This window comes from Podarcis gaigeae (assembly GCF_964106915.1).
Source record: "Podarcis gaigeae genome assembly, chromosome: 11".
Lineage (NCBI taxonomy): Eukaryota > Metazoa > Chordata > Lepidosauria > Squamata > Lacertidae > Podarcis > Podarcis gaigeae.
The window spans coordinates 26,667,590-26,739,678 of NC_139687.1; the positions used below are offsets into that span (position 1 = coordinate 26,667,590).

Sequence of the window (72,089 nt, forward strand, 5' to 3'; positions counted from 1 at the left end):
GAAATTAGTGCTCGTGATCCCATTAGGAGCTCTTTTTCCTAATGCTAATAGTGGTGGGAGTGGGAGAGGAAAAAAAGAATTATTATTTTTTTGCCAGAATTGGCAGCTGGGGTGGAGAGGGAAGGGTTATTCTCTCTCTCCCTATGGTTTCTGTGAAAACCGCCCATTCCTATTCTTATCCAAATAGAGACCCCTGATGTAGAGGCCAATGTCACATTTAGTATCATGTCTAATTTGACTCCCAGACAGGCGGGAGCAGATGAGCCTTAGGTGGAAGGATGCACTCAAGTTTTCGCAGGCGGATACAACTTGCGCTCCTCTCTCATGTCAGGAGCGCCGGGCAGCTCATTAAGATGGCTTTGTTTTGAAAAACCAGGCATGCTAAATTGGCAGATCCCTACAAGTTCAATTCATTACTCCAAAAGGCAATCATTCTCAGTCTATTCAGTCTATTCAGGGTAGCATAATACAGGCATTTATACACTGCCGAAAAAGTTATTTGTACTGATTTGGGATTCATTATGAAGTGTTGTATAGCCTACAACAATACTGATTGTGGTTTTCAGCCCTCACAGTGGAGTGGGGGGGGGGGGAGAGAAATACACTTCCTTAGAAGGAGCAATTGTAAAGCAAACAAAACCAAGCCTTGGGTAGGGCTCCTACATATTGCATAGCCTTCCATTTATCATGACAAGAAAAGCATTGTGCTATAGGCTTGGCATAATTGTGCATCTGCCAGAAGGGTAAAAGCAGGAAGGGGAGACAGACCGTCATATGATCAACGTACTTGCAGTTGAATACCGTATACAGTGGTACCTCTGGTTGCGAACGGGATCCGTTCCGGAGCCCTGTTCGCAACATGAGCAGAACGCAACCCACTTCTGTGCATGCGCGTGACGTCATTTTGAGCGTCTGCGCATGCGTGAGCAGCGAAACCCGGAAGTAACCTGTTCCGTTACTTCCGGGTTGCCGTGGGACGTATCCTGAAAGAACGTAACCTGAACCGAACATAACAAGAGGTATGACTGTATCTGATTTTGCTCAACTTCCTTGCTCCACTGAGAATCAGAAATGTTTTCTCATTTGAATAGGATGTTAAAATGCTAAAATCAAATCATATGGAGATCTAAAAGCATGCATAAACTATGTACGGACCACACCAGTTTATTCTACATACTAGCATCTTAAAAAGTAGACACATCACCTTGCCAACAAAGGTCCGTATAGTAAAAGCCATGGTTTTCCCAGTAGTGATGTATGGAAGTGAGAGCTGGACCATAAAGAAGGCTGATCGCTGAAGAATTGATGCTTTTTAATTATGGTGCTGGAGGAGACACTTGAGAGTCCCATGGACTGCAAGAAGATCAAACCTATCCATTCTTAAGGAAATCAGCCCTGAGTGCTCACTAGAAGGACAGATCCTGAAGCTGAGGCTCCAATACTTTGTCCACTTCATGAGAAGAGAAGACTCCCTGGAAAAGACCCTGATGTTGGGAAAGATGGAGGGCACAAGGAGAAGGGGACAACAGAGGACGAGATGGTTGGATGGTGTTCTCAAAGCTACCAGCATGAGTTTGACCAAACTGCGGGAGGCAGTGGAGAACAGAAGTGCCTGGCGTGCTCTGGTCTATGGGGTCACGAAGAGTCGGACACGACTAAACGACTAAACAACAACAACGACATGACTGTACTAATAACATTAGTTCAATATTTAAGTGTCAGCCTTGTGCACAGTCTGGTAGTTGTTTTTTAAATCTGTGCTAAATGAACATTGATGCTTCTCTGTAACAAAGTGTTTCTGCAACCATCTGCAGGCATGATTACCCTCGAGTCCATTGCGAATTGATGGATTGCTGTCTAATGAGAGAAGGTCCTCCGCCTTAAATCACAAAAAGAGTAAGAAACGAGGAACCATTTCCAATCCCAGGTTGCCGCGAATAAAAGCAAATAGAAAAGGAAAAGCTCAAATCCACAAGAAAATATCAAGAGGAGGTACAATACAACATATACATAATTATTCTAGTCTTTTGATAAAAAAAATTAGACCCTCCCATGAACACTATTATACATGCTGGCCCTCCTTCCCTCTAGAGTAGTATTACATCTGAGTTCGAAATCAAACAAAGGCATCATAGAAACTTCTCTGTGAAGAAATAAAGTGCATTTTTCTGTTACAAAACAGAAGCTGATTAATGTATTGTTGGTGCAGTCCCTAAGCCTGCAGTGCCAAACATCTCTTGTACTGGAATACTTAGCAATGAACACACTGAGAATTATACGTGCTACTTATAAAGGGTGGTTGTTTGATGAGTGAAAGAAGATTTGCTCAGTTGACTGCCCAATTTTCTTAAAAGGATCATTGTTACGACAACAAAGAAGAGAGTAATTGACAGGTTTGGTACCCGATAACTACAAAATATGAATCAGACAAGATCACTTTGCCAAAAAGCTAACTTTAACCAATTACAGTGGTACCTCGTGTTATGTACTTAATCCGTTCCAGAGGTCCGTTCGTAACAGGAAACCGCTCATAACATGAGGCGTGCTTTCTCTAATGGCGCCTCCTGCTGCCACTGCACTTCCACTTGCATCCCGGGACAAAGGTCGCAACAAGGGGCATCTACTTCTGGGTTAGCGGAGCATGTGACCCACAGCATTCATAAGGGGAAATGATACATAACACAACGTACCACTGTACTAAAACCACACATATGCACACAGGAAAAGCCTTAGGATGGCAAACATACATAGCTGTCTTGTGTTTTATCCTCACAAACACCATGTGAAGTACAGTACTGGGTATTTGAAATCTGAGTCCCTCGGTTCATAGCACATCTTATCCACTTAAATATTTATTTACTTGGTGCACATGTACTGAATTTATGAAACTTTTAAGGATGGATCTTTGAACTGCTCACACAAATTATTCCATTCTAGCATTACACCTGAGCCAGCAGAAATTCCAAGGAAGGTGTTATCTATTTATATGAATGTTATTATGAACACTAAACTTCGCACTGTGTGTGTCTTGGGCATTTGGATGTGCTGGAACACAATGTTGTTCTTCTATCCACTTGTAGTGTGATGAAAGCCTGTAACATTACAATGAACATCTGAATAGCTAACAGGTCCTAACATACATTTTGATAGCAATTTGCCCTCCTTCAGAATTTGATCTCTCAAAATTCAATGGCTCTGTTGAAGCTATTATAGTATTGAATGAAGGATACTAGTGCTAAGAAGGCTGTTAAAAGGCACCAAATTTAAATATTCGGCAAGCCTGGTTATTGAACAAGTTTCCCATTCTAATTACAGCTGTTTGAGACAGCAATTCTGAAATTCCTCACTAAATCAAGCTGATCCTGAACATTGCCGTATATCCCATTCCTCTCCAAATGCAAGCCCTTCTTCAATGCTAGTAAACCCAAACCACTAATCCTGGTTTCAAATCAGTTTTAGATCACTTTAATGGGATAGATGGGGTGCATAGGAGAAATCACACTTTTCAAGCATGTATGGGGGGGGGGGGTGGAGAGAAAAAACTATACATTTGAGAAAGCTCAAATATACTATATCAGTATAGGCTTCCTTTATTAAATTTAAAATAAGAACAGCCAAGGAAATTTCACACCTCAAGCTGAGCAACTAAAAATGGAATTGGAAGAAAATTGCTTCACACAGAGAAGTTTCAATGTCTTATTCAGTTCAAAAAGAACAGGTAAGTTTTAAAACTGGGTATTTTTTAGGGATGGGGTGCTCCCCTCCAACATTTCCAGGCATACCTCTTCTATTCCTAGCCTTCCAGTGTTGGGCAGGAAGGTCTGAAGAGAGCTTCTAAATGCAGTTGCCTGAACACATTTAAAAGCTCCCTTGCAATTAGGAGTCTGGATGATGCAGGGTACTTGGATCGTAGGGAGGCTTCTAAGTGTGTCGGGATGAATGCACTTCTTCAGATCTTCCAACTCAATGAAGAAAGGTGAGGAGTGCAGTAAGTATACCTGGAAACCTAAGGTAGGGAAGAGGATGCATGTACCTCCATCTTTCCATTCTAAACTTTCACACATTCTTTTTGAATGCTTGGAGATGGCTTCTATTGGAAGGATTTTCTTTGGACAGTTTCCATCAAGGCTTGCACATAATTGCTGGCAGATCTCTTAGCAGAGGATCGGGGAACCTTTTTCATAGAATCGTAATGGAACTGTAGAGTGGGAAGGGACCACGAGGGTCATCTAGACCAGCCCCCTGCAATGCAGGAATCTTTTGTCCAACTTGAGTCTTGAACCCATGACCCTGAGATAAAGAATCTCATGCTCTACCACAGGCATAGGCAAACTCGGCCCTCCAGATATTTTGGGACTACAATTCCCATCATCACTGACCACTGGTCCTGTTAGCTAAGGATCATGGGAATTGTAGTCCCAAAACATATGGAGGGCCGAGTTTGCCTATGCCTGCTCTACCATCTAGCATGACACCCCAGGGAGATTTCCCATGGGAAAATCTCAGGTATTGTAGCTCAGGACTGTAATACTTCAAGGATTGCCTCTTTCCATATGAACCCACCCGGACTCTGAGATCATCTGAGGCCCTCCTTCATGTGCTTCCTCCTCAATATATAAATTCAATAAATAAATAAAATGTAGGAAATCTTCCTGGGACCTCATGCCAGTGGTGAGCAGGGTTGGAGATACTCCAGTCTGTCTGTCTGTGTCTGTCTGTCTGTCTGTCTGTCCTTCTGTCTGTCTGTCTGTCTGTCTGTCTCTCTCACACACACCCCCTCCATTTCTCTCTTCCTTTTTCTCATTTTCCCTTCCACCTATCACATCTCACCCCTTCCCACCACTTTCTGTGTTAGGGGGATTTCTGGGGAACGCACACACAGTGAGAGGAGGATTAAGGGTTTTGTGTAACTTAAAGGCTATAACTGACACCATTCATGATCTCCCTCTCATTAGGAAGTCCATGGTGTTTGAAAGAAACCCAATGTAAACTGAAGCTTCATTTATTTATGCCTGCTGAGTAGGCTTATCATTTTCAGAAACGTTCTTCAGAGTGACCTCAGCCGGCCTGTGAAAGACAGCCAGGGACATCCTCACCAAAAGTCTTTGGTTGATTACTATCAGCATATTTCCTGCTGTCCAAAGTATTACATTCAAAACCAACAGATACAAAATACAAGTAATGAGTGTTAGGAATACTGTAAACATTTATTTGCATCACTCACACAGATCTATAATGTACATCCACTTTACAAAGGAGAGGGAACACCCCTCTGACACGGGTAGTTAAGTTTGGCAATATATCTGTTAAATGAAAGAGTAGGTGCTGAGAGTTCACATAAGTAAGTTATCACATTTGACACTCATCTAAAAAAATTAAGTTGGTCAAGAAACCCACAAATATATCTCTGTTAGTGTTCTGTGGAAGGGGAGATCACCATACAGAATTAACATAAGCAGAAAATACCCTGTTTTAAAATAGGTTTTAAATTTAGTGCACATTTCCCATAGACTCCAAACTTAAAATATTTCTGTATATACAAAAGGTACAATAAAATGTTACAGTGTTTATTGCAACAAACTAAGGATGCCATGATGCAGATCACTTGTATACACCCAACCCTGATATTGGCTTCTTATTCCTTCTGTACAGCCTTCTTTCGTTGCTCCACAATTGTAATATTCTCCCAAAAGGCACATACTTATCTACAAAGAAAAAAAATATTTTTTAAGTAAATACCATTCGTTTGAAATCTTTTAACACACACAAAAAACCCCAAATCTCCTCAACACTGCACCCACTTGAAAGCAACAAGAGGATTTCATGTATATTATATATACAGCATTTAACATACTTGATTCTTGCAATGACCCAAAAGCTGAGTTCAAATTTCCCTCTACACACACCAAAAAGCCCCTACCTTAGTCACCAAGCCACCACAAAAGAAAGAATGCACTGCAATTGAAATAAAAGCGAAGAGAAGGGGAAACATGCATTTTGGCATGGATTGGTGGGGGGCTGTGACTATTTCTCCTGTGGCTTCTAGGCTGGAGCTCCAAGCCCAGGGCCTCAAACCCCAAGACTCTCCCACCACAGCTGTGAATAGGAAGACTTCTCTTCAATTACAGTAGGGCTAGGGAACGTGTAGTCCCAACAATACGAGTCCTGTTACCCCTGACCATTGGACTTGCTGGCTGACACTGATGACAGTAGGAATCCAACAACATGGTGGCAGGGAGAGATGTCCCAGGTTTCCCAGCCCTGATTAACAAGGTGGGGGATGACTTCATATAACAGACCAGTAGCACCTTTCACTCAATGCTGCACATCTACTCCAGCCAATTAAGCTGACATGTTTGTGTTTTGAATTGTGGCCGTAACATTTTACGATGCAGAAGTTGCAAAATGCAATGCTTTTCGTTCTCTTATTTCTGACCTCAATCATCATGATTAGCAAGCTAGACATTGTTTTCTAATCCAATTTTTCTGATGATGATGATATTTAGTGGTACAGTGGTACCTTGGGTTAAGTACCGTATTTTTTGCTCTATAAGACTCACTTTTCCCCTCCTAAAAAGTAAGGGGAAATGTGTGTGCGTCTTATGGAGCAAATGCAGGCTGCGCAGCTATCCCAGAAACCAGAACAGCAATAGGGATCGCTGCTTTTACTGTGTAGTTCTGGCTTCTGAGATTCAGAATATTTTTTTTTATTGTTTTCCTCCTCCTAAAACTAGGTCTGGTGGTCTGGTGCGTCTTATAGAGCGAAAAATACGGTACTTAATTCGTTCCGGAGGTCTGTTCTTAACTTGAAACTATTCTTAACCTGAAGCACCACTTTAGCTAATGGGCCCTCCTGCTGCGCCGCCAGAGCATGATTTCTGGTCTCATCCCAAAGCAAAGTTCTTAACCCAAGGTAGTATTTCTTGGCTAGCAGAGTCTGTAACCTGAAGCGTATGTAACCCGAGGTACCACTGTAGTAGTAGTATTACTATTATAACCTGTTGTGCCCCAGCTACTCTGGCAGCTTCCATCACATAAAAACATAATAAAACATCAAACATTAAGAACTACCTATAGAAATGTATCTTACTGAGATACTGCATCCCATTTTACTCCCATCCCCCCCAATCTTTTCTTGCCACTAAGCCACTGTCCTTTAAATCAATCTCTTTCCACCCCCCTCTTGCAGCAAAAAACACAAGCTTTACAGTTCCATCCTGTCATGAAATCGTAACTACCAGAGCAATAATATTCAGTCCACTCAGCAATTTATTTTTGGTACACAGTGCAATTTTGAGCATACTTTATCTACACAACACACAGCTAGCTATTACTTATAGGATGCAAGCAGTTCAATAAATAAAGGCATTATTGGATGTTAAGATATTGTTTAAGTATCTTTTAGAACCATCTCATAATGGCACTCAGGAGAAGAACTCAGTTTTCCAAGTATTTCTCTTACTTCAACATTTATATCCTTTCTGCACTCGCAGCATAATGCTTCTGTGGACGTTTACTTTTTTCATGTTTATAGCAAATAAAATAAGTTGCACTGTTTTTAACTGTTTGCTGCTGACACGACTCAAAGTAGTGCAGCTTTTGACCACATAGTGTTATAAAAAGGGACTTTAGGAGATGACTTGCACCACTTAGGAATGCTAATGATTAAGCAGTATATTAATGCCTTGAAGAGATAAGGGTTCCATTTGCTTCTGTGTTTTTAGATTTTGCAACACTGTAGATAGCTTTATCAGCATAGCACTGAGAATTTCTAACTCAGGCAATGTCGTATTCATTACTTGTATATATATATTTGCAGCAAGGCGTAACATGCTCTATGGATTACAAGCCGATAAGAGAAGTCTGTTCGTAACCTTGCTCAGACAGCTTTCAAATCTGTCATTGTGACCAATGTTGCATACATTTTGGAAGCATAAGAATATACGAACAGCCATTTGTAAGGTTGCTTCACAGCAGTTAAACATAGTTATTAGTACTCAAGACATATACAATGTAATTCAGGAGCTTCTTTTTCCCTTACTGACTTAGTAAACCAGTACCTGGGATTTGCAAGCTGCAAGCAGAGGCTTCCATGACAATGATCCTGTAACCAATGCTATTTCAGCCCCAAAAATGGCTTGTCAGGGAGAAGGCAAGGCAAAAACCCTTCTTCCTACACCTAGTTTTATTCAGAGAGGGGATATTTTGGTATCAAGGAGCAGGGAACACCCAGGTGCAATGGGACAGGTGTAAATTTGCTATAACAATGAGAACAAATATTAAGAAGAAGAAAAAAGGGCGGGGAATCCTTGTTTTGAAATAAGCACTGTCTTGGTGGATACCTGAATGTGAGCCTGGGGCAATTGCTACAAAGAAGTCTCACTCCAGCTATTCTTACAAGGCAGAACAGGCCGAGAGTCAGTCCCCTCTCTAATAATTAATAACCACGCTAATTATTTTAAAGATCTGGATGTGTTGAATCAAGATATGCAGTATTCTTCAGGAGATTGGGGAAAATGTCCCAGCACCCAGTAACTGGGTAGCAGAGTTACTTGATGGCTGCTTCTCTGCTACAAAGCATTCATGGGAGAAGATCCAAACAGGGAAATTGGTGAGAGCTATGGGCTTAACCCTTTGGCTTAATTCATACCTAGAGTTGTTTTTCCATTGTGAGGTTTCAGGCACATGCTTGCAAGTTGAAGCAGCTCAGGGATGCGAGTTTCAGGGAAAGGGTAGCTTCTGGAAGATGTGATACACATCTCCTTCCCAACATTTCTCATTGCACTTTACAACCCCCAGAGGATGCTTTGCAATGGAGAAGTAGTGGCTGTTATGGCTAGTGTTACTGTAGCATGTCAGGATTCCTGAACTTGGAATTGGCATGACTAATATACAGCAAGGGTATGAAAATTTCAATATATGCAAGGGTGAAACACAAATTAAACACTCAAAACAGAACAGCACATACTCGGTTAAAAAAAAATATTCTTGGAAAATATAGTCTGTAAGCTTTGGGGCAGATACCATGATGGAACTGTTTCTAAACCTGAAGCAGCAAAGCAACCTCAATTTTTTTATAAAAGCAGAGGGAACCATGAATTCTAATAATGTTTATAAAGTACTTTGCAAAATTAGGAAATGAGACAGCATGTATAAGAACTAATGGGGAAATAGGGCATTCAAGCAAGTTAGCTATATTCCAGAGAGAGACTTGGAAAAGATTGCCCAATTTTGTTGAGAAAACAAAAGCCAAAGCACAGCCGTAAAAGTGCAATTATCTTACTGTGCTTTCCCATGGGAAATGAGCTGTATTCATATCAACAATGAACAACTGATTGTTGCTATTCCTCTAATATTGAGTATATTTCACTCAATTTCCCCCATTTTAGCATACAGAACTGTATTACAAGTAATTATCAACTAGAAGTGCATCTATCTAAACTGTGTTGTTTTTGTTTTAAAAAGAAGTTGTTTCTGTATCTTGAGACATATACACAAAAATAACAACCATGCACTAGCTCAAAGATTTAGATTTAGACAGAATCTCATTTTTGCCTTCCTGTGCAATTTTAGTAGAGCTGGCCAAAAAACACTGGTAGGCTAAGAAGCTGATCCTTTCTTAAATCAAATAGTCTTATTTGAAGCTATGGCCTTAACTGCTAAATAAATAAACAAACTAACTCAAGTAAAGGTACAATTTGCCATGAAGCTGTCCAGTCTACAGCAATATCCACTGACACAACAAACACAACTCCTATTCTGCCCAACACCTTAATACTGAAAATAATGGCATCCAACTAGACAAAAACTGTATGCTAGAGGCCAGTTTAGTAGTGTTCTATGTTTTACTTGCTTTTTAAGGCAAACTAATTTTTAATTCTGCTGATTCTTTTAAAGAATTTTGTTAATATTTTAAATTTACATGTCTTCTGTATAAAAGACAAGAGAAAGCTGCTGCTATTTGTGTAATAAAAGAATTATCTCAAATATCACTGGAGATGGGAGTGTCAACACAGCTTTACATCTACAGTGGTACCTCAGGTTACATACGCTTCAGGTTACAGACTCTGCTAACCCAGAAATAGTGATTCAGGTTAAGAACTTTGTTTCCGGACGAGAACACAAATCGTGCTCCAGCGGGGCGGCAGCAGGAGGCCCCATTAGCTAAAGTGGTGCTTCAGGTTAAGAACAGTTTTAGGTTAAGAACGGACCTCCGGAACAAATTAAGTACTTAAGATACCAATGTACATTTCAAAACTAGGTTGTTACAAGTGAAATCCCATGCCACAATAAATCCAATTAGTCTACAACACACAAGGAAGACCTGTGCCGCCTGAGAGACTAACACAGCTACTATTTAGGAAATGAAATACTACCAAGAATATCATGTAAGGATAGAATCCTTAATTAATTAGACATTGCCATTATTTCTGGAGTATAATAGCTTACAGAAAGCCTGGTATGCGTTACGACTTTATAAGAACAGGGACATAAAAAATAGGCAATTTAAGTATTTAAATAAATCAAATGCCCATAGCACTAAAACAGCACCATGTAAAGTATGCTACAGAACAAAGAATACAAACGACTTATTCCTAAATTAAATGTCACAGATCTAAGATTCTCATCCATAAGTTTGGGGAAAACTATTTCCCTCATGTCTGATGTTGGCAATTTGGGCAAGGGAGGCTGCATGCAAGTAGGTTGGCAACTGTCCTTGGAATGCCCCAAGACAATATTACACAGATGTACCGTGCCTTCCTTAAAAGAACAACCACTGCCTCTGGTCACAGAGACATTTTTATATCTTGTTCAAAACATCCACTTCATCCATGGATGCAGAATGAAATACATCACGCTTGGTTTCTAGTCATATACAGTTGTACCTCAGGTTACATACACTTCAGGTTACATACGCTTCAGGTTACACTCTGCTAACCCAGAAATAGTGCTTCAGGTTAAGAACTTTGCTTCAGGATAAGAACAGAAATCGGGCTCCGGAGGTGCGGCGGCAGCAGGAGGCCCCATTAGCTAAAGTGGTGCTTTAGCTTAAGAACAGTTTCAGGTTAAGAACGGACCTCCGGAACGAATTAAGTACTTAACCGGAGGTCCCACTGTACCTTGAAATCCGTTCCCTCTTACAAGGAAAACATCCTAAACTCTGTCTACCAACCTTCGAGGATGATTGGCATCAAAGAGTGTTGTGTCGTCGTCATCATCATCTTGTTCCAACGGTGTCAGCTCTGTATTTTCTATGTTTGTGTCCAGAACCCCATACCTCCTCGTCTTTCTGTTTCTTCGTCGAAGTCTGAAAAGTGTGAAAGGTTACAATTTAATAACTGAATTAGACTAATAACAACATAATTAAAATACCGCTCTGAAGGAAAACTTAAGAAAAACTAACATGAATTCAAGTGTACTAACAACCATCTGGATAAGCATTGCATTATTGTAATTCACATGCGTAAGCAGGATGCCCAATTCGACAGTCAAGCACTAAAAAACTATTGATTTGTATAATGTGATTGCACAATTTTAGCTTGCTTCAAAGAAAATTCAGCTTAATTTAGCAAACAGTATGAATAATCCTGCATTTTATCTTGCCAGATCTTACTCCCTTAACTGTAGAAGTCCAAAAAGGAAACAGGGAGGGATGTGCTCTTCCATCTTTGAATAAGAAAACACTCACACTCACAAAACACTTCTCAATTTCAAGCCAGAAGCTCCCACCAAGGCACAAGTACAGTGGCACCTCAGGTTACAGATGCTTCAGGTTACAGACGCTTCAGGTTACAGACTCCGCTAACCCAGAAATAGTACCTCGGGTTAAGAATGTTGCTTCAGGATGAGAACAGAAATCATGCAGCGGCGGCAGTGGGAGGCCCAATTAGCTAAAGTGGTACCTCAGGTTAAGAACAGTGTCAGGTTAAGAACGGACCTCCAGAACGAATTAAGTTCTTAACCCGAGGTACCACTGTACCAGAATATCATATTGTAATTTTGGGGAAATAATATAATATTGCTACTGTAACACTCAGCCAATGTAGCTATTGACTTGTGCCCAATGTTTCACATGTTGGTCTTTGAGTATTTTTTATGTAGCCAGAACAACATCTATGCACAAGAGAAAGGTACCAGATGTTTCTGGGGAACCCCAAGTTTTGAATGTCAAAAAAAGCCCTTGGGGGCAGAGAAGCACAAATGGAGGAAGACAAAAACAGTCTAGTGAGGACTGGGGATGTTGACAAAGAATGATGAGGACATTGGATCAGAGGGGAATAGAATAGAATATTCTGAAGATGACTGAAAAGGTGAAGAACAGCAGGACCTATTTCTATGACTCTGTGATGGAGCTGTAAGACTGTAAACAGGTCACAGTTTATTTGATTTGATCTATTTTACAGAAGCTTAATTATACTCAGATGATGCAGTCTATACTAGAGATCTTACTTAAGCCACTAAATCAAAGGGAACAAAATTCACTGAAAACTTGTCTGAAGAAATTCCAGTAAAATGCCAACTGTCAAGGAATGGCACAAGCATGTGCTTGGTGCTGCCTCCTTATGGCAGGGCACTGTCAAAATAATTTCCTGATTGATTTCTTAGCATATAAATGCTGCAATCCGATGCACACTTACTTGGGAACAAGTTAAAACAAACTTTCATTTTGTTCTCATTCAGAAGTTTCATGCTACAAGTATGATGGGTGTTTTATGATTCTAATCACATCCATATTCAACAACCAAGTGAGGCAGGATTTTGTTCTTGCTTAACAAATTACAGGGCCTAAAGAGAGTTACTAGTCCAAGGCTGCCAAAACAAATCTTAGCTAAAGATGAATTGGATGAGGGGATCATTTGCCAAAATGCAAACTATAATGTTATTGCAAAGCTGTTAAAGAACAAGATGAAGGACTGTGTTGCTTGTTTCCCACTAAATACAGTCTTATGCAACAGCCTTAATTTCACAGTGAACAATATATGACAAATGGTGCAAGGCAGGCTTAAACTTTTTATTATGTAAGAATATAAGGCCAGATGTCAAACACAGTTCAACAATTTGGTCAGAAACTATCTCTATATGCTTTTCACAAATAGGATGATTGTGAGAAAATCTGTAATTTAAATGTATCATTATAAGTCTGATGACAATCAAATGCAGAACAGGAGTTTAAGCATTTATGAAACTCATTCTGATGAAATGCATGCATTACACAAATGAACATTTTAAGAATACATTTGCCTGAGTTATGTGAAGAAAATGTAACTTCTCTCTAATGTAATTTTTGTTCTTGAAGCAGAAAAATAAGTTGAAACAATAAAGCAGCCACTTCATTTTAAGTATTCCTTTTCTACAGAATATTCCTTGAAAGTGAGCACACTTCCATGAATTCACAAGATGTAGATTTAATATCCAGAACTTTGTCAGTTGTCCTTCAAAAGGCTTACTCTGTAATTTGTGCAAATGCCATTTCAAATTCTATCCAGGTTGCCAATTTTATGCTGAAATACATTTTGGACATTCTGCTTCTTTATTTAGAATATATCTATCTTCTGGTTAATGCAAAATGAGACTGACGCAACATGTGACATGTACCGACTTGTCAGTCGTTTTTCTCAGAGACTACTGTCTTTACAGAATATGATGCTTCAAATCATAAAAGAGCTCTGCTCAACAAGCCCTACAGTCCAACCTCCTATTTCACAGTTTATGGTTTTCTTATCCCCTTTCTATTTTTCCTGTTATATTTTATGTATTAATTTTTATTCTATAAGCAAAGTTCAAACAAAGGGCAGTCAATTAATACCTATAATAAAATAAACAAACATTTTCAGCAGATCCTTTTGGAATGCTGAGACAGGATATGACATTGACAGCTCTCACCGACACCCATATGTTGCATGTTATCAGCATGCTGTTCACAGGTATACTGCTGCTGATCGTGGAAACTCTACTTAACCCTATCAGGACTAACACTTGTGGATAGATGTATTCTCCATGAACTTGTCTAATCCCCTTAAGAGCAAAGTCAGCTACTATAATCACGTAGTGTAGCCGTGAATTTACTAAGTAAATTCTACATGGTTTAGAAAAAGAAGGTGCGGGGGTGGGAGTGGGGAGAGAGAATTCTTAAGGTTGAAAAATCAATACATAATTTCATAATGTGTTGTCACACCATCCTTCTGAAGGCCATTGCTAAAGATAAGCAGGCCTGGGTCTGGTCACTGCTTTAAGGGGTGAATTACTGGGAACTACATGTACCCTGCCTTCAGCTCCATAACATAAAGAAAGTAGGATACAATAACAATATAAGATCTAATAAAAATAAATTTTGAATACATTGGTAAACCTGCACATGGGTTCTACCATTTCAGACTGTATTATTATTATTATTATTATTATTATTATTATTATTATTCCACTGTAGGTTGGATTTGCATGATTGAATTGTCCTTAGCAAAAAAAAATGTATATACTGTACATCACACATGCATGCATGCATGCATGCATATACATTTATATACAAAGGAAGTTAGGCTACAAAGTGCCCTGCTTTTCTATATGGAGGAGTCAATAAATTTTGCACCAACTTGGCAGCCAAGCCAAAATCTGTGGTCATAAGACTCTTCCTTCAGTGTATGTTTTCTCAGAAGTTACTCCCACTGAGTGCAATATGGCTTAGATCCATGAACCATGTTGCAGTCAGGGTGGGAGGCTATTGAGGAGAGGTAGGACCTGTTGCCATTGGGCAGCTGAGGTACACAGAATGCCAGCCATCACTCAAATGGCCCCTCCAACCCTTCCTCTCCAGAACACGGGAAAGTATGGGATTTGTTTTGTTTGGGGTGTGGAGTGCCTGGCTGCTCACTGTCCAAACAATCAAATCCAAACTTCCTCTCAAATTGGAAGCTGCACCAGGACAAGTAGCTGTGTTGTGCCTCCAACATGCAGTGTAACTAAGGGGTTGGGCATCACAATGCTCCCTCTAACTCCAAACTGCAAGGCAAAGCTGAGGTTTAATTATGCTCACTAGATAGCAGTGGAAGTGAGTATGGAGCATAACCAGAAACTTAGGCCAGATCCTGAGCATGTTCGGCTCAGTCACATGACTCGGCAACCCACCTTCAGACTATTTTAAAGGCTTATTTTTACTCTGCCAGGCTTAAGCAAAGCCATGCTACTGAGTGCGGCTTGGATCTGGGGTAACATTTTGTGGCTTAGCTAACACCAGCATCTCGTGCATATAGATTACCCTCTAGGCTGTTTTCTTCTTCAAAACATAGAAGCTGCTTCAAATCCTTGATATTTTGGTTGCCCTTCTATGCATTTTTCCCAGATGCATACAACGTCCCAAACAAAGTCACACTATACCACAAAACAAATTAGTTCCCACACAGGACTGGATTACAGAGAGCTGTTTGTTTCATGGCTTTAAAAGCCCATTGCTTACTTGTTTTAGATACATACATTTAGGAAAACGTGCAGTTTTTTTATATAGATCTACCTGCATACTGAATATGTTAATCCAACACAAGTACTGCTAGTTTCTCAGGGTTTGTGCCACAGGCTCCCCAGCCGCCTGCCTCGAGTCTACAGTGGAACTCTGCTAGTTACGACTTCTCTCTCCAGTCTTGTTTAAATACAAAATTATCATTATTCTAAGCTGCTGTCCCTTTCACTGGGTGCAAAACCTGCCCAGAAACGACCTTCCAGAAACACATATGATAGCACTTAAGATAAGGAGTGCCAGGCTTGAATCAGATACACCAGCGACATGTGCTGTATCAGATACACCAAGGTAAACAAGGACCAGGGGAACACAAGACAGCCTAAAAGGGGATGTTTCGCAGGTGAGCAAGAAGAGAGGGCCATGGGTCATAGAACTGAAGAGTTGGAAGGGACCCCATGGGTCATCTAGTCCAACCCCCTGCAGTGCAGGAATCTCAAGTAAAGCATCTGAGACCGATCCAAACTCTGCTTTAACATCTCCAAAGAAGGAGAGACCACAACCTCCTGAGGGAGACTGTTCCACTGTCAAACAGCTCAAAGTTTTCTCTGGTGTTTAGTCAGAACCTCCTGCTTTGTAACTTGAAGCCACTGGTTCGCATCCTATCCTCTAAAGCAGGAGAAAGGGGGGGGGGAGGAAGCTTGCTCTCTCTCTCCCACATGAAAGACCTTGAGATAGCTACCATATCTCCTCCATGCATATTCCTGCATTGCGGGGGTGAGGTTGGACTAGATGGCAGTCCCTTCCATGATTCAAAGTGTTTGTGCTGACCTTTAAAGCCCTAAACGGTCTCGGCCTAGTATACCTGAAGGAGTGTCTCCACCCCCCCATCGTTCAGCCCGAACACTGAGGTCCAGCTCCGAGGGCCTTCTGGTGGTTCCCTCCCTGCAAGATGTGAGGTTACAGGGAACTGAGCAGAGGGCCTTCTCAGTAGTGGCACCCTACTGGATATCAAGGATATAAACAACTATCTGACTTTTGGAAGACATCTGAAAGCAGCACTGTTTAGGGAAGTTTTTAATGTTTGCTGTCTTACCTTGTTTTTAATATTGTGCTGCCCCCCCCCCCCCATAGTGCCTGGGGAAACCCAGGCAGAAAGGTGGGGTATAAATAAATAATTATTATTACTATTATCATTATTAGAAACTTCTTTCTTGTAACTTGAAGCCACCCTCCAGAGCAGGAGAAAATGAAGCTTGCTCCCTCCTCTTCCAGTGGAAGACCTCGAGATGGCTATCATCGCAAGGGGGGTTGGACTAGATGACTTCTCAGGGTCCCTTCCATGATTCTAAGATGCAACAGGGCTGAGAAAGGGAGAGGTCACCCTAGCCAACCTCCCTCCCCTTCTTCTTGGAGCGGAGAGGGGGACGGGACACCCCTCAGACTCAGTATCCCCAAAAGCCAAGTGGAAACGAGGAGGGGGAGATCCCCAAACCCTTCCGAGATCGACTGATCGATCGATGGCTGGGTAGACAGATTACAGGGGTCCCTCCTGCTGGCCCAGGCTCACCGCACGGTCCGGATGACGAAGTAGACGATGAGCGCGGCGCTGGCCAGGACCAGGACCGAGAGGGCGCGCTGGGTCATGAGCTGGTTGCGCTCAGGCGGGGCGGGCACGGCGGCGGCCACGCTGCCCACCCCACTCGCATTGCTGCTCCGCGCCGCCTCGCCCACGGGGGAACCGCTGCTGCTGCTGCCCAGGGCGGGCGCGGCGTCGTGGCCGCCGGGCGCTGCGGAGGCAGACAACGACGACGGCGCCGGCGAGGAAGGCGGAGGCGCCGACGGCGGCCTCAGGACACCCTGAGCCGGGAGCGCTTCCCCGCCCCACAGCGCGGCCAGCAGCAGCAGCAGGAGGAGCAGCCCCGGCCCCAGCCGCCGCATGACAGCCCGTCCAACCGTGCGCCCGCTGGGCGCGGCCTAAGCGCCGCCGCGGGGCCTGTCAGGAGAGCAGGAAGCAGGAGCGGAAGTCCTCATCTTTCCCCTCACACGGCGCGGCCATGGAAGTCTCCCGGCCGAGACTCCCGCCCTCGCGCCTCAGGCGGCCTGCTCCCACGTGACCAAAAGGGCCGGTTATTCATGCGCAGGCGCAACAAGGGCCCTCGGTCTCGCCTTTCGCCCGGGAAGCTCGATGGAGGAAAGAGGAAAGAGGGGCGGTTTTTTCCCCCTGTCATGTCTAGCAGCCAAAGAGCCCCACTTGTAAGAGGGGCCAGGGATGGGGTTTTCGGGGACCCAGACAAAACTCAAATGCCTCCCCCGGCGACACAAGGCCACCCGTTTTTTGTTTTGTTTTTTAAATAAAAAATAAAAACAGCAGTTCCCCCCCCCCCCAAGTATTGCTCCCTGTTTGCAGGTGGGGGGGGGGTGCTAGATCCTTAGCCACATCCTGCACGTTCCTATCGACGCCCATGGCAAGTCTAGCTTGGTACACAACTTGTTCATGTGTAGCCAGTTTGTACATATGATTTAACAATATTTGGAATTCATGTTTATAAATACCGTATTAGGTTTAATGACACAAAAATGCAATTTATTTTGACACTTTATATTGCCTGTGTGTGTGTATACACACACACACACACACACAGACACACACACACACCTAGACAGCATCTTAAAAAGCAGAGACATCGCCTTGCCAACAAAGGTCTGTATAGTTAAAGCTATGGTTTTCCCAGTAGTGATGTATGGAAGCGAGAGCTGGACCATAAAGAAGGCTGATCGCCGAAGAATTGATGCTTTTGAATTATGGTGCTGGAGGAGACACTTGAGAGTCCCATGGACTGCAAGAAGATCAAACAAATCCATTCTGAAGGAAATCAGCCCTGAGTGCTCACTAGAAGGACAGCCTGAAGCTGAGACTCCAATACTTTGGCCACCTCAGGAGAAGAGAAGACTCCCTGGAAAAGACCCTGATGTTGGGAAAGATGGAGGGCACAAGGAGAAGGGGACAACAGAGGATGAGATGATTGGATAGTGTTCTCGAAGCTACCAGATGAGTTTGACCAAACTGCGGGAGGCAGTGGAAGACAAGAATGCCTGGCGTGCTCTGGTCCATGGGGTCACGAAGAGTCGGACACGACTAAACAACAATAATATATGACCATATATGTTGCCCATATGTATAATCTTAAATATATATATATATATATATATACACACATATGCATTCTATTGCCACCAACTGTTTTTGTCAGCTGGTATTTCTACCTGAAGAGCAGACAGACAGAAAGAAAGGAGCGACGTCTGCAACCATAGGAAAGTGGCCGCCGAGAGCGCCTTTCCTTCGCCACAAATGCATAGTGCAAACCCGTCTCCTGACACCCAGGATTCAGGGCCAAGCTCCAGGCACAGGCTGCCATAAACCAGTTTGCACTCTTATTCACCTAGGCCCGTATTTCCTGTTCCAGCAGCAGCTCTCATAGGAACACTGGAAATTGCCTTACACCAAGGTGGACCATTGGCCCAGCTGGCTCAGTGTTGTCTACACTGACTGGCAGTGTTTCTTCATGGTTCCTCTCTTGTGCACAAAACACTTGCCTCCCCCTTCAGCTGTTTGCTCATCCCATGAAAGATCTGATCACCATGTCTACTTTGTTGTTGTATGCCACCCCAATCTCTGAGCGGTGCAAGATTCAAGGAGTTCCAGGTGTTCATCCCGGGTCTGAGTTTCCTTTTGGAAAGGAGACATAGCAGAGACTGGTGTCTATAGGATATATGACTTACTTACAGACATATCTAATCTGAGATTACGATGGAGCCTTAGCATCCCAAAAGGGTTTTGCTTCTCCCATAGCCACAGCCTCAGATTCAAGCAGAAATCAGTCATGGTTTTTTCCTGCTTTTTCAGCCTGTAGCTTTTTCCTCTAAGTCTAAGCTCAGGCTTTGTCCTACTAACTATATAAGAGAGGGAGCCCCCCCCCCCCGATGTAATTTTGCCATCAGCATGGCGTCATTTTTTACCATGAAAAGGTGGGGGTGGTGTTGGAGTTATACTACCTTGGGCAGCAGTTAGAAATTGGCCAGATTTTGCTTCATAATTCTACAAATTTATCAGTATTCCTCAACGTGTACATGACACTGTTTTATCCACACTCCTCTTGGCAGTCACATAATATTCCTTTTCCTTATGATGTGCTGATGACATTTATACTGCTCTATTTAAAGCATATAGAATTGGGCTATTAGTTACAGACTACTGTGCCAAATGGATGCTGATTTTTACCCCGTAAAACTACCGGTAGTCCCATCAATTATAATGTTTTATGCTTGGAGTGTTGTGCATGTTTTAGAACTTTTATCTTTCCAGTTTCATATTTGCATTTGTGTTATTCAGCAAAAATAGGGTGTACTGTTTGCTGCTTGCTTGCTAGATTTTTATATAGGATATATAGATTTATTTATTTTATAATATTTATATATTTTGTATATTTTGACCATATAGTCAAAATAAATTGCAATTGTTTGTCATACAGTGTTTCAGGAAAAAACAGTTGGACTATCCTTACTTGAAAACTTAAGTTCCATTGTGTTCAGTGGGATCACTCTCTTAAGTAAGTGTTTGAAGGACAACAGTGTGAATGTAGTGTGTGAGCCTTGGACTTTTGAGACCTATGCCCCATACATTTAAAGCTGTATTATTCAACTTTAAACAGTCAAGACTTCCCCCAAAGAATCACCCGGAACTACATTTCTCAGAGTGGTTTAACAGTCAATCCCTCTTCCCTGGGAATTCTGATAATTGTTTCTCTGTGCAGTGAATGGGGATCTCTTAGCAATTTTCAGCACCCTTAACATCAAGCTGTATTTTGGGGGCAGTGATGACTGTTTGAAGTGGTGTGATACTGCTTTAAATGCATAGTGCAGATGGGGCCTCAGATCAAGATTTTGCTCTCTCTTTTTGTTGTTAGAAACTGATTTACTTTTGAAATTAAAGAGAACAGAATGGAATATACAGAAATGGAGGCTTTCAGCAGTCACTGGAATTTAGTGTTTATTAAAAAGGCTGTCTGGCACTCTATGTCTGCCACTCTCCTTCACTTACAATGGAAGCTGTGGTCCATTTCAAATGTTTTACATGACAAAAGGGAGACAGATCTTGAATTTCGGTAAACTGCACTGAAGCTGCTAAATAATGTATTAAAATTAAGAATTTACTTGACAGTTACTGTGGAGAAAAAGATTTTCCCCCAGTTCCCAAAATAGTTATTGTAGGTGAATGGTGAGAATTTACATGACAGTTCATTAGTTGTAGGTTACATTTGTCTGCCTGGGCAGGAAGATTTTTATCTGTATATTAGCAGGATCCTGGAGAAGAAGGGCACTTAAGAACTCTGAAAATAATGTGTTTCTCAGTTCTTTTTTTTATCAGCTGAACCAAAACTTTACTCTGAGCTATTTTACACCATGAGGCATCAAAATGGAAAGGTTTGTCCTTGCCTCTCAGACTTCAGCCACAAAGCATAGTGGCTTCCACTGGATGAAGCTAACTGCCTTGCTTCCAAGAATGGCCAGCCGCATGCACTTGGAAACTCACAAGGAAACCATCATGTTGCCCCATCCCATAGCCATTCCATTGCCAATAGTGGATGTGTTCTCCATTTTCCCCTTCCCTTTTAGCTTGAGCTGTGCAGCCAAATCCTATGCATGCCTAATCATAACACAAACACTGAGTTCAAATAAACTCCTTTCCAAGAAAGTGTGTTTATGATTGTCTCCATTTCCTAGGTAGTACTTAACCCCCAACTCACAGAACTGTTTTAGGTTCACCATTTTTTAAAGTATAAAAACCATACTTTATACACCTAATCTGAAGCTTATAATTGGAAGAAGACCACTGATAGCTTTCTCTTTTCCACAGTGGCCAAGAAAATGTTCCTGGGAAGCCCATAAGTGAATATGAAGAGAACAGCCCTCTCCTGCTTCCAGTTGCCAGCAAATGGTATTTGAATCTGGAGATTCTGTAAAAACCAAAACCAAAAACACCTAGTGGTTAATGGGCGATGGTTGAAGAGTGTAACGACCACTGCATAGATTCATCAAATTATAGAGTTGGAAGAGACCAACTTCAGTTATTGTTTAATATTAAAAAGGAAACTAAGAAGCTTATAACGCACAAACACTACATGGTGCACCTTTCTTTAACAAAACTGGAATAAATAAATAAGATTTGGGGTGGCATTCAACTAACTTTTACTCGGAGCAGATCCACTGACATTAGTGAACATGGCTAAGTTAGGCCCATTAATTTCAGTTGGTGTAGTTTAAGTAAAGGTTGGTTGAATAGCTGTTAGATATTTAGAAGTGAGGACCAATGGTCACTGATCATTGAACTGCATTGTGTTGGTGGATTTGGGAAGCCTAGGTTCAAATGGTTGTTCAACAGTGACACACCCTGTATTGCTTTAGCCAAGTCGTGCTCTCTCACACACAGTTGTTGTGCAGGCAAGAACTGTGAATCAAGCTGTACTGAAAACTGCTATAGAAATGGATAAATGATAATAGTAATGGGAGTACTCATGGTTTGATCTCAAGATGAAACTGCTGGGAGGGCTTACAGTGAAATGTGATTAATATGGATTTTGTGATAAGCCTGCAGCAGTGAGTGCAGAATTATGATTATGATATAATATTAGCGCTTGGAAGTAAGAGGAAGAACGAAATAATATATATGAGTCGCAAGTGAATGTTGCTAAGTTCTAGCTCCCAAGCCTACTATTTTTGCTCAAAAGGACCAAAAAGACAATGAATAGGTGTACACTTTAGAGTGCAAACATTATTTATCCAATTGCCTGGAGGGCGTCTAAAACATTTGAGTAACCAGAAGGTCAGATAAATGGGAGAGCTATTTAGACAGATTGTCATTGACATGAGATTGCTTGGGGGACATGCAGAAACTTCAAGTTATAAAAGGCTTAATAACATCACGTATACCATAGTTATTGCCATTGCACATTTAGAGGATAAGAGTCTAGCATCCTGTTCTCATTGTGACTTATCCTCCATTGGTCTAAACCTATTTTAAAGCCATCCAGTTGGTGGTCTTTGCTACATCCTGTGGGAGCAACTTTCATAGTTTTAGCTATGCGCTGTGTTATAAAAAATGCTTCCTTTTGTTTGTTTCAAGTCTTTCGGCTTCACTGGATGGGCCTGGCCTCTAGTATTACCATACCGTCTGACCTTTTCAAGCCTGAAACTGGGACTTGCATCTTCCAGAATGCGCTCCTGGGTGAGTCACATGACCCACGCCTCACTCTTGCCTCAAAAAGGTGATTTATTTTTTTCCGGAGCGAGAGCACAGTGCAAGAGCCCAAGATCATAGCACCCAAAATGGCCACCGTGATCTCGCATGAAAATTACTAAGAACTGTTCTAAAGCATAAGAACTCATTTGCAGTTTCCTTTCTCTTGAAAACAGGCCTCATGAAGGAGAATATTCTAGTGGATTTTGCCTTAAGTGGATTGAAATTGCAGGAAGGCTGGTTTAAAGATGTCTATCGGAGCTGCCTTTCCCTTTGTTTGGACTGTTAGGACTTACACTGCACCTGAGACATCATTGTTCATTTTAATGCCATTCATGTTAAAAATGCTTGGAGCATAATATTCTTCTTTCTTTCTCCAAACCTTTATTTGGCATTACAGATACAGACCATCTTAAAGCATCCATATACAAAATTTTTGAAATATACACAAAGAAGCAGCCATGTAAGATATATAGTGGTACCTTGGGTTACAGATGCTTCAGGTTACAGATGCTTCAGGTAACAGACTCCGCTAACCCAGAAATAGTACCTCGGGTTAAAAACTTTGCTTCAGGATGAGAACAGAAATCACACTGCAGCGGGAGGCCCCATTAGCTAAAGTGGTACATCAGGTTAAGAACAGTTTCTGGTTAAGAGTGGACCTCCAGAATGAATTAAGTTCTTAACCCGAGGTACCACTGCATAGTAACATAAATTTTCATTGGCGTGTCTTTCCGCTAAACTTTGCCATTCACCACTCTATAAGAGATACTATTGACAGAAACACAACCACCCTTGCAGTTACCTCCGGGTTAATATCAGACAGGTAGAATCTGATGTTTCATTATGCCATGATGTTAAACTACTCAAAAGGGGGGATAATGCACATTTACATAGCTGGTTGTACAGTGGGCAATGGAAAACAATATGGTGATGAATTTATTTCCTCGGATGTAGTAAAGAAAAGAAGCGTAGTTATATATGCTACGAAGATTAGCCACAAAGCTTTTATTTAAAGATGAAGAAGGCAGAATGATAGCGATAAAAGTAGTATATCAAAGAGAGAGAAATGGTCATTGTGGGAATCTATGTACCAAATGAAAAGAAAGCAGAATTTTAGGATAGATTGTTGGATTATAGCAACGAAAAAATTATATTATTAGGAGATCTAAATGAAATAACATCACTTGATATGGATAGAACAGCATGAGAAAGAGAAAGCAAAGAAGGGAGATTTCCGTGAAAAAACCAGTGTCCAGAGGTAAAAACTTGGATTTGCTTTGATTAATTTTGCATACCACAATATGGATTATTAATATAGTACTAGAAATGAAGAAATGAAGAAAGGATAAAAGGAGCAGTTTAACAAATAGATAAAACAGACCTGCTTAGAGGAATGTGGAAGTCTATCGGAGAAGAAAAGGAATTAGGATTAAAGAATATGGTGACATAAGTCTGTATGTAAGAACTTACAGATTTGTGGTTGCATGTATGTTTTTGGTATGGTTATTTGTTTGTTTGTTTTCTAATATATCTTCTTTTGTTTGCAATTGTGATTTTATTATTTTGGTGACTTTACTGTTTATGTTTGTCTATTAAGTAAGAAAATTAATAAAAAGCAATTAAAAAGAAAATAAGAAAACAACAAGTGATCCTGTTATCAGTTGTATTTAAAATGTAGAACTTCGGGTAGCAGATTTTATTTACAGCTGACTCAATGTTTTGTTTCTCAATATCCCTTAATCTAATTTGGATATTGTGATAAATATATTGATCACTAGAATTATACAATAATTCCAAGTCAATACCAATAGATCTAATTTTGCTGTGTATGAGTTGGAGCCATCCTTAAGTAAATGGGAACGCAGACTTGAAGGTTGGGAACAAAAATGGCAACACAGCCAGTATTTTATAGTGCTAGTTCACACCCAATATTTCATCATGTGTGTATCTAAATCTGCAGAATTAAGAATATAATATATTCCTTAAAAGGCTGTCTGATCATCATATACATCAACAAAAGTTAATATTGCGTGCTTTATAACACACTGGCATATTGTATTAGGAAAGATACAAAATCCTGGTAGCTTCAAACTGCCAGAATGCATCACTTACATTTATTTAAGTTCCTGATTCCTGGCACTGTGTCAAGTTGCCACACAGTGCTATCCCCTATCTGATTTATGCTGCCATGAATTCAGTGCAAACCACCTTTCAGAGAAGGTCGATGACACAATAAGGATGGATAAGGAAATTTTCACACTGGCGTTATTTATCTGAAAGACGCAAGGCAGCATGTTGTTCATGACGTACAATAATGAACGGCATTCAGAAGTGAAATGGGGATTATATTGTCCTCATAAAATAGGAAGAAAGGAGGGTGAAGTGAAGGTGTTAAAACTGAAAAACAATCAAAAAGAAAGCACACTCAAAAGTTTCAGAAAACAAGTAATTAGACAAAAGTGTTGTGTTGCTGCCATTGCCCCACATATGTACTAGTGGTGCTTAGGACTGATGAGGCCCAGGAAACAAGAGACAGAAAACAGGAGATTCTGCTTATTCACATCACCTTATCTGAGGCTGAAAGCCACGTCTGGTCTCCAGAGGGGATCCAGTCCGTGCCAAAAGTTGGTCTTGAATTAGTCATGGGTCACCTTCACTTGGGAGCTCCAGAATGTAACCATTCTGAGCAGGATTTGCATTTGGTGCCTAAACAGTGCTAAAGTCAAACACTGCTTCCAAATAACAATTGAGAGCACATGGTTTGCGAGTTCATTTGCAATAGGGCTTGCATTCATCACTATTAAAATACAGGGCCAAATACAAGCCCTACTGCTTTCTAGCAGGGAATCCACCTGGTGTCATATGGTATCACGTGATTGGCTGGTGGGGAGGCAGGGATAAACAATTTTGAATCCAGACGCCTGGACCAAAGTGGTTCCCTATGCCAACTCAAATGGGGCACTAAATAGGTTGATTCCATGCAGAGATAAATATGAATGCATCTTTTTGTGTCCATCATTATTGAGCAATAATCAAAGAAATCTCAATTCATTATGCTTTGGACAAAATGTTTTAGCTGGCAGGTCTCTGGGTGGCCTCCCCATTTCATTTTCATGTTTTCTTTGCCCCTATTCTTTGGTTTTTGTCTTTGTTGATGGTTTTATTGTACTTGAGAGAGGATCAAATATTCATTTAGAACTTTAGGATATTCAAGGCTCAGAGTAGCTATTATAAACAGTGGGCAAAAAGCAATCTATTAGTCTGTGGTATCACATGACCAATGCTATGTATATTGAGGGGGCGGAGAAAACATGTTTAAAAATTAATTCTATTACCCTGCATGCCACCTTCATTTTCCTCTCATGCATGCATTTATCAGGGCTTCTTTTCAAAAACAGCAGTTACTTAAGCTTCCCTATCTAGCAATAATTTATCTTTACCCATCAGTGCTGATGTCTAACTTCCATCCGCACTAATGATGGGGAGGGTATGGTTACCCAGACTCAATGAGGCAATAAATAGTTAGATATCACTATGTACTTGAAAGGTTTCCAAGTAATATATATTAATAGTATTCTCTCCACCAAAGGCAAGTGATTTCAGTGTATTTTACATGAACAGCTGATTTAAAAAGCAGACACTGGGAGAGAGGTAGACTCAATAACTGGACATGAATCTATGCTGCATGAGCATCAATTAACAAGAAAGTACTCTTTTCTTAACCAAACACTCATTTGACCTAGAAGCTTCATGGTTTTTAAGTGGTCAGAACATCAGTATAAATATTTACAAGAATAATTTTGGAGTTACCATGTTGACCCTTTGTCAGTAGTCAAGATTCGACAGACAGCACACCTACAGGTTTGTAGCTCCATTACCTGGCTGTAATGCGGGGCTTCCTTTCCCTTGTAATATTTCTTTGAAACTACATGTGAATACACATCAAAGAAAGCATCTAATGGAAACAATGACCCTAAGATTCTGTAGTGTGAGATAAAACACATATTTATCACTACTCCTCCCTCCTTATAGTCCCGCATGCCACCCCAAAATTGGCTACAGAAGGCCATTGCTGTGAAGCACAGAGTCCTTGATTGCATATGTGGAGACTGGCAGTCAGTCATTGTTCTCATGGCTGCTTGAAAATGTTCTTTTATATTATGGTCAAAGACAGGCAAAGACGAGAAAAACAATCACAAATGAAAACTGCCACTTGCAGGTCTCTGTCACAGAATGTGCTTTGGGTCTGTTAATTTCTGTTGCTCACTGTCTACATTTCCCCTTTCTGAGCCAATCGGAACACAGGGAGCTTCTCTATACATGTCAGACTGTTGATTTATCTAGCTTAGTATTACGTGACTTACAGCAGCTCTCCATGTTTTCAGACTAAGGAGTCTTTCCTTGTGCTACCTGGGTGTGCCAAGGATTGAGAATCTTGAACCAGGCCTGGAAATTGTGAAGCTGTTCTCCATTTGATCCCAAATGGGTGGAGCAATCCAGTGGGGCTGTGTCTCCTGGCCCTGCCCCATCTATCACTGGCCCCTTGGTTCATGTTTTGGGGTCATAGGTCTGAGTAGGGTCTATATGTACAGGCTTTCTTCTGATTAAAAAATCACAGAAGAGCTTGCATGCATAGAACAGACTCCCCATCCTTAAAATGCCCCCCCCATGCATGGTTATGGGCCACAAAGCTGGGGGACTGCAACAGTGGGGCAGGGATGCAGCCCCCCTTCTGCCTCAATGTGACTACAGTCATGCGCAGAATGCCATAAGAGTGCCAGTGAAATGAATCATGAATAGAATCTGTACATTTTAATATAGCATCCACAGCACCATCTTTGTGTTTTATTTTTGGGGGAAGCACCCACAATGCACTTTCATCAGTGAGACATCAACAGGAAATAGAGAAAGGTTGCTGTGCACAACAGTTTGAAATGGTGGAAGCTTCAGGAACAGGACCCCCACGCAACATGGTCACCGCCTGTATTTAAGAACGTAAGAAGAGCCCTGCAGGATCAGTTCCGGGACTCATCCTGTTCTCACAGTGGCCAACCAGATGCCTATGGCAAACCTCAAAGCATGACTTGAGTGTTTGTGATCTCCCACAACTGGTATTCAGAGCTGTCCTGCCTCCAACTATAGAGGCAGAACATAGAGGTAGATGTAGAACCATGGCTAGTCGCCATCAAATAGCTCTATCCTCCACGAATGCAATAGATTTGTAGTCATCACCCCCCTGTCTGATATGGTCAGTCTCCCAGTCATTCTTCCAAGGGTCACGCTCATTTCACATCCAATTTTTCCTTTCCTTTGTGATCCCACAACACATGTTGAAATGCTGCAGTTCCCATTAATAAGGAGAAAAACAGAGCCAATTGTCCAGAACACATTTAAGCTTTCTCCTTTTGGAATACCCCCTTATGCTGTTATAATAACTGCATCAGAACAATGGCTATGCGGGAATTTCAGTATATAGGTCATAATACATATACATAATATACATAATACATATGGTGCAAAAGATCAAAGGTATGGGGAGAAGATTTTCAAAGGAGTTTGACATTTACTGTTTAATGACTGTAAATGTGATGACTGAGATAATATCACAATCTCCATAATCAAACATAGGTAAGAGCAAATATTTGACAATGGAGCAAATGGCTATATTCCTACAAATTGATTTTTAAAACCTGAGCAAATGTATTTCCGGGCAGCTGACAAGTACTGACTCCAGATGGCAAGGCACACACTTCAGACTCCGTAGCTATGAAACAGGTTTATGGATTTATTTTCTTTTTCAATCAGCATATTAGTCTAAGCCATTCTTCTATGAAACACACTAATTGCCAACAGTTACTAGTCACATTTTCTGCATTTAAGTGCTATTATAAAATAAGTGTCTTTGGCTACATGCATATTTTCATGGTTATGTAGGCCATAAAAATATCATTAGTAAAATTGCTACAAATATGGTTCCTTGTGGCACTTCTTTTTTTATGACAAAAAAGCGGACACAATCTATTTTTGAATGAGAAAGAAGAATTCCATTGTTTGAAACTGACACTACATTTCATTGACAATTGCAGATAGTTCCCCCCCCAAAAAAAACACCTATCTTCTATACAAATAAAGACCAATATAACATTCTTGGATGAGCACATACCTGGAGGCGAGTGCCATTGGACTTAATGGGAGTTAACTCTGAGCAGATAGGATTGCGCTATAAAAAAATCTGATGATTTTCATCTGCATGCCATTAGGCCCAGACTTTTCTGAGCTGCCGCCTAAAGAAGCATATTCTTTTTTCCCAAGTTCTAATTAGAAATGCATTAAGGCTTAACTCTTCCGTTGTTCACAACCTGTGGAAATGATGTCAGAAGGTTCTCCGCTCCATGCTGTCTCCTAGAATTATAGCTGCTTGGTGCTTGACAGCTACAAAATCCCTTTCCAGGCCCCAGACCTGGCCCAATAGCAAAGCTATCTGAGGGGGTGACTCAGTTCAGGAAGGATATTGTATGTATGTCCAGGTCTCACCAAGGTATAGTCCCAAAATATTGTTTGGATTTGGAGATGGTGGTGGGAACTCTGTGTGTATGTGTGTGCATGTGTGTGTTTGAAGATAAAATTGGCTGACACTAGATAGGAGTTTGCACATAGTCACAGTCTTTATATGGAATTTGGATGGTGATGCTTTTGAATTATGGTGCAGGAAGAGACTCTTGAGAGTCCCATGGACTGCAAAAAGATCAAACCTATCCATTCTTAAGGAAATCAGCCCTGAGTGCTCACTGGATGGACAGATCCTGAAGCTGAGGGGCCAATACTTTGGCCACCTCATGAGAAGAAAAGACTCCCTGGAAAAGACCCTGATGTTGGGAAAGATGGAGGGCACAAGGAGAAGGAGACAACAGAGGACAAGATGGTTGGACAGTGTTCTCGAAGCTACCAGCATGAGTTTGACCAAATGGTGGGATGCAGTGGAAGACAGGAGTGCCTGGCGTGCTCTGGTCCATGGGGTCACGAAGAGTCGGACATGACTAAATGACTAAACAACAACAACAAGCAGACTTTCTGTTGGGATGCTGCTCAGTTTTTGCAGGTTTCATAAGAACGTAAGGGAGTTCCGATTGATCAGGTAAAACACCCATCCAGAACTTGGTCCTCCTGTTCTCACCGTAGTCAACAAGATTCCTATGGAAAACCTGCAAATGGGACCAGTGGTGTTGTGTGGGTTGCGAGATCCCGGGACTGCGTGGAGGGTAGGAGGGAAATGGGTGGAGTACACATGCGTATTCAACTGCCTAACAGCATCCATGTAACCCAGGAGATAGGAGCCGCAGAGATAAGAAAAGATTGATCTGTTGTTTGGAGAGGTCACTTCCTGGTTCAGATAGAGAAGCTGTTTTCAATGGAGCCCAGCAATGAAAGCACACAGCTGTACTGAGGCAGCACCTGGTGTTGAAATTTTGCACTCCTAACAATTTTGCACCCAGGACAACCGTCCCTGTGCCACTGCCCCCCCACCCCCCGCTATGCCACTGAGTGGGACTTGAATAGTGCCCTTGTGATTCCCAGCATATTGCCCCAGACAATGGAGACAGAACATAGCCACCATTTTAGGCTACACCAAGGCCTTTTGGGAGGGAGAAACACAATGGCCAATTCTCTGCGTTTCGAAAACAAAATGATAGTTGCTTTTCAAGGGGAGTTTGAGAGGCCTCATGTTGCACGAAGTGATGCTTCAAGAACTGCCTTCTCTTGATCCCAGGACAGGAATGAATGTTTTTTATCGAGTGATTCATGTTCACTTTGCTTTACATCCACCTGGGAAAGATAGAAAATGATTTTCTTGATTTAGTCAGACAGTGGAAACAAATGGCAACTTTCTGCATGGATGCAATTTTCCCAACATCCCATGTGAAGGTGGCTCTAATTATATAGGGAGCAAGCAGTGTCCATGTTGAATGTTACCAGCTGCAGTTTCCTCTCAGCTGCAGAAATTACCTGAAGTGCATCTGGTAAAAACAATGCAGTTTGCTGTTCAGCAGAAAACCAAACCTTATTATTTTATTTTTATTTATTTATTTATTATGTTTATATACCAGCTTTTCTTCCAAGGAGCTCAAGGTGGTCACATGGTTTTCCTCCTCCCCATTTCCTCCTCACAACAACCCTGTGAGGTAGGTAAGAAATGGTGATTAGCCCAAGGTCACCCAGCAAGCTTCATGGGTGAATGGGGATTCAAACCCTGTTCTCTCAGGTCTTAGTTCAACACTCTAGCCATTATGCCATACTGGTTTTACTTTGTTATGGCATGGAAGAAACAATATGAAACTTAATGAGAAACCTTTCTAATCTCATTCTTATTTCCCATGTGATACCAGTCGAAATAAGCAACATGGGAACTGACTTGTTTATTTCTGATCAGATCATGGTAATGCTATTCTAGAATAGTTTTGGTTTACTGGAAAATGTAATGCTATACAGTGGTACCTCAGGTTAAGTACTTAATTTGTTCTGGAGGTCCATACTTAACCTTAAACTGTTCTTAACCTGAAGCACCACTTTAGCTAATGGGGCCTCCTGCTGCTGCAGCGCCGCCAGAGCACCATTTCTGTTCTCATCCTGAATCAAAGTTCTTAAGCTGAAGCACTATTTCTGGCTTAGCGGAGTCTGTAAACTGAAGCGTATGTAACCTGAAGCGTATGTAACCTGAGGTACCACTGCATTTCACTAGTAACTAGATTAAACCCCACAGTGTTTTCAGCTGTACTACACAGCAGCCCCATACTTTATGACAGCTCTCCCCCCCCCCAAAAAAGTATTGATCTTTATTTTGATATTACTGCGCAATAGAGGGATCAATGGAAAACCATGGCGATCAATAGACAGGGTGCCGTACATTCATCCCTGCTATTGTTCATTCACATATCTGGCAGAATTTTTCTATTCATCAAAGCCTGACAAAGAAAGCATGATTCCTTTCAAAGATGTGCTTAGAGATATAGCAGAACACAAGCCATCTGACGGGGCATAAATCAGCTGCTCTTCATCTGCATTCACTTGCCCATTTTTCAGCCTGAGACATGTTTTGATAAATGGCAGCTCACGTCCTTAAACGGGCACACCGGTGTTGAAAAATTACCGTTACAGTGGTACCTCAGGTTAAGTACTTAATTCATTCCGGGGGTCCGTACTTAACCTGAAACTGTTCTTAACCTGAAGCACCACTTTAGCTAATGGGGCCTCCTGCTGCCGTTGCACCACCGGAGCACGATTTCTGTTCTCATCCTGAAGCAAAGTGCTTAACCTGAAGCACTATTTCTGGGTTTGCGGAGTCTGTAACCTGAAGCGTATGTAACCTGAGGTACCACTGTATTCTGGTCAACCAGATCTGCAGTTGAAAATAAATAAAATTAGGTGTTTTTTAAATATTAAAAATACAAACCATCTGCGATAGTCATTTCATCCCATTATTCGCTTGTGAGCTCGGCGATCATTATCTTTTTTTTTTTTTTAATAAAATTTTATTAGGGTTTTTTACAGAATAAAGTACAAAGACAATAAACAACCTTACTTTTATCTCAACAGAGTTTCATAACTTCTTTGGACTTCCTCACATCTCCCACTGCCATTTTCATCATCATAAATTTTTTCCAAGCAATTTATCATCTAGTTTGCAAATTTTATAACCGCTTATTTAAATATAGTCCTCTGAAAATTTGTTTCTCTTAGTCTCGCTTTACATCCCATTCCAATCCGATTTTGTGATGGCCAATTATTTATGATCAAACATCCTACTTAACTTTCCACCAAATCACAATATTTTTGTAAATAAGTCTTAAATTTCCTCCAGTCTTCTTCAACCCTCTCTTCTCCCAGGTCTCGAATTCTGCCAGTCATCTCTGCCAGTTGCATATAGTCCATCAGCTGCATCTGCCATTCTTCCAGCGTGGGTAGATCTTGAGTTTTCCACTTCTTAGCGATAAGTATCCTTGCTGCTGCTGTTGCGTACAAAAAGAATGTTCGATCCTTCTTTGGCACCATCTGGCCGACAATGCCCAAGAGGAAGGCCTCTGGTTTCTTAAGGAAGGTATACTTAAATACCTTTTTCAGCTCATTATATATCATTTCCCAGAAGGCCTTCACCCTGGGACAAGTCCACCAGAGGTGAAAGAATGTTCCTTCATTTTCCTTACATTTCCAACATTTATTGTCTGGCACATGGCATATTTTGGCAAGTTTAACTGGGGTCATGTACCACCTATATATCATTTTCATTACATTTTCCTTCAGAGCATTACATGCCGTGAAGTTCATCCCCGTGGTCCACAACCTTTCCCAATCCTCGAACATAATATTATGCCCAATATCCTGTGCCCACTTTATCATGGCCGACTTAACCATTTCATCTTGTGTATTCCATTTCAACAGCAAGTTATACATTCTTGAGAGTACTTTAGTCTTAGGTTCTAACAATTCTGTTTCCAACTTCGATTTCTCCACCTGGAATCCTAACTTTTTATCATTTTTAAAAATTTCTTGGATCTGAGCGTAGTGTAACCAGTCTCGCACTTTGTCTTTCATTTTTTCCAAACTCTGCAATTTCCAATTATTGCCCTCTTTCTCTATTATTTCCCAATATTTCGGCCATTTGGCCTCCATATTGGGTCTTTTTCGGGCCTTGGCCTCCAGAGGTGATAGCCATCTTGGAGTTTTATTTTCCAATAGGTCTTTGTATTTTGTCCAGACATTAAACACTGCTTTCCTGACAATATGATTCTTAAAGGCCTTATTGATCTTAACTTTATCATACCATAAGTATGCATGCCAACCAAATGCATTGTTAAAACCTTCTAAATCTAAGACATCAGTGTCTTCTAGAAGTAGCCAGTCTTTTAGCCAGCAGAAAGCTGCGGCTTCATAGTACAGCCTTAAGTCTGGCAGGGCAAAGCCCCCTCTTTCTTTCGCGTCAGTTAGTATCTTGAACTTAATTCTGGGCTTTTTGCCCTGCCAGACAAATTTAGAAATATCTCTCTGCCACTTCCGGAAACACTCCGTTTTGTCTACAATCTGCAATGTTTGAAACAAAAACAACATCTTTGGCAATACATTCATCTTGATAGCAGCAATTCGGCCTAACAAAGAGAGCTTCAAATTTGTCCAGCTGTCCAAGTCTCTCTTAATTTCAGACCAACATTTATCATAGTTATCCTTAAAGAGACATAATTTTTTTGCTGTTATATTTACCCCTAGGTACTTCACCCTTTTTACCAAATTTAATTCTGTTTCTCTCTGAAACCGTTCCAACTCTGTATCTGTCAAGTTTTTTCCCAACACCTTAGTTTTCTGTTTATTTAGTTTGAAACCCGCCACCCGACCAAAGTCCTGAATCAATTGTAACACTCTTTTTGTGCTAGATTCTGGCTCTTGCAATGTCAAGACAAGGTCATCTGCAAAAGCTTTAAGTTTATATTGTTTCGCTCCGATCTGAATCCCTTGCACCAACCGGTCCCCTCTAATCAAGTTCAAGAGCACCTCCAGGACAGAAATAAACAGCAAGGGGGAAATCGGGCAGCCTTGTCGTGTCCCTTTTTCAATCTTAAACTCTTCTGTAACCACATTGTTAACTATCAGTTTTGCCTTTTGTTCTGAGTAAATCGCATCAATCCCATTTTCAAAACCCCGCCCCACTCCCATTTCTTTTAAATTCCCCTTCATAAATTTCCAAGAGATGTTATCAAAGGCCTTCTCCGCGTCTATAAAAATTAAAACTGCTTTAGTGTTAATATTTGTTTGCAGAAGTTCCAAAATGTCAATAATATTCCTTGTATTAGCAAACAAGTGTCTTCCTGGGAGAAAGCCTGCCTGGTCTTTATGAATTATCTCATTTAAAACTCTTTTGAGTCTTCCTGCCAAAACATCAGCAAATATTTTATAATCCACATTTAAAAGGGAAATGGGACGGTAGTTCTTAAGTTGTGTCTTTTCAGTTTCTGATTTTGGTATCAATGTGATGAAAGCTTCCTTCCACGATTCAGGCGCCTTCTTTCCCTCCATAATTTCATTGCTGACCTCCATCAGTGGTTGAATCAAATAGTCACTTAATGTCTTATAGTACTTGGAGGTCAAGCCATCTGGCCCTGGAGACTTGCCCAGCTTCATATTCTGAATGGCATGTTCTATCTCTAATCGTGTTATTTTGCTATTCAGGAGTGATCTATTTTCTTGTGATAGTTTTTTAAGTCCATTTTTCTCCAAAAATTTTGCAATCTCCTCCTCATTTTGTGGCCCTTGAGTATATAATTTCTTGAAATATTTCTGGAAGCATTTTCTAATTTCCACCGGGTTCTGAATATATCTTCCTTCGATTTCCAAATTTGTTACTATGTTCAACTTTTGTCTCTTCTTCAACTGCCAAGCCAGCAGTTTCCCACATTTGTTAGCCGATACAAATGTTTTTTGTTTCATTAATTTAATCTTCCATTCTATTTCCTGATTTATCAGTTTAGAATATTGTGCCTGATGAAGTTTAATTTCTCTCAAGATCGGCTGTGACTTCGGGTTTACTCTTAGTTTCTTCTCTAATTCTTTAATTTCCCCCAAAATCTTATCTTTTTTCTCATTTTGTAGTCTTTTCTTTATGGCGTTCTGTTGTATCAAGAACCCTCTCATCACAGCTTTGCTTGCGTCCCAGATTGTTCTTTTTTCCACTGCAGTGTTCAAATTTATCTCAAAATAGTCCTTTATTGTTTTTTTGGCCTTCTTAATAATCTCCTGATCTCTAAACAAATTGTCATTCATCTTCCATCTAAAGGAGCCGGTTGGTAATAATGTCATGTCCATTTTCAACGCGTTATGATCGGAGCAGGTCTTTGGGCAGATTTCCACTTTCCTAACCTTAGGAGCCAGACCTCTAGAAATCCATATTTGGTCAATTCTTGTCCAAGTCAGTTGGGCTTCAGAGAAAAATGTTCCTTCTTTCCCCAAGGGGTTCTTTGTCCTCCATATGTCAATCCAGTCCATGTTGTCTGTCATTTCGAAAAAGGTCTTTGGTAGTCTGCCATCTTTAGTAACCTTTTGGCTTTGTGACCTATCCATGTTCGTTGAGACGATCCCATTCATATCTCCCATCATGATGATGTTATCATAGTCCAGATAGTCCAGCATAATCTCATGCAACTTCTTGTAGAATTCTGATTTCCCTTCATTTGGAGCGTAGATTCCTAATATCAAAATTTTCTCTCCTTGGTGCTGTATTTCAATTGCCAAAATTCTTCCATGTTCATCTTTAAATAGGAATTTTGGTGAGAGGCTCTCCTTTGCATATATCACCACTCCTCTCTTCTTAACTGAATCCGAAGATATAAATTCTTGGCCTAACCTTTTATTTACCAATATTTTTCTGTGGGGCCTAGTCACATGTGTTTCTTGTAGACAAGTAATGTCTAGTTGCTCCTTTTTTAATATGTGAAAGATTTTCTTCCTTTTTTCCGGGCTGTTACAGCCATTTATATTCCAGCTTAAAAGTTGCAGAGACATCCTGGATGAATCTGTTTAATTTCCTTGGGATGGTGTTTTGTTCTGTGAGTCTTCAGGGTTCTGTGGTGCAGGTACCTCTGGTGGTTCAGGCCCTGGGGGTAGTTCAAGTCCTTTATGAAGGTCCTCTCCGTAGGCAGTCAAAAACTTATCCCTATCTTCCAAAGTTCTGATTTTAATCTTCTTCCCTCTAAAGGTAAAGGATAATCCTTGAGGAAAGTCCCACCTAAAGATGATTGAGTTGCTTCTCAGCAGTTTTACTAAGTCCAGATATTCAGATCTAAGGTCCAACAGCTGTTTAGGAATGTCCTTAAAAATCTCAATTCTTTTGTCCGAAATGTTCAGGGATCTTCCGTAGTGCAGGCCCAAAATCTTGTCCCTTTCCTCCTTTGATCTCAACGTAATCAAACAGTCTCTGGGCTTCTCTCTCTTTATGAGTCTTCCAAGTCTGAAGGCTGACACAATTTTAAAGTCTTCCTCCTCTAGACCCCAGAACTTGGAGAATTCTTTGGTCAAAAACTCAGCTAGATTACCTTCTTCCGCTTCTGGTATCGATCTTATCCTTAAGTTAGTCTCCCTGTTCCGAAGTTCCAACATAGAGAGGTAGGTCTGATGTTCCCCAACCTGCTTGCTGAGCGGCCTTACTTCTTTTTCCAACTCTCCCACTCTTTGCCTGGTCTCTTCGGCCAGTTTCTGATTTTCACCTGCAGCCTCCTTCAGTTGTCCAATTGCTTGTGCATTTTGTGCAACTTGCCCAGATAATTTGTTTAAAGTTTCTGTATTAAGGTCAATTTTCGCAGTTTGTTGGTCAACTTTCCTGTCCAAAGACTCCAATTTCTCAAGAATTCTCTCTAATACAGAGCCAGATCCTCCTGAGGCCATCTCTTCTAGTTGTAATTCCTCAGTTTCTCCCTCCCCTGCCTGTGACAGGGAGGTAGCTTTTTCCTCCGAGGGCAGAGTAGGCACAGATGATCTGCGTGTTTGTGAGGCTGCAGTTAAGGTTGTCAGAGTTGTTTGTCTAGTTCTTAATCCCTTTCTTTTTGCGCCACTCATTCCAGAGTTATCTAGCAGTCAAGGTCAAGCTGAGTTGTTCCCATGAGAAAGCAACGGCCCAGGTGGTAGCAGTCAAACAGAGGGCCGGGAAATAGAAAGTAAAACAATATTTTTGTTATAAATCCTCAATCCTCTGGGGGGAGCATAAAATGTCCTAAGAAGGAGAGTCCATTCCAATCATACAAAATCTGAAACAATACTTAGGAACCTTCACAAAAGTAGTTTTAGCAGAGTTGGTTTTAGCAGAGTTGGTTTTAAGTTTGCCACAATATTTCAAGTTGTGCTTACTGGAGTTCCGTAGTGCAAGAACGTAACCATTCTGAACTCCCTCAGAATGCCTCAAAGTTTAAATACAATGTATCCAAATTTGCAGTCTGACAGTTCTACTGCTCAGGCAGTTCTGACACCTGGGCTTCTTAAGTAAAGTTGTAATCCACAAAGAAGAGGATATATAAGTCCTGATAAAAGTCCAAAAATCAATTACTTACGGTCTTTAAGGGGATTGAAAGTAATTTCTGCGGGTGCTCAATCTGAGCTGTCAAATGTTCTCTCTGTGCCTCCACTCCTCCTGCTCTTTGCTTTAAAAGTCAATGGCTGCAGAAGACGGACTTCCTTTTCCTCGTCACTCCGCTTTCAGCTTATTTCAGTATTTTTAGTCCCACAATTTAGTGAAATCCTCAGTTACTCACGGGTTGTTGCGTTTCAGAATCTTGTGTTGCAGGAAGAAAGGTCGGCGCTCACCGGCAATAGCAGCGCGGCTTCGCTCCGCTGAATGCGCATAGACCCACAGCGCCGCTGCCCCCTCTGCGATCCGGAGCCCCTTACGGGGTTCCCTCAACGTTTCGGGGGTTGCTCCTGGCGCCCGCCGGGTCCCGAGACCGCAGGCTTCCGCTGCCTGCGGTTTTCCAAAATGGGTCTCCGCTTCGCCGTAGCGGACGACCCTTTTCCAGCGGAGCTTCCCTCTCCCGGTTAGGAAAGGGCAGCCATTACCGTTCGCGCCGCCTCCGGAAGTCTCGGCGATCATTATCTTAACAGGCAGTTCTAGAACAGCAAAACTTCGCAGGTCACATTGGGCGAGGTCCTCCTTTAGATGCAACATGCGAGCAATCTATAGACAAGCGGAGAGCATAAAGAAGGATTGATCCACACCCCCAAACAAGGCAAATTAGACCGGCCTGTGGAGAAACTGGAAATAAGGACCACAGCAATGGTGAGCAATAAAAGGGAAAGTGTCAGGCATAATTGCTTAGCATTCTGGCTTTCAGTGGTGCAACATGAAGAGGAAGCAATTTCACTGGCCTTTGATAGCGATGCAGCACATTGTGGCCATACCAGGAACAGAAAATGCTTGTCGTTAACAGCATGCCAGCTGTAACAGTTATCTCTAGTGGCATTTCACAGTGCCCTCTGGCACTCCAACTATCGTCAGTGTATAGGGAGGGAAATAGAATTTACTGCTCTCTGTAACTCCACAATGAGTCTAATAATACTAGATGGGGCCAAAGGCACTCTTTTGGATTGTAATCTTTGCACTTTATTGCAGTCAGGAGGTTCTGGCTAATAGGGCCGCTTTAACCTGGATGCTGGTCAGTGTGGGAACATGTTGGGGTCTGGCCACACTGTTGCCGTAAACCAGTACTCACCAGAGACCACAGATTCCATACCCTCCAACATTTCTCCAATGAAAATACAGTTGTACCTTGGTTTTTGAACAGTTTAGTTCTCAAACGTTTTGGCTCCCAAACGCCACAAAACCGGAAGTGACTGTTCCAGTTTGTGAACTAGTTTTGGAAGTTGAACGGGGCTTCCACAGCTTCTGATTGGCTGCAGGAGCTTCCTGCAGTCAGTCAGAAACCACACTTCGGTTTCCAAATGTTTTGGAAGTCGAATGGACTTCCGGAATGGATTCCGTTCGACTTCCAAGGTATGACTGTAGGGATAACCTATATTATTATTATTATTATTATTATTATTATTATTATTATTATTGAATAGGACATCCCTATTTTCACCCTATTATTATTATTATTATTATTATTATTATTATTATTATTATTATATACCCTGCTCATCAGACTGGGTTGCCCCAGCCACTCTAGGTGGCTTCCAACATAGATAAAAACATAAAATCTTAAACCTTAAAAAAACTTCCCTATACAGGGCTGCCTCCAGATGTCTTCTACATTTTGTATAGTTACTGTATTTTTTGCTCTATAAGACGCACTAGACCATAAGACGCACCTAGTTTTTGGAGGAGGAAAACAAGAAGAAAAATATTCTGAATCTCAGAAGCCAGAACAACAAGAGGGATCACTGTGCAGCGAAAGCAGCAATCCCTCTTGCTGTTCTGGCTTCTGGGATAGCTGCGCAACCTGCATTCGCTCCACAAGACGCACACACATTTCCCCTTACTTTTTAAGAGGGAAAAAGTGAGTCTTATAGAGCAAAAAATACAGTACTTATCTCCTTGGCTGGGCTGGGCTGGGGTGGGTATCACATATTTCCATACCCTCTAACGTTTCTTTGATGAAAATAGGGATGTCCTAAGGAAAAGCGGGACATTCGAGCATCAAATCAGAAACCGGGACAGCTTCTGTAAATTTGGGGCTGTCCTTGGAAAATAGGGATACTTGGTCTGGGATTCCCCTGATTCAGTGTTAGAAGATGCTGGTCTCAATAATTCCCGGATTAGGCATGTCTTAAAACTTGAGGAATTCCTGAAACTCCTCAACAAGAAACGGTACTGTAGGTGTCACATAGGTGTAGGTGTCCTTCCTGGACTCCTTTGGGAGAAAGGGCAGGACAGAATGTAATAGATAGATAAAACCTATCTGGATTTGTCTCTCTTCTTAAAAGCCAAGTGGAGGTGGCGACGGTGCCACATAAGACCTACACTTTGGAATTCCCTGCCTATCGATATCAAGAAGGCGACTTCACTGAACTCTTTTTGGAGCCTGCAGAAAACATTCTTTTTTAGTCAAGCCTACTCAGATCCACAGAAAGCTGGTGTAATTTTAATCTGTTTTAGCCTTTTAACTTTTGTATGTTTCAAAGTATGTGTGTGATCTTTTTCTCGATTTTACTGTTTTATCTTTTGTAAGCAACTTCGAGTGGTGTATAAATTTTATGAAATAAACAATAAATAATCCATTTCCTGCATTTGCTAAAAAAGTGTTCAATGTTACTTTTATACTTATGCCATCTAAACAAACTTTCATTGTTACCTGGTGATGTATTTTTGAATAATAATCACATCAGTTAGCACTTTCCTAATAAATAGCATGTATTATATTTGTTTTCCTCCGATGTCATTCCACCCAAGCTATTGATCCAAGAATTTTAAAAAATACGAAGTGAGGAAAGTAGACGTTTCATACTTAAACGAGGCTCTTTTTCACAGATTATCCTCAGGTAATATGCTTGGGTGCCTGCTGATGAGGGTGACTGAAGTCATGTCCCTCCATTATTGATTGTGATGAGGCTTCCAGGTACTGAGAAGAAACTATTGAACGGTTCTGGATCTCCTTTGAAAACTTGCATTTCATATTACATCCCTGAATAAAGAAACAAGTGACAAGATAAGTGCAGTCTACACAAAACACACAAAGACACCCTCTTCTATTTGACACTTAAAGTAAAGCCATACTGGGCATTTTTAATAGGGATGAGTTATACATGATGCCACCTTGGAAGATGTTTCAGAAATTGAAGAATTTTGTAAACCGACTCTTTGCTGAAGTAGGCCACAGGGAGCCTATTAAGCCAATTCTTCCTCTCTTACCTTGCTACCCTGACAGCTTCTAGGACATATACAGAAATTTGATCTGCAAATGTGCAGAACTGAGCGTTCCTTGTTAGTGATGCCCATGCTGTGAGATGTCTTTCCCAGCAAACTTTGTGTGGTCCTCAGTTTGTTTTCTCACATGTTAAGGTATCTTTATTTTGGAAGGCTTTTCCTGGTGTTTCATCTGTTTTAACTTGTCAATTCATTTTAACTCTGGGCTGCTTGGCTTTCTTGCTGTCAGGGAACTGCCATCAGCTCAGAGGCGAGAGGTGGAAGGGTAGTTGGGTTATAGGGAGCCTCCAAAGATTGTGAGAAGCAGCACTTCCTCCGTGGAGGAGGGAAGCCCCGCCTCGAGTGGGGAAGGGGCTCAAGGCTCGGAGGATGCAAGGGAGAGCCACAGCATCAAGCAGGAACAAAGCGGGGGGGGGGGGGAGGCAGGTCCCCCTCTGCCCACACCTTCTTTGCGCAGTCGGTTTACGTGCAGAGAGGGGAGGCAAAGGGTGGGGGTCAAAAGACTACTCTGCTGGGGAAAGTTGAAGGACTGCCCATTCCCAGAATCTGCTAGTGAGTGAGCAGACATGGAACTGAGTCGATCTGCATTGTGAATGTTTTGGACAGATAATAAAGCCTTGAAAAGACCGACGGGGAGTCTTGCCTGTTTGCTCTCGAGCAACCACGCCGGCACACATAACACTTGCTGTTTTGAAAATTGTACTATTGGTGTTCCATGCTATTCAGAATGCTGAATTAACACCTCAGCCCTTGTCTGGTATCCTGACCTTTCCATAGTTCCCAGTCAGTTTTGGAGCCCTCGGCTTACTGGTCTCCATCTTGCTTGAGCCAGCATTTCCTTTTTGTGGCAGAAATCACCTTGGATCAGGACACTAATAAGGTGTCAATCCATTTTTCTCCACAAGCATCTCACCCTGAGCCATCCATTCATAGTGGCAAGCCTGTTTCTTTGGAGGGGAAGTAGGCTATTTGAAACAATGTGCCATTTCAATGGAATACATTTGAGTTATAAGTCATCTGATACCTTCTCTGCATCCCACCTCCAAGGGAGTTTTGCAGGGTGTTCATAAGAATACAGGCTTCTCCTGTGCTGGTTCCCAATCTAGGGAATGCTTTCCTCAGGAAGCCCTGCCTGATGCCAGCTTTGTTTTCATTTTGGTACCAGAGAATAGAATCACAGAACTGTTGAGTTGGACGAGACATTGAGAGTCATCTAGTCCAACTCCCTGCAATGCAGGAATCTCAATGATAGATGACCATCCAATCCTTGCTTTAAAAACCCCAATGAAGGAGCATCCACAACCTCCTGAGGGAGACTGTTCCACTTTTGAACTGCTCTTACTCCAATGAAGGAGCATCCACAACCTCCTAAGGGAGACCGTTCCACTGTTGAACTGCTCTTACTGTCAGAAAGTTCTTCCTGATGTTTAGTTGGAATCTCCCTTTTCTTTTCTTTTTTGCAGGCATTTGGGCAGCACTAATAATTGGGTGTTTTTATTCTGTATTTTTTGAAGCTCTATGTATTTTCAGAGTACTTTCTTCTTGTAAATCTGTCTGGAATGTATCAAGTCTAATGGCCTCAAGGAGGAGCAGAATGTCTGAAAACATGCCATTGGATGAACAACGCTGTAGTTACAGATAATAGGACACAGGCAGGATTTCCACTGAAATAATGGTAAAGCCTAAATGAAACTACATTAGCCCACGTAGCTTAGTTGGTTAGAGCATGGTGCTGATGATGCCAAGGTGGCAAGTTTGATCCCCATATGAGACAGATGCATATTGTTGCATTGTAAGGGGTTGGGCTAGAACAGATGATGCTCAGGACCCCTTCCAACTCTTCAATTCCATGGTGGTGACAACTAATTTGAAACCACACAAAGGCATCCCTTAGAAGCAAAAACAAAACTAACGAAATATTTTCAAGTGCTCTCTCCTAGGGTTGGTTCATTTTGCACCAGCAGGAGAGGTCCGTCACATCCCAAACATGCTCCCATCCCTACAGTAGCCATAGCTTTGGAATCCATCAGCGTTGGAATATTTTGACAAAGCCCCTCTAGCAATCCAGAGCACTTTCGTATCCAGCAGTGCTTTTGGTGCGGGTGGGTGGGTAAAACTGAGGTGCCGGGACTCACATCTGGAGAGATGTGCCATGGGTGCAGCACAAAATGCCTGCCATAGGCAGCAAAATGGGGGGGAAAGATGTGAAGGTAAAAGCACTCAGTACTAGTGAATACTATCACAAAAAGCCCAGATATTTGTTGTCCTATGAGCCCTGCCTCATCTGTTTGAATAGAGGTGGTCTTTCTTTCAGCAGAACTGCCAAATATCCACCACAAACAAAACCAAGGTCTCATGCCAACTTATTTGAGCTCCTTTGGGTGGGGTATTACTTATGCATGCTTAAATCTTAAACATCTTTGACTAGCCCAGCCGTTTTGACTGCCATGTGTTTCAATAAAACCATGCATAGGTGTGACTAACTTTGGTGTGTCATCTGAGGCTATTCCTTGCATGGTGCTCTTCTGCAGCCATGGGGTGAAGCAAATTCAAATACACCAGCAAAAATGGAAGCATGCACAAATTCAAAAGCATGTGTTTAGAAGTATCTTATTCTCTGACTCAAGACACTCAGTGAGATTCATTGCTGAGACTGAGCACACTGAAATGCATATACTAATGTGGCAGATTGATGATTACTCATATATTGTTATATGCAAACATTGGGAAAATTAATACAGAATGTCTATGTTGCACATATTATAAATTTGTCAGGAATTGTTTTGCTTTTAATAGTAATGACAAATTTGGCTTGCATTTTCTTGGCTAGATAAGAAATAGAGCATTTAGTTGCATGAAGCCATTTATCCTTGTAATCTTTTTTCATTAAATTGCAAATGTCTCTCTTTGCCACAGCTCTGCGTATTTGATTTATTTTAAAAGATGCAATATAAACTTTTAAAGATTAAATCTTCCATATGATTGCTCTTCCAAACATCTTATTTTTATTATCCTCTCTTTCTTCAAAATAAAGATTCCTCAAAGTTTTACTCACATTTTTTTATTATAATAACTGTGATGTGTCTTTTTCTTGCTGCTTGGACCCCAAGTTCCAGCTGCATTTGCAGAAGACACTTCCAGGGTTTTGTAGGAAGTTCGGTGTTTGGTGTTCTGTTACACCAGAAGCACCTTAGTCATGCTGCCCACATGACCAGGAAAAACTGCGGACAAACACCGGCTCCCTCGGCCTGTAAAGCGAGATGAGCACCTCAACCCCAGAGTCGTCTGCAACTGGACTTAATTGTCCGGGGTCCTTTACCTTTTTTAAAAAAGTATGCCTGGTCCAAACCCCACTGGAACTACTGGGAGGGGCAAATGCTGGCTGAACCAACCTCAACCTGGCACAGAGAGAAAAGGAGTGAAAGCCATCAAAACACAGAGAGCCAGCTCAGCTAGCATCACCATTGGAATGAGGACTACCTGTTGGTACAAGTGTAGCACAGGGTGTGGAGGCATCAGAACATACCTGCCCACTTCCGAAAGCTTACTCTGGCTGACTTGGAATGCTACCATTTCTTCCAACTAGACAGGGAAATCATTAAGGAGCTCTGCCTGATGCAAGCCCAGGTCCAAGCCCACAGGAACAAGGTGCTCCAGAAAATGTTCCTGGGTTTGCCCTACCTGGCCACAGGGGACTTGCTGAGGAGCTCACCATATCTCCCAGTCCTCCAGTAGCAGGTGTGATTCTCCCTTCCTGGACTTCATGGTGGACCTTGTGTTTGTGGAGAGTATTACCTAGGTGCAAAATGCCTTTCACCGAGTGCCCTGAGATCTGTCTCCTGAGTGCAAATTCCCTGCATCATCTCCATGAGGAGCTGCACTGTGGAAGTAAAATAAGCTGAACATGGGCTGTAAATTATGCTGGATCCTGAGTCCTTTTTCAGAGTTGTGTGCAGAGGTGAACCTGAGCCCATTTCCTCCCCGTTAAAAATGTGGTCTGAATTACACCACCTTTGGGCCAGGGGGTGTCAGGTCACACATGACTGAGCTGAATGGAGTTCAGTATATGGTCCTGCCTGCCCGGCCCCATTCCCCCAGAATGTCCATTTTTCAGGGCTTACATCAGAGTAAGACGTAGCCAGGATGGAGGAGTTACATGGCATATCTCCAGCTGAGCTCAGGTTGTAGACTTATGGATGTGTAGCCTGGCTGAACCAGAACTCAACTGGCTGAGCTGGAGACCCACTGGATCCTAACTTGCTCACCGCGGTGGATCTTGGATTTCAATTGCTACCTCTGTTTAAACCTTAGGAATGCATTCCAGCCTAAGCTAACTTCCAAGTCACGCTGAAATCAACGAGAATTAAGCATCTCTAACTTTCTTTGGGTTGCACCTGCAAACAACAGTCCTGCATTCAATTAGGAACCCTTAAGTCATGTTGATTTAAGTGGCAGTAACTCAAGGATAACTATGCACAAGATCACCCAATTTAGGTGTCTAAATAGTTGCTTAGTTTTCAGATATGCAAAATATCCATCACTCTCATTGATCCCAACTAATTTAAAACTCTGCTAGCTAATTGCCTGGAACTCTGATTCCCAATCAAAGAGTGCTTGTGTTATAAATAGAACCTATTTTGGAGTTCAGACCTAGTTGTGAGAGTCTTGCAAGTATGCAAGAGCCTTCTGAATTCTGTTAGAGTAAGGAACATCTAGAAATGGCTCCCTTTAGCCCCAAAATGCTTTGGTTTGAGATGAGATCCAGGAAATGTGCCACATTGTTGTGGCCTAAGAGCTGGTGCAATGTTTTTTTGCATCTAGCCTAACTGTGGGAATAATTGTCATATGAATGGCATGAGTGATGTAATATTTTGCGAGGGGCCAAAGGTCACTAGCAGAATACATACTTTGTAAGCAGAAGGTCCCAGGTTCACTGCTTTTTATTGATGGTTAAAAAAAAAGCACATGGGGCAGGGATGGGAAAGCTTTGGACTTCCAGATGTTGTTGGACTCCAACTCCCATCATCCCCAGCCAACATAGCCCATGGTCAGGGCTGATGGGAGTTGTAGTTCAACAATGATTGGAAGGCCGTAGCTTCTTCACCACTGTCCCATGTGCTATTTTAAAATGGAACTAATAACAATGGCCTCCGACTACAGTGGTGATAAATACTCAGGGATGAGCTGGTGAAGTCTGGGCCTGCTGTACTGCCAGCTGAGGAACAAAACCAGGGACCTGGCAGTGATCCCAAGGCTGTAAGTCAGGAACCTCTGTAAATGAACTTGAGTCCTGTCTTCCTCCAAGTCTAATGCATCCAAGGAGCCTATCAGCTCCCTCTCCACAAAACCGCCCAGCAGAGCAAGGAGCACACTAGGTGAGAAGGCAGAGAAGCTGGGCCTTTGAGAAACCACCTGAGGTGGTGGCGGTGGCAACAATCTGAGCAGAGGGATTCATAAAGACTTGGTCAACTCCTGCTTTTGTTGGAGCAAGATTTGCATTTTGAGGTGCTATCTGAGGTGCTTAAACTCTTGCTGCTTTGCCTCATGGATTTTTATTTTGTTATTATTTCTTAAATATATATACCACCCTTCGTCTGAAGATCTCAGCGACATCAGCGCCTGCTCCTATAGGCCAAGACAATGTCGTCCCCCACCATTTATTTTTTGAGGGGGTTGGGCCTCCTCAATACTCAGAGGGCATTGGCTCCACCCCATCCAATCCTCATGATGTCACACGACTGATGTCAGGACATTGCATTGGGCCCCCTCAATCAACTGGAGAAGATGACGCCTCTGCTCAGGGCAGTTCACAATATAAAAATACAGGATAAAAGCACAAAATAATTGGGGGGGGGGGAATACAATATTTCCTCTCCCTTCTGAGGAGAGATCAGAACAGCTATAGTCACATACTTCTGAACTGTACTAATTTGGAATAAAATTGTGACTCTTTGGGTGAATGCTTACTTATACAACATAAACCCCAAAATGTTAATATTTTCAGGGTTTAGGTATGTTTGTTTCAAGTCATTTCTATTGGGCATTATTCCTCCATTGTAAACTGAAGATGCTTATTTGGCATGTAAGAATTAACATCATTTTATTCCACCTTGGGTTTTTTAGCTTGGCTACACCCAGTAGAAGGTTTGCAAATTCCAAATTCATATATAGTCAGCTGCTTGCCTGTATATCATTCTGATCTGCAGAGCCCCACAGAACTGACTGAAAACAAAGTTATATCCAACAAGGGGCACACATAAGAAAGTAGCAGCCTTAAAGCTGGTAACACCCTCTGTATTTTTCATTGCCTTGTCAGCTTACTCCCTCCTGACAGCATGGTATCAATATCCTGTCCTTCTAAATACAAGTCCTGATATTAACTGTCAGCAATGTAGAATCCTCAGTAATGTATGTCAGAGATGTATAATCAAAAACTAAATCAGAATGTCAAAGTGATTGAATCGGGAGGTGTAAATTCTCATAAAACTGCAAATTCATCCTCCTTCAGCTGGAAAATTGGCATTTTTTGTTCACAGACTCTTTTAAGTGGCCATAATTTTTTGTCCATTGGTTTCTCCCCCTTCCTCCCACTGCTGTGTAGCACATCTGGTTTCCTGCTTATGACAGTAGGCAGGAGAAAGAGCACAAAAGGCCCTGGGGGGAAATAGAAGATACCACAACAGCCTCATATCAGTAGACTGAAAGGTGTAGGGAGTGTAGGTTTGCCATATCTTGAAGAGCAAAAAAGGGGACAGCCTGAGCCACTGCCAGTCCAAGCCAGAAAAAGGGGTGTCCTGCCTGCCCACCTCTTTCTCAGGTTCGGGCTGGCAGCTGTCACAGCATGCAGGGCAGCCTGAGCCTTAAGCCTTGAGCCCGAGCAAAAACCCCCAGACATTTCATTTTAAAATGTAAAAATGTGCCCAGATGGGCATGTTGGCCCTCCAAAAGAGGACATGTCCAGGTTTTCCTGGACATATGGCAACCCTAAGGGAGAGCCTCAGGTTAGCAATTAGCAGCTTTAGTTATGTGATGGCTATATTCTACCTCTACTGTTGGAGGCAGAAGGAAGGTTATCTAGATTATACAGTATGTTAACATTAGGGGTGAGGGAGAAATTCATTTTGGGTTGCATTTAAATGCAAACCTATATATTGTAGCACCCTGCTTGTGGTTAACGCTTAGCTGGAATGAAATATTCAACGCAGCAATAGAGAAATTAAAATAATAATTTATTTGTCAGACAAATAAATGATAGGCACAGTGGTATATGGTTACCAAAGCTCTGCCTGCCCTCCAGCCCTGATGGCCAGCACTTATATTTCCTCAACCCAGCCCCCTTGCTCCTCCTTTGGCTGCCTCTGTCCAATCAGCCTGATTGAAATTCCTATTGGCTGTTTGCTAGAACCAATCATAAAAGATACACCCATTTCCTATTACCTTTTATGGGAGACAAAGAGCTATATTTCCTTCTATCCATAAATGGCAAACAAGTAGCCATATATCTTACATTTGTCTCCACAAGGCACCTTAATTACCAGATCACCTTTTGCCCTTGTTGCCCCTCCATTCCAAAATAGATGGCTAAAACAGATGGCTCATTCTGTCTTACATTTTGTCTTAAACAGAGATCTTGGGTTCACATTCTCACACACCATCAATGAAATAAGAATCTAACATAAGAATCTAACATTTCTTACTTTCTAAATCCTTTGCATCATTACATTTAAGCCAACAAATCTCATACATTAACATAGATCCTTTTCAAAGTAAAACCTCTTCAGTTTACACCCCCCTTTCCTGGCCAGCTGCTTTTCCCATTAGCTCTTGCCCTTTAACCTTAGGATAATGTGGCTAAAGCCTAATGGGAGGCACATGGTATTATTTTCTGTTAAACAATAAATCCTACTATTTACTAACTCTTAACTAGTGTTTTTGCAGCTTGATTGTATTCTGTAATATGTGGGGTCAATGTAACCTTTGCTCCCAGCCTATAATTCCCTTTTACAACTTTGAGAATTTTGGCTCCTGCTATAAATCAGGGGGGCCCTTGTCCAGGAGGATAAACATCTGCCAAAGTCCTTAGCCAGCTGGTTTTCTGCCTGGCATAAAACATACAAACATTTGCAAATATATCTTTAAGCTCATTTTAAAATACAGGCCTTGATCAGGTGCCTCAATATAACATGTACTTCCCCAAACTATACATGTCTCAGAATGAAGCTAATCTTCTAAAATTATACTTCTCCAGATTATACAGTGCAATTCTCCTGCCAAAAGCTGTGTGTATTAGGAGAAAGTGTGCATAGGAAAATGCCTATAATGGTGGAAATAACACACAAGAATGCATTGTATGGGGGGGGGGAGGTTCTTTCAAATGTGTATAAATTAGGCAAAATTCAGGTTGCCATATACCTGGGATTTCCCGGACATACCTGGAATACTGGTGTTGGCAGCTGTGTCCAGGCGGAAATTGGCAAAAATTTTCGGGAAAATCTGGACATATGGCAGCCCATGTCGGCAGTGCAGTTTTTGCCGATTTTACATAAAAACAGCTCAAAAATGTGGGCAGAACTAGAAAAAGCTCAACAACTATCAAGAGAAATGCACACTAAAATGCTGATTTGTTTTCATGGGCATTTTTATTTTAATTAGATAAATATTGCAAACTGATGTAGAAATGTGGTGAACTGAAGACTGGACAAACGAGAAACAGAGAGAATGAAAATGACAGTCTTGTCCATTCCTAGCCCACATTTCTGTTTTTCTTTTTTACAGATTGGCTGGCAGCTTGCCATGTGGAAGAAAGCCTAGTGGAGTGGCACCAGCAGCCACTGTTGGTTTGTATTACAAGTAGAGCTTTCATTATATCTGGTCTCTCTCTTTTTTTTACACTGAAGTGGTTTGGAGCTGCTGCAATGGCCCGGCCTACTCTGCCTCCGTCAACCGGAGATTTGTGTTCTATGTCACAAGCAAATAGCTGAGCATCTTCAGTGGCCAGCGCTATGTAAATAGCAAGATACAGGAACAGGGTATGAGCAGCTGGCTAACCTTGTCCAATTTGCAAACTGGGAAGGTTTCCAAGAGCAACGCAAGTTAACATAATCAATGAAGGTCAAGGAATTGAAGCTGCTGCGTTTGCACACACGGTTTGTTGGCATAAAAATATGCAGACTCAAGTATAATAATAATAAGCTGAAGAGAGAATGTGTCAAGATAATGAAGAGCGAGACCAAAAGTGCAAGTAAACAAGGAGTTTCCAAGAGCATCAGGCTGAAGATTTACGGCACGAACTAAACGCAATGGCTAAGACCTGGAATTTTGTTTGGACAAAAGCTCTAGGTGTTGATATGACAACAATGGGGAGCTCTGGTTATATCAATTTAACGAGGAATTGCAAGACTGAAAAGCAAGGGAAACTATGCAACAGGCAATATAGCAAGTCTTCTGTAAGAAGTATGTAATGAATAAGTGTTTAATGTCTTCAGAGCTAAGTAAAAACTGGTCCAGAATGCAAACTTCTGAAAATGCCAGAATGGGAAACTCATCTCTGCTAGTGTGGAGAATCAAAAGTACTGTACAAAACAACAAAATGTGTTTCTCAGTTTTCAATCTATGTCTGTTATCAGTTACTTATGCTTCAGGAGATCCAGGAACAATAGAACTATACATAGATAAGATGTGCAAGTCTGTTTCAGCCTGTGACCCATCAAGCCAAACACAGAAATCCAGTTACGTACTTAAGGTGGCCTGCCGGGTGTTTGACAATTTACTTGTTTTTATTGTCCCAGGCAGGCAGGGAATTATATGTGGGCTGCCATATGGGGTTGGTAGCTTAGGCTTATGTTAGTGGATCAGCAGTTGTTCAGAGTTGGACTGAAAGGACACTGGGGCTTCCTCAGACCCTACTGAGCGCTAATGTCAAGGATCTACAGGGATGGCGTCTCCTTTCCCTACAGAGGCAGGATCATTCCAAACAAAGCAGCTACTCTTGCCTATATACAGAACACCCATGGTGGCTTAAAAAAACACTGCAGGACATGCCCACATCATATGCCCCAAAGAGGTATTTTCAGATTTACATTGGTTAGTTCAGATAGATGTTGGCAATCTCTTCCAATAAAGGATTAGTTCATGTTTTTAACTTTTATGTTCATCCACTGAGGGGCTCTATTTTGTGAATGTAAAGTCAAATTTAAATGCATTTACAATACATACATATTTACAAATTATGCTTTCTGGCAAGCTCAAACAATGACATTTACTTCCAGTAAAATGAGTTTCCAGTTTTATGTAAGATTGTAAATCAAATGCAGTCCTGATAGAAGCAGAAGCATTCATTTTATGTATAATACAATTTTAGGGTGTGACTCAAGGTGAGAAACAATCATTTACAAATGCACTCATAATCGGGAATTATTTCTCAGACAAGTGTATTATGTAGCTTTATAAAATAACTATAAAAGTATTGCACTTTTGTAAATAGAAACCCCCAAATTTATTGAATAAGCTATTTATGTACCTACTTTGCAACATGGCAAAGTGTATATTTGTTACATGCCACCCCAATCTCTGTCAAGTGGCCGTGCGAGATTCCAGGGGTTATAGCCTCCTCCCTGGGGTTGTGTTTCTGTGGGGAAGATTGAGGTCTGCAATGGAAGGGGTGCAGAACAACACCTTTGTCTGTTAATGTTTTTGTTCTCAACTAGCCTGGGCAGACTGGTTTGTACCAGCCAGCCCTGAAATTCCTTGTCTGGCACAGTTCTGCAGCCTGTCTTTCGCATTCAAATCCCAAATATTTGCGAGATTCTGAGATTCATTAATTTATTGGGTTTGGGGAGGGGATACCCCCCCCAAAAAACATATAACAATATTTTGCAAGGAGCCAGGGACAAATCACAGTTCCTTGCATCATGACATGCAATGAGCCTGTAGTTAAAATGCTGCGTGCACTCTGATCACATGCATGGCAAAATATTCACTGAACTTCCAGTTCCACATACCCTTCATGCCATCCTCTTGAACTTACTTGCTTTTGCTTGGTTCCAACATGGGCCACTCGCAGCTTGAAGGGGTTTGGGTGGGTGAGTCTATTAAAGGTAAAGGGACCCCTGACCGTTAGGTCCAGTCATGGACGACTCTGGGGCTGTGCGCTCATCTCGCTCTATAGGCCGAGGGAGCCGTCACTTGTCTGCAGACAGTTTTTCCGGGTCATGCGGCCAGCATGACTAAGCCACTTCTGGCAAACCAGAGCAGCACATGGAAACGCTGTTTACCTTGCCGCCGGAGCAGTACCTATTTATCTACTTGCACTTTGACGGGCTTTCGAACTGCTAGGTTGGCAGGAACAACAGGAGCTCACCCCGTCGTGGGGATTTGAACCACCGACCTTCTGATCGGCAAGCCTTAGGCTCTATGGTTTAACCCACAGTGCCACCCGTATCTATTACAAACCAACAATAGACAAAAGCAGCAGGGAAGGAGGAAAAAGATATGTGTCAGTCCTGAATGAGAGAGTCAGTTCAAAGATGGACTAACTGGTGTGGCACATCTGAATGCACATGACTCTTGGGAATCATGGGAACTGTAGTTTTCTCTTCACAGAGTGAGAGTTCCCAGCACCCTTTAACTGCACCTCCCAGGATTCTTTGAAGGAAGCTATGTGCTCTTAATGTGCATTTAATGTGTTTTCAGGTGTATGGTGTGGGCCTGCTCTACGTTCAGACTTCGGATAACACTCAAATAGGCATCAGCTAGATCCAGTTCCGCAAAAGAAGAATCCTTTTAAAAAAATAATAGAGATGAGGATCTCCCCTTTGAATCCTTTCAACCATATACTGTACCTTTATTATCAAGGTCCCCTCCATCCCTGCTGAAGATACAGGGAAAACAAAATTTCATCTCTGATTGCACATTTTTCACATAGGAAGGGGCCTCAACTACTTTTCACAACTAGACCCCACTAATTCAGAGCAAGATTTTTGCCTTCTGCTGAACCACAGTTTTCTATCGCCCCAAATGCCATGCCTGGGTTGAAACTTCTTCGTTAATTGCCATCTGCACTGTCATTACATATGTCAAACTGACAAGCAGGGTCGAGTCTGTTCAGGATATAATGGAACTCAAATGGAATTTACCATTATTTGGGATGCTCATAATATTTTATGACAAGGTCATTGGCTTTGCACGCTGCCATGAATCTACTTTTCAAAATACATTTTTCAAAAGGGAAAAACCAACGGCTGCTCACCTGACAGCCATGTTAAGAATTCATCGTTTTTCAGGTTTACTTGCGAAACTCTAAATATATGCCTAACAATTCAGGATCAAATAGTAACTTGATAACTGTTACACTATCACCAAGTACACATAAGAGTTTTGAGCAGGGGTGGCTAACCTGTGGCCCCACATGGAAGTTGCTGAACTCTAAGTCCCATCATCTTCAGCTAGTGTGATCACTTGTCAGGGGTGTGTTGCAGTCCAACAACAACTGGAGAGCCACAGGTTAGCCACCCCTGGTTTAGCAAACATAGCACCCATGTTTGTTGAAGAAATCCCCCAGCACCACAATGGTGGGAAATCATATCCTTCCAGCAGAACCAAAGAGATTGTCTTCTGTGACTCTTCTGTGATTTCCCTCACCATTTTGGCTAAGGCAATGGAGACCTGATAAAGGGCCTTTTTGGTGGTGGTGTCATGCCTAGCCTTGTCTTTGTACCAAACACAGAGTTCTCAGGGAATGAAGCATACCTCATACAGGCCAAGGACCTTGAGGAACAGGCAGAATCCCCTGAAAACACTGCCAAACCATCCCCTTGAAAGTCCTTCTCAGTTGAGGGTGAAGAAACTATGGAGCTGTCAGAGGATGGGGAGGTAGCAACAAGACATTCAGATACAGGCTGAAACAATGACAGAGTATGCTTCTGCAGACCCAGACTTGTCATACTGTTCATGAGAAAGTGATAACTAAAACTCCTTCACTATCAGCAGCCTTGGTCAGGGAGTGGTCTAGGAGACCAGAGTACAGTGGTACCTTGGGTTACATACGCTTCAGCTTACATATGCTTCAGGTTACAGACTTCGCTAACCCAGAAATATTACCTCAGGTTAAGAACTTTGCTTCAGGATGAGAACAGAAATCAGGCAGCGGCAGCAAGGTGGCAGCGGGAGGCCCCATTAGCTAAAGTGGTGCTTCAGGTTAAGAACAGTTTCAGGTTAAGAATGGACCTCCGGAACTAATTAAGTTTGTAACCCAAGGTACCACTGTATATAAGCTGTCTCTCTTGAGCCTTCCTGCCTGATGGAAACAATATCTCTCTGGCTTCTTGCTCCTGATGTTAGTTCCTGCTCCTTGCTGCATTGTATGTAGCATTGACTTCCCTGTGCTATAGATGGTGGACTGTTGTCTGACTTCCCCCTGGATCATGTCTGGACCTGGCCTGATTCTCTGTGCTTGACCTTGGTTTGTTTGGGCTGTGTTGCATCTGAGGTCCTGCCTCGCTGGCAAGTTCTTTGGTGAGAGGCTTATATCTGCCAGACATGGGACCCCCACAGGTGGCGTTTTTTTAAAAAAAATACCCAGGGGTTTTCTTGGCAATGACTCACTGACCCACTGTTATCAGAGGGCTTGTGTAGCACAGCAAAGAAGGGACTGGGCTTTGAATCAGGGAACTTGCATCTTTCCTCTGCTGTGAATTCAGGTGGCTTTAGGCATGGCACTCTCTCTTGACCTCACCTCCCACAACTGCAATATGGGTGCATAAAACTGGCACATCTTATTTATAGGGTTGTTTTAAGGATGGCACCTAGATAACCTATATGGAACACTTTGAACACTTGAAAGCACTCTTCAAATGCTACTTATTTTCAGCACTAAGTGAAGACTTCAGACATTCCAACATTGTTCCATCTTGCCACTGTCACTAACGCTGCATAATGTTCTGTTTTATGCAATGAAAGAAATGTATTGTTTTAATGAGATTGCAAATTGCTGGGTTTAATGGTTTGCCACTCTCGCAGCTCTTTCAGAGTTGAAGAAAGGAGCAGAAATCATTGCAAATAAATAAGCCAACAAACCTACTGCTTCTTGTGTACATATCTTTTTTAAGCTAAGAGTTTTAGCTATGGATTTAATTTCGTTTTTAAGAACACCCATTATAACCTCTGTCTGACAATAAGCTTATTGAAAGGCTTACTTTCCCTTCATGGCTGAAAGAGGGTGCTGGATTTTTTTTTGGGGGGCACACAATAATATAGATGAGAATGGCAAAATTCTGCAAAGGGGCAATGTCAGATAAGGTGGAACAAAAGATCAAGAGAGATCACACAGGAGAATGAATAATAAGATGATACACCATGACAGAACATAGGGTTACAAAGCACTAGGACTGTAATCTTTTCACCTGAGGGCATTCACCTTTCCCAAGGATAGTATCTGACTACACATTCTTTTGTGTATGGGCTTTCTTATATCTTAAGATTTTGTTATGGGGCAAAGTTATAGAAAGGATACAGGAATGGAGACAACTGTAGCAACATAATCTTTGAACCTATGTAATCTTTGACCTATGCCATCTTTGAATTCTCATGTAAAAAGCAGTTCATCCCAAAAGGAGCTGCTGCACACTGAGTCAAAACTCCTATTTCATCCATTCTGGTACTGTCTACTCAGACCCTACTGTGACTCATGGTGGTCACAGTGTGGTCCTGAGGTCCTTCCTAGCCCAATGATGCAGTAGCTAAGCATCATTTCACTTTCTACTTTGGAAAAATCACAGAAAGTGATTGATTCCTACCTCATTACTTTCACTAGTCTCTTTGTGCTCCTGGCTGCCTAGTTTGAAGAGACAGATGAAACTGAGAGGATTTTTTTCTTCTTCTAATGTTACTTCTGACTAGCGCCAGCAGCTCTTGAGAGATCTAGGCACATATCTTGACAGAAACACATAAAGCATAATCATAATTTATTAGGGATGTTTTTAATGTTGTGATGGAATTGTTTCATTGAATATTTTGATTATGTATGGCTATTTTTAGATTTATTTTGTACAGTTGAACCTTGGAAGGCGAATGGAATCCATTCCGGAGGTCTGTTCGACTTCCAAAATGTCCAAAATCCAAATTGTGGCTTCTGATTGGCTGCAGGAAGCTCCTGCAGCCAATCAGAAGCCATGGAAGCCCCATTGGATGTTCAGGTTCCAAAGGAACGTTTGCAAACTGGAACAATCACTTCTGCGTTTGCAGCATTTGGGAGCCAAAATGTCCGAGTTCCAGTGCATTCGGGATCAACGGTACGACTGTACTTGCAAACTGCTTAGAGGCCATTTTGGCAATCATTATAATATAATGTAAGAGCACAACCCAATTCATCTTTATTCCTTTACTTCAGTGGAATTTAGATCCAAGAAAACATGCGGAGGATTACAGATATTACACCCCCAAGTGTGCCTGTTACTCTGTCTCACTCATGATTCAGCCCTGTCTTGAACCCGATATCTCATATTACAAAGGCTTGTGGTCTGTCATTTAGACCCTGCATCTTTTGGGGAGGATTCATAGCTATCACTCAAGTTGACAGAGACACCACAAAGATAGTATCACACTATCTTTTACAGTTGTCTCACAAAAGACCTTCACATGCACCCCAGCCTTGTGAATGCATTCAGACCATGCTTGAACAAATGGCCAATACAAGTTAACTGGGTGTCATGCTTCCATACTCCCCAGGCACTGGAGTTAAAGCTGGGAGAGCAGAATGCTCTCCCAGAAGAGCTCTGCACAGCCAGTGACCCCGAGGAGCTGATGAATCCAGCCATCTCTGTCCCGTGCTAAAGGTCTCCTGGGCTCATGGTCCCATCCACGGCATTGCCACCACTTCACAGCCACTGGCAAATTGCCCAGGTAGTTGGGCATGTGTCAAGGGCCAGGAGTCAGCTTCCCTTGCAGCCTGAAGGGAGAGAACGTGGATTGACTCCACTTGCAGCTGGTCAGCCTTTCAAGGACACAGAGGAGAAGGCACTGATGAGAACCAGCTGGCTTCAACCTTCTTAAACAGGGCTTTTGGCAGCGGTCAGATGCTGGAAACAACTCATGTGATTTATTGCCCTACCTTGTGCATCTTGCTCTCCATATGGACCTTTGGCTTTGTGATCGTGGATTCTTTGACCCCCTAGATCATCTGACTATGTGGATTGCTGGTTGCCCAACCCTTGGAACAGACTGGACTTTGTGTGTGTACTGGGCTTTGAGGCTAGTGTATCTCAGAGACCCTTATCTCCTGTCTGTTTGGCCTCACATTCCACCCAGCTCTGCTCTCTGTTGCTCGGGACAGGGCTACGGCAGTGTGGGGCTCCTAGGGAGATTGGGAAAACAATATGTAAAAGTTACCTGGATTAGAGCCTGACTTGGAGTCTGGAAAAGGTGGCACCTCCAGAAGTTGGCCACTGGACATGCTGGTTGGGAAGGATGGGAATTGGGTCTTCTACATCTGAAGGGTACCCCACTGGCTGGTCCTACTCCTGCTCTGTAAGATCTCAGTCAGCGCTGCTTCACTGCTAGAGCAACAGCTCTTTTAGAGCTCCAAGCTGTAGTGCAGAGGCGTTGTGATCTGGAGGAATGGACAGCTGAGTTCCTTTAGCTTCTCAGTATGAATTGATGCTGGATTGTGACCAGCCTGTAAACCTCCATTCTAGATTACTGCAAAAATGGCATTTTGTAATTGTCGGGGGAGGCAGGGAAGTGAGCTCACCATTGTTAATTAATTACGCTGCACAGTAGGACTCCTTTAGGTACACCTTATTAGTCCAACACTCATTAGAATCTGCTCTGCTGGAGAGAGAGGATGTTGTGCATTGTAGTTCTTTTGTAGTATAAACTTATTCAAACAATGCTCGCCCCATTTGCTAAATTTCTGATTTTCCAAATCCCTTGGATATTCCCTATGGGCTACAAATATAAAGACACTTCCATTATCTGTGGGCAAAATGATGAAGCAGGCAGAATGTTTAATGGTTTCATACCAGCTAGAAGGATTAAGGTACAATAAAATTGGCTTTAGGGCAGACTTTCTTATTGATTTCAGCAAGGAAGGGATTAGGCTCTCAATTGTGATCAATGGTCTTCCTAGAAGTAGTGACATGACAATGACTCAGGAAGTATTAGCCATTATGGTGTATGGATTGATCTAACCTTCATATAGTCTAATTTCTTTTGATTGCTGTGAAAGATGGGGTAGAATCTTTGAAACTCTGTTCTAATCTCCCAGGAGTGCAGTGGAAAGCGGAATGGCTTTAGAGATATAAAGGGACCTTTGCATATAATTAAATGTAGTGTAAGAGTCATGTCCCCTAGCATCTTGCCTAATGCCTTAAAAGAAACATCTGTATCTCACTACAGCCATTCCTGCATCTCACGGTCCTGCAGGCATGTATCAGATGACGGGACATGAATCCATTCCCTAAAGAGGCCTAACAGGCTCCCTTTTCATAAAGTTTCAGGTGCTCCTATATATTAAATAGAATGCACTGGTCTTTCCTCAACCACACAGCACTCGGTCACATTCTGCTACCTCACAGGGTTATTATGAGGATAAAGTGAAGACAGAAGCATGTAGGCCACCTTGAACTCCTAGGAGGAAAGGTGAAATAAAAATGCAATAAATAAGAGTTATTTGATTAAACTCAGTCAGGCTGTGAGTGCATTTAATTTATTGCATTTCATGTTATGTTTGAAAACACCTTATCACCTCTGAATCACTGGGGGTGGGGGTTCTTCCAGAGATAGATTTGTATTTTAAGCATGTTATGACCTGCTCTTTCAAGTAGATTATGAATAATAAAGAAAGAATAAATAAAATTCTAATGGTATAAAATTAGGGAGATCTGAATGCCCCTAAGAAGCATATGATAAACATTTTACAGGTTCTACAGCCTTGTAATTTCAGTAGTTTAATAATACAATTGTATTGCAATTCTGGAATGAGATTAGGAAGCTGTCATACATCAAGTCAAAGCATTGGTTGGTTGAGCAGAGTTTTGTCTACACTGCTACTGTCTGCATGCACTCTACCTTCGAGTTAAGCCTTTCCAAGAACTCCTAGGTTTTTTTTTTCTTCAAAATAAGCAACTCCAATTTTCTTTCTTTCTCCTTTTATCAACACTGAACAGGGAGTGCATCATTAACTACACCAGAAGTTACTGTTTGCTTTTATAAAGTACCTAGAAGCAAAGTGGGTAATAACACTAAAAATGGACTCGGCAAATAAAAGTTTGGTAGATTTCTGCCATCACTTGGCTATGCAAACTCACAGTGTAACTAACTGGGGGATTTATTGTGTTGGTGCCCAGCAGAATCATTACACTGAATGATATATTCTGCTTTCTTTGAGTGTTAACACTATTTTTAGAAGGTTGCATGACAGGAATAATAAAAAGAATGTGTTTTTGTTTGAAATCTGGAAAGCAAAAGGTTGAGTCAGTGGCTGTTTTTCTCCATGCAATTTCCTCTTTGGACAGCCCATGGCAGCCAGCAACCATATCCTCACTTGATCGCATACATGTGAGGGCTCTCATGGAAGTGTCTAGCTTGCATGTACAAACAAGCTCCATGTTGGATGTTATTAGGAGTTACTGGGCTAGAACAGAAAACCTTCAATTCAATATACAGCTGCCCCACACCTAGCTTTCAGAGCTGGAGCTCAGAGCATCGGAGCAGTAAAATAGTCTCTGGTCTTGGACCTCCACGAAGCTGGTCATTGGGCCATCCTAAACAGGAAGTTCTACAAAGGACTTCCTGTTTCAGCTAGGACTTTGTCTGAGCGGCAAGGTTTTCTTGGCTCTGGTGTGCACCTGCATGTCCCTGTCAAAATTTCTGATTTGCCTCTGACTGTGGCCTATGGCTCAGGCTTGAATAATGTTTAACCTCTGCTCTGTTTGCAATCCAATAATTATATGCCAACAATTTCAAACACCCGCAAATTTCTAGGGCTGCAATACACATCACACATCAAAAACACATTATTTTCCCCAAAGAATCTTGGGAACTGCAATTCAAGGGTATTGGGAATTGTAACTATGTGAGTGGTAAACTACAGTTCCCATCATTTTTTAAAAAGGGAAAGTAAAGTGCTTTCAATGTATGGTGTATATATAGTCCTAGAAGTGGCCATAAAATAAAAAAAACTTGGGTCAATATGCACAATTATAGAATATTTCTTACTTTACTTCAGATTATCTTCACAATCAAGGCTGGTTCACACATGCAAGCTGATCACTAGATGGCAACAAACAATTGCTTGCACGCATGAATGGGTCATCATAATAAAATGTCTCAAACTATTTTCATGTTGCCTTTTAAAATATCAAATGCAATGTTTGTAATGGATTAAGTTCACAAGTTAAGCTGTCTGTCATCAGTTATCCGATAGCCAACTGATATACCGTACATAAACAGATGAATCAATCCTAAGGGCTGTACAGTTTCTTTCCTTAAAATGTTTGTTGACATTTGCATGCTGTCAAGAAATCTTTGTGAAAGATGCCAACTAGTCAAGACTCATATAATGTGAGGAATTATCTGTGAAAAATCAGACTTCTGGCCAGAATGCTTGTAAAGGGAAGACCATCAGAAGGTTAGAGAAGGTGATATACCTCTTTTCACCAGCTCAGGGAAGAAGGCTGTTGAAGGGGTGTGTTTGTGTGTGTGTGTGTGTGTGTGTGTGTGTGTGAGAGAGAGAGAGAGAGAGAGAGAGAGAGAGAGAGAGAGAGATGACTTTGGAGGACAGAGGTTGCTTTCAGACTGTCATTATTTTGCAAATATGATTTGGCCATATGCTGGCCAACCTAGGCTACACAATTAAGGCACAAGTGTGTTTGGTACTGTTGTGCAACAAACTTGCTTTTAAAAGCACAAGACAGGTGACGGAAATGCAATGGCGAAGTTGGGTGACAGGATGTAAGGACACAAGAAAAGCCCTTCTGGATCAAGTCAATGGCCCATCTGGCCCAATATCCTCTTCTCACAGTGGCCAACCAGGTGCCTATGCAAAGCTTGCAAGTAGGACCTGAGTGCACCAGCAATATCACTACCTGTGATTCCCAGAAACTGCCATTCAGAGGCATACTGTCCCTGACAGTGGAGGTAGAACATAGCCATCATGCTTTGTAGCCATCCATGAGACTGGACTGCAAGTCTTGGAAATATAAGAGCATACAGCTGCTTGTGTTTCACCCTGAATTTTACTGTATGGATGTCATCTCCTATAGCTATAGAAAAATCAGACACCTGGGTTGTGGTCATGCAGTGAGATGACTATTTTTAATAGTAATTTTAGGTTGCCTAATTTTTTCATGGGTACCTCCTTTCCATGGATGGCAATGGAGGGAAGGCAATGTTTGATCATTCCTTCTCCCCCTGAAGCCATCAGGTCACTTCTTGTGCAGGACTCTCCTCTTCCAATATTCCACTCATGCTTGGAAAATCTTTGGAGAATTCCTCAGACACCTTTTCTGACTCAGATAGAAATAAATCAGGCGAATGTGACTCCAACCAATCGAGAAAGGAATGTACCATCAATGTGATAGGTCTAGCAAAATAAGAGGAGTCCAGGGTACAACCAATGGAAATCAGGGGGGGGGGCACACAAAAAAGTGTGAATTGAGGTGTGTATACAATTGTTTCTAGTCCAATCCTATTGTGTTCCTCACCAGGTTAACATTGTTTCTTCATGTCATTTCAAGAATTCCATTGTTCCTGAAAATGCAACAGTGAAGATCTTTCTCTGATTTCCTCTACATATTCAGCTGCCTACTTTCCTCTGAACAATAATAATGACAAGGGTATGATAACTCAAGCATCTCAGAAGAATGTTGTCGTTTCAACACCGGGATAACCTCTACAAGTGAGAGGCATTAGGAGGTTTCTGCTGGAGTAATGGGTAATGAAAAGGAATGAAAACCAAATCGTAGGATTTGTCTTTATTTAAACTTAATGTCCACAGCTCTCTGCTGCCATAATTTGGATAACTTGCCTAGGTCTGTTTGCAAGACGACACAGTTTTGTATCTGACTCTATCTTTTGAGCACCCCCTGATTTATGTAAATTAAAAGCGAGTGTAAGCCTTTCCTAGCTGAAGCGAGCTGGTGTGCTGCATAGAATATTTTCTTCTCAGAACGCGGCTGTGCCTCTGAATCCAATCCCTCCCCCAAAGTGTACCTCTGGAATTACATGTCGTTCTGCCTCATAACATGCAATAAATCTAATATAAATGCAGTATTCCTTACCTTTGCAGAGCTTTACTGTTCTATAAAGCTGTGATAATAAAACTGTCATGGCCAAGTGGTTGAACCAAAGTACTTGGGTCCAAACTGGCTTACAGCCTTATCTGTAAATCAACATCTCCAGCAGCATCCTTAGTCTGGCAAGTGGAGCACAACTATCACGTGACCTGTTTGCTATTAGAATCCTCTCTTGGTTGTCCAGTTTTCCTCGGTGCAAGGAAGGGGCCAGTTTTGCAACTATGATGGGGCCAAAGTTGGCAGGTGAAGATCCAGTTTCCAAGGCATCGTCTGGAATGTACTTGGTTTCTAATGCACGTTCACAGAACATAATGGAAAACGCATATTTATCCCGTACTTTGTAATAAGAGGCTTCTATATGATGTGCTGTTTCTCAAACCAGCTTCACACTGACCGGAGTCCTTAAGCTGTTGCTATTTTGTCTCTAGCCAAGGGCTGAACACCTTTGCATAGGGTAAAGACTCACCCCTCCTGTTAAATGGCAAAAGAATCTGACATTAACAAAGCTGTGCTGATGTGAACAGTTAATGGGGAAAGAGCTGGGAAACTCACCAGGTAGGGAGAATTTCACTGCTCTCTAAGGTGGCAAAGTCAACACACCCTGAGTGTGCTCAGATGGATGTGAACACTAGGAACTTAGCCTGTCTTTTAAATAATTTTTTATTAGTTTTCCATTTAATAATATATGTTCGCATTGATACGGTCCTCTTCACATCTCTGGCTCTATAGAGCCCATCGACTTCCCGACTTCCCATCTCATGGCTTTCAAAATTAACCTTTATCTTGTTGCATTTTGTGCTTTTTCCAATTCTAGATCACTCACTACATAAAATATTGAGATTTAAATTAAAATGAACAGGGAGAAAGTTCATCATTACAAGTCTTTGGACAACCCTGCTAGTGATGTGAATTGCTTACAGTAATCTTTCAAATATTGTATAAATTTACTCCAGTCCTTGTAAAATACTTGATCATGCTAGTTTTGGATTCTTCCAGGCAGCTTTGCCAGTTCTGCAAAGTCCATCCTTTTCATCAGCCATTCTTCTTTCGTTGAGACTTCTTGTTGTTTCCATTTTGGGGCTAGGAGAATTCTTGCCGCAGGTGTTGCATACATAAACAGTCTTTTATCTTATCTTGGCATCTCTTCCCCCACTATAACCAATAAAAAGGCTTTTGGTTTTTAAACAAAAGTATTTTTAAACATTAGCCTTTCAACTATACTCAATGATATTTGATCTGGCTATGAAATATTGGTAAGTATTTTTTATGGTTTTTTTAAAACAACAACAACGTGTTAGCTGCCTTGTTACATGATATTTCTTATTGCTGAGAAGCTGTCCAATGCAAGCTCCCTAATATTACTTCTAATCATGATTTAGGAAAAATGAAAAGTTATAGCAAACATATAGTGAAAACTCGCACCAAATCTTCTCCTTGTCCATTCTGCTGATGGATTCCTTCAGCTGGGCCTGAGGGATAGCTCAGTTGGTAGTGCATAAAACTCTTAATCTCAGGGCTGTGGGTTTAAGCCCCATGCTGGGCAAAAGATTCCTGCAAGGTAGGGGGTTGGACTAGATGATCCTTGTGGTCCCTTCCAATTCTCCAATTCTGTGATTCTATCAGCAGAAAGGCTCCAAATTAGATTCTAGACTGCAAATTAAGAGGGTTGTTCAGTGCCAAGTTGCAGTCATCCATAAGAGATATTGTCGTTTCTCTGTTTTCTCAAAATTTAGCAGAGTTCCCCCAAGCGACAGACTTTCTAGTGTGCAGAATACATTCTTTTTCCTTGATGCCACTCTTGTTACAATTACTACTGAGGCTCCTACAGAGAGCTCATGGCTCATGTTTTCCTGTATACCTGCAAGCCCCTGAGGAAATGGATTTGGTATGTGGAACATACACAAGCTCTGTTAAAATGAAAGGTACGGTTTCCTCATCAATCAGTTTTTCTTTTTTATAGCAATGACAAACCTTAAATTTTCCATTTGGTAACAACTGGCAGAGCTAACCAGAGCCACTGATTTTTTAAAAGCCAGAAGAGGTAGAATTTAAAGAGTCCAGAGCAAAAAATAAATCTCTGCCTATTGTTTATGCAGCAAAATTGCCACAAGCAGTCAGATCTTTACTGACAGGAGCAGCTGATCAGACTTCAGTGTGGTTGGTCTCAATGGTGAATATCTGACTTTGTGACAGATTTAGGAATGAAAATGGCAGCTTCATTGAAGTTTTCTTCATCTGGGTCAGCTATACACAGCTCTGCGCAGCAAGCGACAGCAGTTTGTTTGTCTGTTGTTATGTGTTTTGATCATTCAACACAATCTAGGAAGCTGTCATAGAAAATAGGTATAATAGTTTAGGCCAGCTTTTAATAATCCTCTTGCAGACAATTTATCATTTACATTGCATTCTTGATCTGCAAAATGCTAATAAAATTAATTGTGCTCACCCACACTTTAGTGATGTGAGTCACGATCATTTCCATTTGACCGAAACAGTTACTTCCCTATGGATTTATTGCATATTTTATCGTGACTGTGCTCCAAAGAGTTCAAGGATAATATTCCCAGTTCTCCCTCTTCCTTTCATTTGCTCAACAATCATTTGAGGTAGCCTAGATTGGTTGGTGAGCTCCATGGCTGTGTAAAGGTTTAAACCTAAAGTCTTCCAAGTCTTAGTGCAACCTTTAAACCAATGCATTTTACTAGATTGTCACATAGCTAATTTTGCTTGGTTATGGCTCTGTCTTGTTGTCCATGCTGGCTGACTGATCTACAAACTGGGTGGTAGCCAGCAAGAACCATAGCTTATTTGAATAAGAAATTGTGCTGAAGCTGTCAAATGTGACACTGAATAGGATCCGACCATTTTGTTTTGTTTTTATTTATTAAATGTGTATGCCACCCTTCATCCAATGATCTTAGTTTCCACTGGATTGCTGACTAGGAATGGGTGTCTTTTGAAGACAACTCAGAGAAAACTGCTTATCCCTACTGCCAATCCATACAGAGGCAGTATTAGCACACCATGGTGTATGGATTCCCTAAGTCCATAACTGGTATACTAATGATATGCATATATAGGAGCTCTTTCATATGATGCCTCTTTCATATGATGCTTAGAACATCTACACGAGTAAGGACTGTATGTATATGTTTGCACAGCAACGCCATACCCTCCAACATCTTCTAACTGAAATCTGGGGCACACACCCCACCAGGCCACTGCTATCCCGCTCAGACCTGCCACCGTTCCCCTGGCACGGGACCTCACCGCTCCCCCCCCCCCGATCAGGCTCCATATTTGCAAGGTCTCTGCTGAGTCCCACCGAGGTGGAACCACACTGGAAGTGCACTTCTGGAAGTATGGCCCTGCTTCCTGAAGCACATCAGCAGCCACAGCAGGTCTCCGGGCCTCAGCAGATGCCTTGCGGAAGTGGCAGAGGAGAAAGCAGGCCATCACAGATTGACATAAGACGCCAGGGCAACTTCTATCAATCAGTGATGCCCTGGATAAATCAGAACTATTGGCAGGTGTGCAACATCACATTTAAATTGGGAATCTGTGGTACTGGAAAGGCACTCCACACATGCTAAAAATCATTCTCTACTTTCTTGGTGTGGGAAATCAGTCCCGGCAAATGTGAATTAAATAATACAGCATTATGACTTCATGTGTCCCGAGGCTGATATTTAGTGTTGATGATAGGATGGAGTCAGGGCTGGTCCTATCATTAGACAGGGTGAAGCAGTGGATGGCCAGGGATGGCCAGGGATGAGAAGCAGTGTTGAAGTTCTGAAAGAAAGAGCTTTGCATGCCATGCAACTGACTCCATGACTCCTAAACTTGCCAGTTTTTCTCAAGTGATGGGGAGAATGCTGCCCTATCACCATTTCTGGAGTAAGATTCAGCTGCTAGTCTAGTCAGCTTCTGTCATGCGGAATGTGTGTGTGAGCATGAGCATCTTTGCCTCAGGCAGCAAAATATCTTGAGCTGGTCCTGGCTGCAGGGCTGAGCAAAGGCTCAAAGTAATGATTACCAAGATCACAAAATGAATCATTTGCAGAGGCAGGACTTAAATCCACGACACCCTGTCTTCTTCTTCTTTTTTGCCATTATCAGTCATCTCTGTACACACTCCCTTTGATTAGCTTACACGCAAGAATGTTTTATTTTTATGTGACAACTGCAGGCTACAGACATAAAGATCAAAGATTCAAATCTAAAATTAATTAGGAAGACACGGGGCTAACCTTTCAGCCAGAAGCAAAAGAGCACAAGATAAAAATGTTAATGCAAAAGGGCAAATCAATCTAAGCATTCATAGCAGTAATTAGCTGGCCAGTGGTGCTAAACTGAACCAAAAGAAGCAATAGCCGTTCAGGGTCTTATTCTACAGGTTAATTTTTTCATTAGATGGGCTTCCCAAAATGCATTGATTCTCTAGTCAGAAACAATTGAAGGAGACTCTGTTTGTGTACAGCATCTAAACTACCAAACACTTTGCAGCAACTACTAAGTAATCAGAACATTGGTAGTGCCTGTGTTTGTTCAGAATGATAAGCTTATAGCAAAGAGCAATAACGAACAACACTTTTAAGGAGAAAAGCATGTTGGGGACCCATTTTGAATGGTAAAGTAGTGAATGGATAGGGCTGCTTAACCTTTTCATCCTGGAGCCATTCTCTTGTGCTTTCCCCCCTCCCTCCTGCTGCTATTTTCCTTTCCAGTGTCTACTTATGGTGGGATGCTGTGAGGGGTGAAAACAGTCCAGGTGGCATTTGGAGCAGGGAAATGGCCAGCAACTTAGATTATTGATTTATGAAATTTATCAACGGCTTTACAGCATAAAGCTATCAAAGCAATTGGTGTACATTGTAAAAACAGAATCAAACACAGATACACAAAACCTCAGAACAATAAAATCAGTTTCAAGAAACAATAAAACCATCTATACAAACTTTAAAAACAACGAAACTACACTTACAGTTTTACAATATAACATGTGGAAAATATGTGAAGACGATGGGAATGAACATGAACAGAAGAGGAATGTTAACTGGGAAAGACCCAAGAAAAGTGTTAGATTTTATTTTAATTTTATAATTTTAAATATTTCATTCTACCATTACAATAATCACATAATTCTACACGATTACATAAACATCTATTCCATATCCCATTAAGTTAAAAAGGAAACAAACATGAAAATACAAAACATTGCAAATATCAAATATGGAATATACAATTAATCTCTTCTCCAATTATTGCATCTTGAAATGTGTAAGCAACTCATAACACATTCAGTTTAAGCCCATCTTTCTTAAACCGAGCTCTCTTTTAATATAAGCTATTGTAAATGCCCAGTTAGTCATTCCTTCTGTAGTCATTTTGCAAGGTGGCATCAGCATACTTAATTTTATCATTTCCAATTTAGAACTTAGAAACATTTCACTTCATAAGGATCCAGGCATGCTGGCTTGAGTGCTCTTACTGCTCCCTCCTAGGAGACCTTCCCGACTCTAATTTTACTCATTAGAGTCATTGCAGTGATGAAAGAGGGAGCAGCTGCTACTGTAGACCTGGCCAAAAGGCACCTTAACATCTACATTTACCAAATGCTAAAGAGTCCATTTAATTCCTTGTTCCTGATTTTGTTAAAAACTCTTTTCACAGAAACATAGAATGTCATCAGCGGTGAGCAATTTGTTTATTCACTTTAGGACTATAAAGTACCAGAGCTATGTCAGCTGCAATAAATGCAGTTTGGCTTCCTTTGCTTTTTGAGGAGGGTAAACATGTACAGTGCTGGTGGCACTGTGGTCTAAACCACTGAGCCTCTCGTGCTTGCTGATCAGAAGAACGGTGGTTCAAATCCCCTTTACGAGGTGAGCTCTCGTTGTTCTGTCCCAGCTCCTGCCAGCCTAGCAGTTCAAAAGCATGCCAGTGCAAGTAGATAAATAGGTACCACTGTGGCGGGAATGTAAACAGTGTTTTCATGCACTCTGGTTTCCATATGCTCTGGTTTCCGTCACGGAGCCCCATTGTGCCAGAAGTGGTTTAGTCATGCTGGCCACACGACCCAGGAAGCTGTCTGGACAAACACTGTTCCCTCAGCCTGAAAGCGAGATGAGTGCCGCAACCCCATAGTCACCTTTTACTGGACTTAACCGTTCAGGGGTCCTTTACCTTTTACCTTTACCTTTACACGTACCTTCAGGTTTTGTTAAAAATATCCTTTGGTATGTTTAATTGGTTCTACCTTAAACCAGCAGGAATTCTTTGTTCTCTGTATTATAGGGAAAGAGTGTTCTCATGTATTTTTTATAGTAGATTGAGCTTGTGTTCATATTAATCATCTCTGAAGGAACTAGGGATGGACAAATTTGTCCATTTCAAATTTGTTTTTCAATATTCTTGGGTGCTGCCATCTCCTCTAATGCATAAGATCATTTCTGCATCATGGCCACATCACCAGCCCTGATAGACAGTCCTAATAGCTCAGTGGGATAATGAGGAGAATAACAGGATCAAGCTACCAATCTTGATATGTTGATGTCCTCTTCAAATCTGATGTAATCTCTTACTCTTCACGCTAGCCATGAATTTCTCTACAGATTCACTCAGATTTTATTCATCTTGCTTACCGCAGATGTAATGGAAATGCATGCTGTCGTTGCAGTGAAACAAATAACTGCTTATGAGAATATAACAGAAAGAAAATTAGATATTGACTGAGGAGAGGAATTTCTAATTGGCTGTGAAAAGTTAATTCACTATAGAATAGAAAATGAGTTTCAGAATGGATTCTTTCTCAGCGTTTCCTATGTCCTTTAGGATTGCTAGTATATTTGGCATGGGAGATGATATTCCCTCTTCTTGCTTATCTATTACCTTGTTTCTTTTATTGCTGCCATTGCATATTTCTATATGAGTGTTCCAGCTAGAGCTTCTTGTAGCATCACATCATGCAAATTAAAGGCAAACATCTCCTTCCCTATACAACACCAGAGAGTCATTCGTAAAGTATTTTACATATCAAGAAAGAGGGTTAGGCAGCAAAGTTGCAACAAGAAAGGGCCTCTCTTTCCTCCCTTCAGTGAAAAACTCTTGAAATATAATGCTAATTTTTTGCAAGGGAATATTTCTGGGAAATATTTCTGGTCAAATCAAGAACCATCTTCAGGTTACTACTTCACAGGTGGACGTGCAAATGTTCGCACAAACCACATGCACAGAATAGCTTGAGCAAAAGGCACAGAACTAAAGGGAACGGTACGCATTCACAAAACACTTTCCCCGGAACAGATAAGTTCACTGAACAAGCAAGAATTATAAGAAGAAAATACAACCTGGCTGTCTGTTGTGATGTCCACAAAGACCCCTCACAGTCTTCTTGTGTGTCAAAGGCAGGACCTAGAAGACGTGAGTTGTTGAGATCAGCCTCCCCCTTCCTACTTTCTCCTCAAACCAACTAGCCATTCCAGGGTTTTTTCTGCTCCTTTTCATCCCACACCATCTCCCGTTGTTCTCTCAGTCCTTCTTTTCTGAACATTCTCTCCCACCGTTAAAGCAGAAATGGCTCCCCTTACTCATCCCACACCCATAGTGGATGGCAAGGTGGGCAGCAGTGCTCACCCAACTTCCTGACGGCCGAGTCGTTGCTGCTTGTTGGGAGAGAGAGGTGGCAGGGAGGTTGGCATGGTGCAAACACACTGACAGGGGCACCGGATGAACTCCAGTGGTGCATCTGCACTGCACTGCATCCCTGCCATCTTGCCTCTCCTAGGAATCAGCTGTGATTCAGCTGTCAGTGAGTGCCTCTGCCCCACCATGAAATCTACTGTCTTCCACCTCTGTTTTCCCACCGTCACATTTCTTCATTTCTTTTATAATGTTGGTGTGGGCAGAGAATCAAAGAGTGATGCCATTTCACTCAGACTCTCTATTAGTTTAGATTCCATTCTATCTCTTAAAAATATATATGAAGCCAACTGCTCATTTAATTTGGACTCTCAAGGACATACGTATTTATGAAGCAACCAGACACTAATGTAAGGGTTCTGAGGTTTAGAATCCCCCAGCTGGTTTCAAAATATAACCAAATAGAAATCGAATTGACTCTATCCAGCATGCTTCACAAATTTATCATGAGATTATCCTAATACAACAATATATCTCCTTTTTGCTGAACCCCCCCCCCCCCCCGTTATGTAAAAACATACTACAAGACCTGAAAGGAAACATGAGATAAATGCACACATTCCAATGTTTAATGGTGTATTATCTTTTGCTACGTTGATTTTTAAAAGCCTTTAAATAAGCATTTTACATTTAAAGACATCTTCTTCCGATAGAGAAAAAATGAGCAGTGATTGAATTTGCACAGCTTGCTGGACCACTCTTGTTGCCAGCAACTTTACTTGATGATATGCAAGTGTGAATTACAGCTCATTTTATTTCATTTGCCTTTCTTTCTCATACTCAAATAAGACTCTGGTAAGATTTGCAACTATCTGAAACAGCCAGCTATCCCATTATAAATGATATATTTCCACATTTTTTACCTTGAAGCAAGCACTCCCGACTTCAACAGGGGCTTGTTCAAACATCAAAGTGAAAAAGGTTATCTTATAGAGAACACCTGGATTTTCTGTTTTCACAAATATATTTCAACATTTGAGGATACAAGCTGCCAATTTAACCGGTGGACACATTGTTTCTGATCCAATGAAGAACTAATCTCTTTACATTTTGTTGGAGGCTGGCACCTTTCAGGAACCCCAAATTCCTGAGAGCTTAGGGCAGTTCCTTTCTGCTAACTTCTGGAACACAGACTGCACTTCCTGAGACCAGAAAAGACCAGCTCATCAAGGATGGGGAAGAGAGTATGTGTAGATAATTTTTTCCTCCTCCTCCTCCTCCTCCTCCTCCTCCTCCTCCTCCTCCTCCTCCTCCTCCTCCTCCTCTTCTTCTTCTTCTTCTTCTTCTTCTTCTTCTTCTTCTTCTTCTTCTTCTTCTTCTTCTTCTTCCTCTTCTTTGGCGATCACTCGTAGCCAAGTAAGATTGCAAAACTGTGCATCAACTTATTAGTATCATCAACAATATTAGTATCAATATTGTGCATCAACAATATTAGTGAAAACAACAGAAACAATATTGAAACAATAGAAACAATATTGTGCATCAACAATATTAGTGAAAACAACAGAAAGCACATTACGTAAGGGGCAATTGCTTATTAAAAAAAATGTGTGGCAAAACTGTGTTTATTGGGCAAAATTCACCCTGGAATGGGCTCACTTGCCTCCATCATTGTCAGGAATTCCTCACTGCTGAATAGAAGAATTAAAACTACACATCCCAGTGTTCCTGGCAACTATGATGAGCAAGCTAGGAAGCATCTACTACTTCATTGCCTTGAATGTTGCAATCCTGAAATATTATACCTCCAGGTCAGAGTTTGATCCTCTTGCCTGGCATGCTGTACTGTGAGCTGGAACTAAAGTGATTTAGAAACTGTTGCATGAGGTGGGAATCAGTTCTTGGTAACACTAAGCAGGAAAGGGAAGCTAAGAAGGTCTGACTAGTTTCAGTTTTGTATATAGTTTAATAGCAGCTGACTGCTAAGCAAAATTTGTTCCTTCGAATCCAGTCTATGTGGAT

General features: G+C 41.6%; 1 protein-coding gene and 1 long non-coding RNA gene across 2 annotated transcripts; one reads left to right on the top strand and one right to left on the bottom strand.

Annotated features, from left to right (window-relative positions):
- Window positions 1-5,182: 5,182 nt before the first annotated feature.
- FAM174A (family with sequence similarity 174 member A) lies at window positions 5,183-17,571 on the bottom strand. The gene is made up of 3 exons (XM_083702494.1): window positions 17,019-17,571; window positions 11,174-11,308; window positions 5,183-5,705 (listed from the first exon to the last, which is right to left on the bottom strand). Exons 1-3 carry the CDS (start codon window positions 17,387-17,389, stop codon window positions 5,702-5,704), a joined length of 510 nt encoding a protein of 169 aa, XP_083558620.1. The 5' UTR covers window positions 17,390-17,571; the 3' UTR covers window positions 5,183-5,701.
- Window positions 17,572-17,616: 45 nt separating this feature from the next.
- On the top strand, window positions 17,617-55,208 carry LOC310827000. The gene is made up of 5 exons (XR_014556119.1): window positions 17,617-17,704; window positions 19,981-20,058; window positions 21,366-21,446; window positions 22,632-22,733; window positions 49,912-55,208. It is a non-coding gene; the product is annotated as an uncharacterized lncRNA (long non-coding RNA).
- The last annotated feature ends 16,881 nt before the right edge of the window (window positions 55,209-72,089 follow it).

What these genes read in the sequence shown, in the direction of transcription:
- FAM174A (XM_083702494.1), bottom strand. Translation starts at nt 17,389, where the DNA reads ATGCGGCGGCTGGGGCCGGGGCTGCTCCTCCTGCTGCTGCTGCTGGCC. An exon ending in TTCGTCATCCGGACCGTGCG is followed by an intron (nt 11,309 to 17,018) that starts GTGAGCCTGGGC and finishes CACACTTTTCAG; the next exon opens with ACTTCGACGAAGAAACAGAA.